The following is a 72,089-nucleotide window of genomic DNA, read 5'->3' as shown; positions in this document are numbered from 1 at the left end:
ATTCTCCTGCACAGTGGCAGCTATGTAAATACGGGGTTTCGGTACCATTTCTTGCGCATTACGGTTCGAACACTCGAACACCTATCCGGATTCTCCTGCACAGTGGCAGAGATGTAAATACGGGGTTTCGGTACCATTTCTTGCGCATTACGGTTCGAACACTCGAACACCTATACGGATTCTCCGGCACAGTGGCAGATATGTAAATACGGGGTTTCGGAACCATTTCTTGCGCATTACGGTTGGAACACTCGGACACCAATACGGATTCTCCTGCACAGTGGCAGATATGTAAATACGGGGTTTACATACCATTTCTTGCGCATTACGGTTCGAACACTCGAACACCTATGCGGATTCTCCTGCACAGTGGCAGATATTTAAATACGGGGTTTCCGTACCATTTCTTGCGCATTACGGTTCGAACACTCGAACACCTATAGGGATTCTCCTGCACAGTGGCAGATATGTAAATACGGGGTTTCGGTACCATTTCTTGCGCATTACGGTTCGAACACTCGAACACCTATGCGGATTCTCCTGCACAGTGGCAGATATTTAAATACGGGGTTTCCGTACCATTTCTTGCGCATTACGGTTCGAACACTCGAACACCAATACGGATTCTCCTGCACAGTGGCAGATATGTAAATACGGGGTTTACATACCATTTCTTGCGCAATACGGTTCGAACACTCGAACACCTATGCGGATTCTCCTGCACAGTGGCAGATATGTAAGTACGGGGTTTCGGTACCATTTCTTGCGCATTACGGTTCGAACACTCGAACACCTATCCGAATTCTCCTGCACAGTGGCAGATATGTAAATACGGGGTTTCGGTACCATTTCTTGCGCATTACGGTTCGAACACTCGAACACCTATACGGATTCTCCTGCACAGTGGCAGATATGTAAATAGGGGGTTTCGGTACCATTTCTTGCGCATTACGGTTGGAACACTCGAACTCCTATACGGATTCTCCTGCACAGTGGCAGATATGTAAATACGGGGTTTACATACCATTTCTTGCGCATTACGGTTCGAACACTCGAACACCTATGCGGATTCTCCTCCACAGTGGCAGATATTTAAATACGGGGTTTCCGTACCATCTCTTGCGCATTACGGTTCGAACACTCGAACACCTATACGGATTCTCCTGCACAGTGGCAGATATGTAAATACGGGGTTTCGGTACCATTTCTTGCGCATTACGGTTGGAACACTCGAACACCTATACGGATTCTCCTGCACAGTGGCAGATATGTAAATACGTGGTGTACATACCATTTCTTGCGCATGACGGTTCGAACACTCGAACACCTATGCGGATTCTCCTGCACAGTGGCAGATATGTAAATACGGGGTTTCCGTACCATTTCTTGCGCATTACGGTTCGAACACTCGAACACCTATGCGGATTCTCCTGCACAGTGGCAGCTATGTAAATACGGGTTTTCGGTACCATTTCTTGCGCATTACGGTTCGAACACTCGAACACCTATCCGGATTCTCCTGCACAGTGGCAGATATGTAAATACGGGGTTTCGGTACCATTTCTTGCGCATTACGGTTCCAATACTCGAACACCTATCCGGATTCTCCTGCACAGTGGCAGATATGTAAATGCGGGGTTTCGGTACCATTTCTTGCGCATTACGGTTCGAACACTCGAACACCTATACGGATTCTCCTGCACAGTGGCAGATATGTAAATACGGGGTTTCGGTACCATTTCTTGCGCATTACGGTTGGAACACTCGAACACCTATACGGATTCTCCTGCACAGTGGCAGATATGTAAATACGGGGTTTCCGTACCATTTCTTGCGCATTACGGTTAGAACACTCGAAAACCTATACGGATTCTCCTGCACAGTGTCAGATATGTAAATACGGGGTTTCCGTACCATTTCTTGCGCATTACGGTTCGAACACTCGAACACCTATACGGATTCTCCTGCACAGTGGCAGATATGTAAATATGGGGTTTCCCTAACATTTCTTGCGCATTACGGTTCGAACACTCGAACACCTATGCGGATTCTCCTGCACAGTGGCAGATATGTAAATACGGGGTTTACATACCATTTCTTGCGCATTACGGTTCGAACACTCGAACACCTATGCAGATTCTCCTACACAGTGGCAGATATGTAAATACGGGGTTTCCGTACCATTTCTTGCGCATTGCGGTTCGAACACTCGAACACCAATACGGATTCTCCTGCATAGTGGCAGATATGTAAATACGGGGTTTCCGTACCATTTCTTGCGCATTACGGTTCGAACACTCGAACACCTATACGGATTCTCCTGCACAGTGGCAGATATGTAAATACGGGGTTTCCGTACCATTTCTTGCGCATTACGGTTCGAACACTCGAACACCTATACGGATTCTCCTGCACAGTGGCAGATATGTAAATACGGGGTTTCCATATCATTTCTTGCGCAATACGGTTCGAACACTCGAACACGTATACGGATTCTCCTGCACAGTGGCAGATATGTAAATACGGGGTTTACATACCATTTCTTGCGCAATACGGTTCGAACACTCGAACACCTATGCGGATTCTCCTCCACAGTGGCAGATATGTAAGTACGGGGTTTCGGTACCATTTCTTGCGCATTACGGTTCGAACACTCGAACACCTATCCGGATTCTCCTGCACAGTGGCAGATATGCAAATACGGGGTTTCGGTACCATTTCTTGCGCATTACGGTTCGAACACTCGAACACCTATACGGATTCTCCTGCACAGTGGCAGATATGTAAATACGGGGTTTACATACCATTTCTTGCGCATTACGGTTGGAACACTCGACCCCTATACGGATTCTCCTGCACTGTGGCAGATATGTAAATACGGGGTTTCCGTACCATTTCTTGCGCATTACGGTTCGAACACTCGAACACCTATACGGATTCTCCTGCACAGTGGCAGATATGTAAATACGGGGTTTCCGTACCATTTCTTGCGCATTACGGTTCGAACACTCGAACACCTATACGGATTCTCCTGCACAGTGGCAGATATGTAAATACGGGGTTTCCATACCATTTCTTGCGCATTACGGTTCGAACACTCGAACACCTATGCGGATTCTCCTGCACAGTGGCAGATATGTAAATACGGGGTTTACATACCATTTCTTGCGCATTACGGTTCGAACACTCGAACACCTATGCGGATTCTCCTGCACAGTGGCAGATATGTAAATACGGGGTTTCCGTACCATTTCTTGCGCATTACGGTTCGAACACTCGAACACCTATACGGATTCTCCTGCACAGTGGCAGATATGTAAATACGGGGTTTCCGTACCATTTCTTGCGCATTACGGTTCGAACACTCGAACACCTATCCGGATTCTCCTGCACAGTGGCAGATATGTAAATACGGGGTTTACATACCATTTCTTGCGCATTACGGTTCGAACACTCGAACACCTATGTGGATTCTCCTGCACAGTGGCAGATATGTAAATACGGGGTTTCCGTACCATTTCTTGCGCATTACGGTTCGAACACTCGAACACCTATACGGATTCTCCTGCACAGTGGCAGATATGTAAATACGGGGTTTACATACCATTTCTTGCGCATTACGGTTCGAACACTCGAACACCTATGCGGATTCTCCTGCACAGTGGCAGATATTTAAATACGGGGTTTCCGTACCATTTCTTGCGCATTACGGTTCGAACACTCGAACACCTATAGGGATTCTCCTGCAGAGTGGCAGATATGTAAATACGGGGTTTCGGTACCATTTCTTGCGCATTACGGTTCGAACACTCGAACACCTATACAGATTCTCCAGCACAGTGGCAGATATGTAAATACGGGGTTTCGGTGCCATTTCTTGCACATTACAGTTCGAACACTCGAACACCTATACGGATTCTCCTGCACAGTGGCAGATATGTAAATACGGGGTTTACATACCATTTCTTGCGCAATACGGTTCGAACACTCGAACACCTATGCGGATTCTCCTGCACAGTGGCAGATATGTAAGTACGGGGTTTCGGTACCATTTCTTGCGCATTACGGTTCGAACACTCGAACACCTATCCGAATTCTCCTACACAGTGGCAGATATGTAAATACGGGGTTTCGGTACCATTTCTTGCGCATTACGGTTCGAACACTCGAACACCTATACGGATTCTCCTGCACAGTGGTAGATATGTAAATACGGGGTTTCGGTACCATTTCTTGCGCATTACAGTTGGAACACTCGAACTCCTATACGGATTCTCCTGCACAGTGGCAGATATGTAAATACGGGGTTTACATACCATTTCTTGCGCATTACGGTTCGAACACTCGAACACCTATGCGGATTCTCCTCCACAGTGGCAGATATTTAAATACGGGGTTTCCGTACCATCTCTTGCGCATTACGGTTCGAACACTCGAACACCTATACGGATTCTCCTGCACAGTGGCAGATATGTAAATACGGGGTTTCGGTACCATTTCTTGCGCATTACGGTTGGAACACTCGAACACCTATACGGATTCTCCTGCACAGTGGCAGATATGTAAATACGTGGTGTACATACCATTTCTTGCGCATTACGGTTCGAACACTCGAACACCTATGCGGATTCTCCTGCACAGTGGCAGATATGTAAATACGGGGTTTCCGTACCAATTCTTGCGCATTACGGTTCGAACACTCGAACACCTATGCGGATTCTCCTGCACAGTGGCAGCTATGTAAATACGGGGTTTCGGTACCATTTCTTGCGCATTACGGTTCGAACACTCGAACACCTATCCGGATTCTCCTGCACAGTGGCAGATATGTAAATACGGGGTTTCGGTACCATTTCTTGCGCATTACGGTTCGAACACTCGAACACCTATACGGATTCTCCTGTACAGTGGCAGATATGTAAATACGGGGTTTCGGAACCATTTCTTGCGCATTACGGTTGGAACACTCGGACACCTATACGGATTCTCCTGCACAGTGGCAGATATGTAAATACGGGGTTTACATACCATTTCTTGCGCATTACGGTTCGAACACTCGAACACCTATGCGGATTCTCCTGCACAGTGGCAGATATTTAAATACGGGGTTTCCGTACCATTTCTTGCGCATTACGGTTCGAACACTCGAACACCTATACGGATTCTCCTGCACAGTGGCAGATATGTAAATACGGGGTTTCCCTACCATTTCTTGCGCATTACGGTTCGAACACTCGAACACCTATACGGATTCTCCTGCACAGTGGCAGATATGTAAATACGGGGTTTACATACCATTTCTTGCGCAATACGGTTCGAACACTCGAACACCTATGCGGATTCTCCTGCACAGTGGCAGCTATGTAAATACGGGGTTTCGGTACCATTTCTTGCGCATTACGGTTCGAATACTCGAACACCTATCCGGATTCTCCTGCACAGTGGCAGATATGTAAATGCGGGGTTTCGGTACCATTTCTTGCGCATTACGGTTCGAACACTCGAACACCTATACGGATTCTCCTGCACAGTGGCAGATATGTAAATACGGGGTTTCGGTACCATTTCTTGCGCATTACGGTTGGAACACTCGAACACCTATACGGATTCTCCTGCACAGTGGCAGATATGTAAATACGGGGTTTCCGTACCATTTCTTGCGCATTACGGTTCGAACACTCGAAAACCTATACGGATTCTCCTGCACAGTGTCAGATATGTAAATACGGGGTTTCCGTACCATTTCTTGCGCATTACGGTTCGAACACTCGAACACCTATACGGATTCTCCTGCACAGTGGCAGATATGTAAATATTGGGTTTCCGTAACATTTCTTGCGCATTACGGTTCGAACACTCGAACACCTATGCGGATTCTCCTGCACAGTGGCAGATATGTAAATACGGGGTTTACATACCATTTCTTGCGCATTACGGTTCGAACACTCGAACACCTATGCGGATTCTCCTGCACAGTGGCAGATATGTAAATACGGGGTTTCCGTACCACTTCTTGCGCATTGCGGTTCGAACACTCGAACACCAATACGGATTCTCCTGCATAGTGGCAGATATGTAAATACGGGGTTTCCGTACCATTTCTTGCGCATTACAGTTCGAACACTCGAACACCTATACGGATTCTCCTGCACAGTGGCAGATATGTAAATACGGGGTTTCCGTACCATTTCATGCGCATTACGGTTCGAACACTCGAACACCTATACGGATTCTCCTGCACAGTGGCAGATATGTAAATACGGGGTTTCGGAACCATTTCTTGCGCATTACGGTTCGAACACTCGAACACCTATCCGGATTCTCCTGCACAGTGGCAGATATGCAAATACGGGGTTTCGGTACCATTTCTTGCGCATTACGGTTCGAACACTCGAACACCTATACGGATTCTCCTGCACAGTGGCAGATATGTAAATACGGGGTTTACATACCATTTCTTGCGCATTACGGTTGGAACACTCGACCCCTATACGGATTCTCCTGCACTGTGGCAGATATGTAAATACGGGGTTTCCGTACCATTTCTTGCGCATTACGGTTCGAACACTCGAACACCTATACGGATTCTCCTGCACAGTGGCAGATATGTAAATACGGGGTTTCCGTACCATTTCTTGCGCATTACGGTTCGAACACTCGAACACCTATACGGATTCTCCTGCACAGTGGCAGATATGTAAATACGGGGTTTCCATACCATTTCTTGCGCATTACGGTTCGAACACTCGAACACCTATGCGGATTCTCCTGCACAGTGGCAGATATGTAAATACGGGGTTTACATACCATTTCTTGCGCATTACGGTTCGAACACTCGAACACCTATGCGGATTCTCCTGCACAGTGGCAGATATGTAAATACGGGGTTTCCGTACCATTTCTTGCGCATTACGGTTCGAACACTCGAACACCTATACGGATTCTCCTGCACAGTGGCAGATATGTAAATACGGGGTTTCCGTACCATTTCTTGCGCATTACGGTTCGAACACTCGAACACCTATCCGGATTCTCCTGCACAGTGGCAGATATGTAAATACGGGGTTTACATACCATTTCTTGCGCATTACGGTTCGAACACTCGAACACCTATGTGGATTCTCCTGCACAGTGGCAGATATGTAAATACGGGGTTTCCGTACCATTTCTTGCGCATTACGGTTCGAACACTCGAACACCTATACGGATTCTCCTGCACAGTGGCAGATATGTAAATACGGGGTTTACATACCATTTCTTGCGCATTACGGTTCGAACACTCGAACACCTATGCGGATTCTCCTGCACAGTGGCAGATATTTAAATACGGGGTTTCCGTACCATTTCTTGCGCATTACGGTTCGAACACTCGAACACCTATAGGGATTCTCCTGCAGAGTGGCAGATATGTAAATACGGGGTTTCGGTACCATTTCTTGCGCATTACGGTTCGAACACTCGAACACCTATACAGATTCTCCAGCACAGTGGCAGATATGTAAATACGGGGTTTCGGTGCCATTTCTTGCACATTACAGTTCGAACACTCGAACACCTATACGGATTCTCCTGCACAGTGGCAGATATGTAAATACGGGGTTTACATACCATTTCTTGCGCAATACGGTTCGAACACTCGAACACCTATGCGGATTCTCCTGCACAGTGGCAGATATGTAAGTACGGGGTTTCGGTACCATTTCTTGCGCATTACGGTTCGAACACTCGAACACCTATCCGAATTCTCCTACACAGTGGCAGATATGTAAATACGGGGTTTCGGTACCATTTCTTGCGCATTACGGTTCGAACACTCGAACACCTATACGGATTCTCCTGCACAGTGGTAGATATGTAAATACGGGGTTTCGGTACCATTTCTTGCGCATTACAGTTGGAACACTCGAACTCCTATACGGATTCTCCTGCACAGTGGCAGATATGTAAATACGGGGTTTACATACCATTTCTTGCGCATTACGGTTCGAACACTCGAACACCTATGCGGATTCTCCTCCACAGTGGCAGATATTTAAATACGGGGTTTCCGTACCATCTCTTGCGCATTACGGTTCGAACACTCGAACACCTATACGGATTCTCCTGCACAGTGGCAGATATGTAAATACGGGGTTTCGGTACCATTTCTTGCGCATTACGGTTGGAACACTCGAACACCTATACGGATTCTCCTGCACAGTGGCAGATATGTAAATACGTGGTGTACATACCATTTCTTGCGCATTACGGTTCGAACACTCGAACACCTATGCGGATTCTCCTGCACAGTGGCAGATATGTAAATACGGGGTTTCCGTACCAATTCTTGCGCATTACGGTTCGAACACTCGAACACCTATGCGGATTCTCCTGCACAGTGGCAGCTATGTAAATACGGGGTTTCGGTACCATTTCTTGCGCATTACGGTTCGAACACTCGAACACCTATCCGGATTCTCCTGCACAGTGGCAGATATGTAAATACGGGGTTTCGGTACCATTTCTTGCGCATTACGGTTCGAACACTCGAACACCTATACGGATTCTCCTGTACAGTGGCAGATATGTAAATACGGGGTTTCGGAACCATTTCTTGCGCATTACGGTTGGAACACTCGGACACCTATACGGATTCTCCTGCACAGTGGCAGATATGTAAATACGGGGTTTACATACCATTTCTTGCGCATTACGGTTCGAACACTCGAACACCTATGCGGATTCTCCTGCACAGTGGCAGATATTTAAATACGGGGTTTCCGTACCATTTCTTGCGCATTACGGTTCGAACACTCGAACACCTATACGGATTCTCCTGCACAGTGGCAGATATGTAAATACGGGGTTTCCCTACCATTTCTTGCGCATTACGGTTCGAACACTCGAACACCTATACGGATTCTCCTGCACAGTGGCAGATATGTAAATACGGGGTTTACATACCATTTCTTGCGCAATACGGTTCGAACACTCGAACACCTATGCGGATTCTCCTGCACAGTGGCAGCTATGTAAATACGGGGTTTCGGTACCATTTCTTGCGCATTACGGTTCGAATACTCGAACACCTATCCGGATTCTCCTGCACAGTGGCAGATATGTAAATGCGGGGTTTCGGTACCATTTCTTGCGCATTACGGTTCGAACACTCGAACACCTATACGGATTCTCCTGCACAGTGGCAGATATGTAAATACGGGGTTTCGGTACCATTTCTTGCGCATTACGGTTGGAACACTCGAACACCTATACGGATTCTCCTGCACAGTGGCAGATATGTAAATACGGGGTTTCCGTACCATTTCTTGCGCATTACGGTTCGAACACTCGAAAACCTATACGGATTCTCCTGCACAGTGTCAGATATGTAAATACGGGGTTTCCGTACCATTTCTTGCGCATTACGGTTCGAACACTCGAACACCTATACGGATTCTCCTGCACAGTGGCAGATATGTAAATATTGGGTTTCCGTAACATTTCTTGCGCATTACGGTTCGAACACTCGAACACCTATGCGGATTCTCCTGCACAGTGGCAGATATGTAAATACGGGGTTTACATACCATTTCTTGCGCATTACGGTTCGAACACTCGAACACCTATGCGGATTCTCCTGCACAGTGGCAGATATGTAAATACGGGGTTTCCGTACCACTTCTTGCGCATTGCGGTTCGAACACTCGAACACCAATACGGATTCTCCTGCATAGTGGCAGATATGTAAATACGGGGTTTCCGTACCATTTCTTGCGCATTACGGTTCGAACACTCGAACACCTATACGGATTCTCCTGCACAGTGGCAGATATGTAAATACGGGGTTTCCGTACCATTTCATACGCATTACGGTTCGAACACTCGAACACCTATACGGATTCTCCTGCACAGTGGCAGATATGTAAATACGGGGTTTCGGAACCATTTCTTGCGCATTACGGTTTGAACACTCGGACACCTATACGGATTCTCCTGCACAGTGGCAGATATGTCAATACGGGGTTTACATACCATTTCTTGCGCATTACGGTTCGAACACTCGAACACCTATGCGGATTCTCCTGCACAGTGGCAGATATTTAAATACGGGGCTTCCGTACCATTTCTTGCGCATTACGGTTCGAACACTCGAACACCTATACGGATTCTCCTGCACAGTGGCAGATATGTAAATACGGGGTTTCGGTACCATTTCTTGCGCATTACGGTTCGAACACTCGAACACCTATACGGATTCTCCTGCACAGTGGCAGATATGTAAATACGGTGTTTCCATACCATTTCTTGCGCATTACGGTTCGAACACTCGAACACCTATGCGGATTCTCCTGCACAGTGGCAGATATGTAAATACGGGGTTTACATACCATTTCTTGCGCATTACGGTTCGAACACTCGAACACCTATGCGGATTCTCCTACACAGTGGCAGATATGTAAATACGGGGTTTCCGTACCATTTCTTGCGCATTACGGTTCGAACACTCGAACACCTATACGGATTCTCCTGCACAGTGGCAGATATGTAAATACGGGGTTTCCGTACCATTTCTTGCGCATTACGGTTCGAACACTCGAACACCTATCCGGATTCTCCTGCACAGTGGCAGATATGTAAATACGGGGTTTCCGTACCATTTCTTGCGCATTACGGTTCGAACACTCGAACACCTATACGGATTCTCCTGCACAGTGGCAGATATGTAAATACGGGGTTTACATACCATTTCTTGCGCAATACGGTTCGAACACTCGAACACCTATGCGGATTCTCCTGCACAGTGGCAGCTATGTAAATACGGGGTTTCGGTACCATTTCTTGCGCATTACGGTTCGAATACTCGAACACCTATCCGGATTCTCCTGCACAGTGGCAGATATGTAAATGCGGGGTTTCGGTACCATTTCTTGCGCATTACGGTTCGAACACTCGAACACCTATACGGATTCTCCTGCACAGTGGCAGATATGTAAATACGGGGTTTCGGTACCATTTCTTGCGCATTACGGTTGGAACACTCGAACACCTATACGGATTCTCCTGCACAGTGGCAGATATGTAAATACGGGGTTTCCGTACCATTTCTTGCGCATTACGGTTCGAACACTCGAAAACCTATACGGATTCTCCTGCACAGTGTCAGATATGTAAATACGGGGTTTCCGCACCATTTCTTGCGCATTACGGTTCGAACACTCGAACACCTATACGGATTCTCCTGCACAGTGGCAGATATGTAAATATTGGGTTTCCGTAACATTTCTTGCGCATTACGGTTCGAACACTCGAACACCTATGCGGATTCTCCTGCACAGTGGCAGATATGTAAATACGGGGTTTACATACCATTTCTTGCGCATTACGGTTCGAACACTCGAACACCTATGCGGATTCTCCTGCACAGTGGCAGATATGTAAATACGGGGTTTCCGTACCACTTCTTGCGCATTGCGGTTCGAACACTCGAACACCAATACGGATTCTCCTGCATAGTGGCAGATATGTAAATACGGGGTTTCCGTACCATTTCTTGCGCATTACGGTTCGAACACTCGAACACCTATACGGATTCTCCTGCACAGTGGCAGATATGTAAATACGGGGTTTCCGTACCATTTCATGCGCATTACGGTTCGAACACTCGAACACCTATACGGATTCTCCTGCACAGTGGCAGATATGTAAATACGGGGTTTCGGAACCATTTCTTGCGCATTACGGTTTGAACACTCGGACACCTATACGGATTCTCCTGCACAGTGGCAGATATGTCAATACGGGGTTTACATACCATTTCTTGCGCATTACGGTTCGAACACTCGAACACCTATGCGGATTCTCCTGCACAGTGGCAGATATTTAAATACGGGGTTTCCGTACCATTTCTTGCGCATTACGGTTCGAACACTCGAACACCTATACGGATTCTCCTGCACAGTGGCAGATATGTAAATACGGGGTTTCGGTACCATTTCTTGCGCATTACGGTTCGAACACTCGAACACCTATACGGATTCTCCTGCACAGTGGCAGATATGTAAATACGGTGTTTCCATACCATTTCTTGCGCATTACGGTTCGAACACTCGAACACCTATGCGGATTCTCCTGCACAGTGGCAGATATGTAAATACGGGGTTTACATACCATTTCTTGCGCATTACGGTTCGAACACTCGAACACCTATGCGGATTCTCCTACACAGTGGCAGATATGTAAATACGGGGTTTCCGTACCATTTCTTGCGCATTACGGTTCGAACACTCGAACACCTATACGGATTCTCCTGCACAGTGGCAGATATGTAAATACGGGGTTTCCGTACCATTTCTTGCGCATTACGGTTCGAACACTCGAACACCTATCCGGATTCTCCTGCACAGTGGCAGATATGTAAATACGGGGTTTCCGTACCATTTCTTGCGCATTACGGTTCGAACACTCGAACACCTATACGGATTCTCCTGCACAGTGGCAGATATGTAAATCCTGGGTTTCGGAACCATTTCTTGCGCATTACGGTTGGAACACTCGGACACCTATACGGATTCTCCTGCACAGTGGCAGATATGTAAATACGGGGTTTACATACCATTTCTTGCGCATTACGGTTCGAACACTCGAACACCTATGCGGATTCTCCTGCACAGTGGCAGATATTTAAATACGGGGTTTCCGTACCATTTCTTGCGCATTACGGTTCGAACACTCGAACACCTATACGGATTCTCCTGCACAGTGGCAGATATGTAAATACCGGGTTTCGGTACCATTTCTTGCGCATTACGGTTCGAACACTCGAACACCTATACAGATTATCCAGCACAGTGGCAGATATGTAAATACGGGGTTTCGGTACCATATCTTGCACATTACGGTTCGAACACTCGAACACCTATACGGATTCTCCTGCACAGTGGCAGATATGTAAATACGGGGTTTACATACCATTTCTTGCGCAATACGGTTCGAACACTCGAACACCTATGCGGATTCTCTTGCACAGTGGCAGATATGTAAGTACGGGGTTTCGGTACCATTTCTTGCGCATTACGGTTCGGACACTCGAACACCTATCCGGATTCTCCTGCACAGTGGCAGATATGCAAATACGGGGTTTCGGTACCATTTCTTGCGCATTACGGTTCGAACACTCGAACACCTATACGGATTCTCCTGCACAGTGGCAGATATGTAAATACGGGGTTTACATACCATTTCTTGCGCATTACGGTTGGAACACTCGAACCCCTATACGGATTCTCCTGCACTGTGGCAGATATGTAAATACGGGGTTTCCGTACCATTTCTTGCGCATTACGGTTCGAACACTCGAACACCTATACGGATTCTCCTGCACAGTGGCAGATATGTAAATACGGGGTTTCCGTACCATTTCTTGCGCATTACGGTTCGAACACTCGAACACCTATACGGATTCTCCTGCACAGTGGCAGATATGTAAATACGGGGTTTCCATACCATTTCTTGCGCATTACGGTTCGAACACTCGAACACCTATGCGGTTTCTCCTGCACAGTGGCAGATATGTAAATACGGGGTTTACATACCATTTCTTGCGCATTACGGTTCGAACACTCGAACACCTATGCGGATTCTCCTGCACAGTGGCAGATATGTAAATACGGGGTTTCCGTACCATTTCTTGCGCATTACGGTTCGAACACTCGAACACCTATACGGATTCTCCTGCACAGTGGCAGATATGTAAATACGGGGTTTCCGTACCATTTCTTGCGCATTACGGTTCGAACACTCGAACACCTATCCGGATTCTCCTGCACAGTGGCAGATATGTAAATACGGGGTTTACATACTATTTCTTGCGCATTACGGTTCGAACACTCGAACACCTATGCGGATTCTCCTGCACAGTGGCAGATATGTAAATACGGGGTTTCCGTACCATTTCTTGCGCATTACGGTTCGAACACTCGAACACCGATGCGGATTCTCCTGCACAGTGGCAGCTATGTAAATACGGGGTTTCGGTACCATTTCTTGCGCATTACGGTTCGAACACTCGAACACCTATCCGGATTCTCCTGCCCAGTGGCAGAGATGTAAATACGGGGTTTCGGTACCATTTCTTGCGCATTACGGTTCGAACACTCGAACACCTATACGGATTCTCCGGCACAGTGGCAGATATGTAAATACGGGGTTTCGGAACCATTTCTTGCGCATTACGGTTGGAACACTCGGACACCTATACGGATTCTCCTGCACAGTGGCAGATATGTAAATACGGGGTTTACATACCATTTCTTGCGCATTACGGTTCGAACACTCGAACACCTATGCGGATTCTCCTGCACAGTGGCAGATATTTAAATACGGGGTTTCCGTACCATTTCTTGCGCATTACGGTTCGAACACTCGAACACCTATAGGGATTCTCCTGCACAGTGGCAGATATGTAAATACGGGGTTTCGGTACCATTTCTTGCGCATTACGGTTCGAACACTCGAACACCTATGCGGATTCTCCTACACAGTGGCAGATATTTAAATACGGGGTTTCCGTACCATTTCTTGCGCATTACGGTTCGAACACTCGAACACCAATACGGATTCTCCTACACAGTGGCAGATATGTAAATACGGGGTTTACATACCATTTCTTGCGCAATACGGTTCGAACACTCGAACACCTATGCGGATTCTCCTGCACAGTGGCAGATATGTAAGTACGGGGTTTCGGTACCATTTCTTGCGCATTACGGTTCGAACACTCGAACACCTATCCGAATTCTCCTGCACAGTGGCAGATATGTAAATACGGGATTTCGGTACCATTTCTTGCGCATTACGGTTCGAACACTCGAACACCTATACGGATTCTCCTGCACAGTGGCAGATATGTAAATAGGGGGTTTCGGTACCATTTCTTGCGCATTACGGTTGGAACACTCGAACTCCTATACGGATTCTCCTGCACAGTGGCAGATATGTAAATACGGGGTTTACATACCATTTCTTGCGCATTACGGTTCGAACACTCGAACACCTATGCGGATTCTCCTCCACAGTGGCAGATATTTAAATACGGGGTTTCCGTACCATCTCTTGCGCATTACGGTTCGAACACTCGAACACCTATACGGATTCTCCTGCACAGTGGCAGATATGTAAATACGGGGTTTCGGTACCATTTCTTGCGCATTACGGTTGGAACACTCGAACACCTATACGGATTCTCCTGCACAGTGGCAGATATGTAAATACGTGGTGTACATACCATTTCTTGCGCATGACGGTTCGAACACTCGAACACCTATGCGGATTCTCCTGCACAGTGGCAGATATGTAAATACGGGGTTTCCGTACCATTTCTTGCGCATTACGGTTCGAACACTCGAACACCTATGCGGATTCTCCTGCACAGTGGCAGCTATGTAAATACGGGTTTTCGGTACCATTTCTTGCGCATTACGGTTCGAACACTCGAACACCTATCCGGATTCTCCTGCACAGTGGCAGATATGTAAATACGGGGTTTCGGTACCATTTCTTGCGCATTACGGTTCCAATACTCGAACACCTATCCGGATTCTCCTGCACAGTGGCAGATATGTAAATACGGGGTTTACATACTATTTCTTGCGCATTACGGTTCGAACACTCGAACACCTATGCGGATTCTCCTGCACAGTGGCAGATATGTAAATACGGGGTTTCCGTACCATTTCTTGCGCATTACGGTTCGAACACTCGAACACCGATGCGGATTCTCCTGCACAGTGGCAGCTATGTAAATACGGGGTTTCGGTACCATTTCTTGCGCATTACGGTTCGAACACTCGAACACCTATCCGGATTCTCCTGCCCAGTGGCAGAGATGTAAATACGGGGTTTCGGTACCATTTCTTGCGCATTACGGTTCGAACACTCGAACACCTATACGGATTCTCCGGCACAGTGGCAGATATGTAAATACGGGGTTTCGGAACCATTTCTTGCGCATTACGGTTGGAACACTCGGACACCTATACGGATTCTCCTGCACAGTGGCAGATATGTAAATACGGGGTTTACATACCATTTCTTGCGCATTACGGTTCGAACACTCGAACACCTATGCGGATTCTCCTGCACAGTGGCAGATATTTAAATACGGGGTTTCCGTACCATTTCTTGCGCATTACGGTTCGAACACTCGAACACCTATAGGGATTCTCCTGCACAGTGGCAGATATGTAAATACGGGGTTTCGGTACCATTTCTTGCGCATTACGGTTCGAACACTCGAACACCTATGCGGATTCTCCTACACAGTGGCAGATATTTAAATACGGGGTTTCCGTACCATTTCTTGCGCATTACGGTTCGAACACTCGAACACCAATACGGATTCTCCTACACAGTGGCAGATATGTAAATACGGGGTTTACATACCATTTCTTGCGCAATACGGTTCGAACACTCGAACACCTATGCGGATTCTCCTGCACAGTGGCAGATATGTAAGTACGGGGTTTCGGTACCATTTCTTGCGCATTACGGTTCGAACACTCGAACACCTATCCGAATTCTCCTGCACAGTGGCAGATATGTAAATACGGGATTTCGGTACCATTTCTTGCGCATTACGGTTCGAACACTCGAACACCTATACGGATTCTCCTGCACAGTGGCAGATATGTAAATAGGGGGTTTCGGTACCATTTCTTGCGCATTACGGTTGGAACACTCGAACTCCTATACGGATTCTCCTGCACAGTGGCAGATATGTAAATACGGGGTTTACATACCATTTCTTGCGCATTACGGTTCGAACACTCGAACACCTATGCGGATTCTCCTCCACAGTGGCAGATATTTAAATACGGGGTTTCCGTACCATCTCTTGCGCATTACGGTTCGAACACTCGAACACCTATACGGATTCTCCTGCACAGTGGCAGATATGTAAATACGGGGTTTCGGTACCATTTCTTGCGCATTACGGTTGGAACACTCGAACACCTATACGGATTCTCCTGCACAGTGGCAGATATGTAAATACGTGGTGTACATACCATTTCTTGCGCATGACGGTTCGAACACTCGAACACCTATGCGGGTTCTCCTGCACAGTGGCAGATATGTAAATACGGGGTTTCCGTACCATTTCTTGCGCATTACGGTTCGAACACTCGAACACCTATGCGGATTCTCCTGCACAGTGGCAGCTATGTAAATACGGGTTTTCGGTACCATTTCTTGCGCATTACGGTTCGAACACTCGAACACCTATCCGGATTCTCCTGCACAGTGGCAGATATGTAAATACGGGGTTTCGGTACCATTTCTTGCGCATTACGGTTCCAATACTCGAACACCTATCCGGATTCTCCTGCACAGTGGCAGATATGTAAATGCGGGGTTTCGGTACCATTTCTTGCGCATTACGGTTCGAACACTCGAACACCTATACGGATTCTCCTGCACAGTGGCAGATATGTAAATACGGGGTTTCGGTACCATTTCTTGCGCATTACGGTGGGAACACTCGAACACCTATACGGATTCTCCTGCACAGTGGCAGATATGTAAATACGGGGTTTCCGTACCATTTCTTGCGCATTACGGTTCGAACACTCGAAAACCTATACGGATTCTCCTGCACAGTGTCAGATATGTAAATACGGGGTTTCCGTACCATTTCTTGCGCATTACGGTTCGAACACTCGAACACCTATACGGATTCTCCTGCACAGTGGCAGATATGTAAATACGGGGTTTCCGTACCATTTCATGCGCATTACGGTTCGAACACTCGAACACCTATATGGATTCTCCTGCACAGTGGCAGATATGTAAATACGGGGTTTCGGAACCATTTCTTGCGCATTACGGTTTGAACACTCGGACACCTATACGGATTCTCCTGCACAGTGGCAGATATGTCAATACGGGGTTTACATACCATTTCTTGCGCATTACGGTTCGAACACTCGAACACCTATGCGGATTCTCCTGCACAGTGGCAGATATTTAAATACGGGGTTTCCGTACCATTTCTTGCGCATTACGGTTCGAACACTCGAACACCTATACGGATTCTCCTGCACAGTGGCAGATATGTAAATACGGGGTTTCGGTACCATTTCTTGCGCATTACGGTTCGAACACTCGAACACCTATACGGATTCTCCTGCACAGTGGCAGATATGTAAATACGGTGTTTCCATACCATTTCTTGCGCATTACGGTTCGAACACTCGAACACCTATGCGGATTCTCCTGCACAGTGGCAGATATGTAAATACGGGGTTTACATACCATTTCTTGCGCATTACGGTTCGAACACTCGAACACCTATGCGGATTCTCCTACACAGTGGCAGATATGTAAATACGGGGTTTCCGTACCATTTCTTGCGCATTACGGTTCGAACACTCGAACACCTATACGGATTCTCCTGCACAGTGGCAGATATGTAAATACGGGGTTTCCGTACCATTTCTTGCGCATTACGGTTCGAACACTCGAACACCTATCCGGATTCTCCTGCACAGTGGCAGATATGTAAATACGGGGTTTCCGTACCATTTCTTGCGCATTACGGTTCGAACACTCGAACACCTATGCGGATTCTCCTGCACAGTGGCAGCTATGTAAATACGGGGTTTCGGTACCATTTCTTGCGCATTACGGTTCGAACACTCGAACACCTATCCGGATTCTCCTGCACAGTGGCAGATATGTAAATACGGGGTTTCGGTACCATTTCTTGCGCATTACGGTTCGAACACTCGAACACCTATACGGATTCTCCTGCACAGTGGCAGATATGTAAATCCTGGGTTTCGGAACCATTTCTTGCGCATTACGGTTGGAACACTCGGACACCTATACGGATTCTCCTGCACAGTGGCAGATATGTAAATACGGGGTTTACATACCATTTCTTGCGCATTACGGTTCGAACACTCGAACACCTATGCGGATTCTCCTGCACAGTGGCAGATATTTAAATACGGGGTTTCCGTACCATTTCTTGCGCATTACGGTTCGAACACTCGAACACCTATACGGATTCTCCTGCACAGTGGCAGATATGTAAATACCGGGTTTCGGTACCATTTCTTGCGCATTACGGTTCGAACACTCGAACACCTATACAGATTATCCAGCACAGTGGCAGATATGTAAATACGGGGTTTCGGTACCATATCTTGCACATTACGGTTCGAACACTCGAACACCTATACGGATTCTCCTGCACAGTGGCAGATATGTAAATACGGGGTTTACATACCATTTCTTGCGCAATACGGTTCGAACACTCGAACACCTATGCGGATTCTCTTGCACAGTGGCAGATATGTAAGTACGGGGTTTCGGTACCATTTCTTGCGCATTACGGTTCGAACACTCGAACACCTATCCGGATTCTCCTGCACAGTGGCAGATATGCAAATACGGGGTTTCGGTACCATTTCTTGCGCATTACGGTTCGAACACTCGAACACCTATACGGATTCTCCTGCACAGTGGCAGATATGTAAATACGGGGTTTACATACCATTTCTTGCGCATTACGGTTGGAACACTCGAACCCCTATACGGATTCTCCTGCACTGTGGCAGATATGTAAATACGGGGTTTCCGTACCATTTCTTGCGCATTACGGTTCGAACACTCGAACACCTATACGGATTCTCCTGCACAGTGACAGATATGTAAATACGGGGTATCCGTACCATTTCTTGCGCATTACGGTTCGAACACTCGAACACCTATACGGATTCTCCTGCACAGTGGCAGATATGTAAATACGGGGTTTCCATACCATTTCTTGCGCATTACGGTTCGAACACTCGAACACCTATGCGGTTTCTCCTGCACAGTGGCAGATATGTAAATACGGGGTTTACATACCATTTCTTGCGCATTACGGTTCGAACACTCGAACACCTATGCGGATTCTCCTGCACAGTGGCAGATATGTAAATACGGGGTTTCCGTACCATTTCTTGCGCATTACGGTTCGAACACTCGAACACCTATACGGATTCTCCTGCACAGTGGCAGATATGTAAATACGGGGTTTCCGTACCATTTCTTGCGCATTACGGTTCGAACACTCGAACACCTATCCGGATTCTCCTGCACAGTGGCAGATATGTAAATACGGGGTTTACATACTATTTCTTGCGCATTACGGTTCGAACACTCGAACACCTATGCGGATTCTCCTGCACAGTGGCAGATATGTAAATACGGGGTTTCCGTACCATTTCTTGCGCATTACGGTTCGAACACTCGAACACCGATGCGGATTCTCCTGCACAGTGGCAGCTATGTAAATACGGGGTTTCGGTACCATTTCTTGCGCATTACGGTTCGAACACTCGAACACCTATCCGGATTCTCCTGCCCAGTGGCAGAGATGTAAATACGGGGTTTCGGTACCATTTCTTGCGCATTACGGTTCGAACACTCGAACACCTATACGGATTCTCCGGCACAGTGGCAGATATGTAAATACGGGGTTTCGGAACCATTTCTTGCGCATTACGGTTGGAACACTCGGACACCTATACGGATTCTCCTGCACAGTGGCAGATATGTAAATACGGGGTTTACATACCATTTCTTGCGCATTACGGTTCGAACACTCGAACACCTATGCGGATTCTCCTGCACAGTGGCAGATATTTAAATACGGGGTTTCCGTACCATTTCTTGCGCATTACGGTTCGAACACTCGAACACCTATAGGGATTCTCCTGCACAGTGGCAGATATGTAAATACGGGGTTTCGGTACCATTTCTTGCGCATTACGGTTCGAACACTCGAACACCTATGCGGATTCTCCTACACAGTGGCAGATATTTAAATACGGGGTTTCCGTACCATTTCTTGCGCATTACGGTTCGAACACTCGAACACCAATACGGATTCTCCTACACAGTGGCAGATATGTAAATACGGGGTTTACATACCATTTCTTGCGCAATACGGTTCGAACACTCGAACACCTATGCGGATTCTCCTGCACAGTGGCAGATATGTAAGTACGGGGTTTCGGTACCATTTCTTGCGCATTACGGTTCGAACACTCGAACACCTATCCGAATTCTCCTGCACAGTGGCAGATATGTAAATACGGGATTTCGGTACCATTTCTTGCGCATTACGGTTCGAACACTCGAACACCTATACGGATTCTCCTGCACAGTGGCAGATATGTAAATAGGGGGTTTCGGTACCATTTCTTGCGCATTACGGTTGGAACACTCGAACTCCTATACGGATTCTCCTGCACAGTGGCAGATATGTAAATACGGGGTTTACATACCATTTCTTGCGCATTACGGTTCGAACACTCGAACACCTATGCGGATTCTCCTCCACAGTGGCAGATATTTAAATACGGGGTTTCCGTACCATCTCTTGCGCATTACGGTTCGAACACTCGAACACCTATACGGATTCTCCTGCACAGTGGCAGATATGTAAATACGGGGTTTCGGTACCATTTCTTGCGCATTACGGTTGGAACACTCGAACACCTATACGGATTCTCCTGCACAGTGGCAGATATGTAAATACGTGGTGTACATACCATTTCTTGCGCATGACGGTTCGAACACTCGAACACCTATGCGGATTCTCCTGCACAGTGGCAGATATGTAAATACGGGGTTTCCGTACCATTTCTTGCGCATTACGGTTCGAACACTCGAACACCTATGCGGATTCTCCTGCACAGTGGCAGCTATGTAAATACGGGTTTTCGGTACCATTTCTTGCGCATTACGGTTCGAACACTCGAACACCTATCCGGATTCTCCTGCACAGTGGCAGATATGTAAATACGGGGTTTCGGTACCATTTCTTGCGCATTACGGTTCCAATACTCGAACACCTATCCGGATTCTCCTGCACAGTGGCAGATATGTAAATGCGGGGTTTCGGTACCATTTCTTGCGCATTACGGTTCGAACACTCGAACACCTATACGGATTCTCCTGCACAGTGGCAGATATGTAAATACGGGGTTTCGGTACCATTTCTTGCGCATTACGGTTGGAACACTCGAACACCTATACGGATTCTCCTGCACAGTGGCAGATATGTAAATACGGGGTTTCCGTACCATTTCTTGCGCATTACGGTTCGAACACTCGAAAACCTATACGGATTCTCCTGCACAGTGTCAGATATGTAAATACGGGGTTTCCGTACCATTTCTTGCGCATTACGGTTCGAACACTCGAACACCTATACGGATTCTCCTGCACAGTGGCAGATATGTAAATATGGGGTTTCCCTAACATTTCTTGCGCATTACGGTTCGAACACTCGAACACCTATGCGGATTCTCCTGCACAGTGGCAGATATGTAAATACGGGGTTTACATACCATTTCTTGCGCATTACGGTTCGAACACTCGAACACCTATGCGGATTCTCCTACACAGTGGCAGATATGTAAATACGGGGTTTCCGTACCATTTCTTGCGCATTGCGGTTCGAACACTCGAACACCAATACGGATTCTCCTGTATAGTGGCAGATATGTAAATACGGGGTTTCCGTACCATTTCTTGCGCATTACGGTTCGAACACTCGAACACCTATACGGATTCTCCTGCATGGTGGCAGATATGTAAATACGGGGTTTCCGTACCATTTCTTGCGCATTACGATTCGAACACTCGAACACCTATACGGATTCTCCTGCACAGTGGCAGATATGTAAATACGGGGTTTCCATACCATTTCTTGCGCAATACGGTTCGAACACTCGAACACGTATACGGATTCTCCTGCACAGTGGCAGATATGTAAATACGGGGTTTACATACCATTTCTTGCGCAATACGGTTCGAACACTCGAACACCTATGCGGATTCTCCTCCACAGTGGCAGATATGTAAGTACGGGGTTTCGGTACCATTTCTTGCGCATTACGGTTCGAACACTCGAACACCTATCCGGATTCTCCTGCACAGTGGCAGATATGCAAATACGGGGTTTCGGTACCATTTCTTGCGCATTACGGTTCGAACACTCGAACACCTATACGGATTCTCCTGCACAGTGGCAGATATGTAAATACGGGGTTTACATACCATTTCTTGCGCATTACGGTTGGAACACTCGAACCCCTATACGGATTCTCCTGCACTGTGGCAGATATGTAAATACGGGGTTTCCGTACCATTTCTTGCGCATTACGGTTCGAACACTCGAACACCTATACGGATTCTCCTGCACAGTGGCAGATATGTAAATACGGGGTTTCCGTACCATTTCTTGCGCATTACGGTTCGAACACTCGAACACCTATACGGATTCTCCTGCACAGTGGCAGATATGTAAATACGGGGTTTCCATACCATTTCTTGCGCATTACGGTTCGAACACTCGAACACCTATGCGGATTCTCCTGCACAGTGGCAGATATGTAAATACGGGGTTTACATACCATTTCTTGCGCATTACGGTTCGAACACTCGAACACCTATGCGGATTCTCCTGCACAGTGGCAGATATGTAAATACGAGGTTTCCGTACCATTTCTTGCGCATTACGGTTCGAACACTCGAACACCTATACGGATTCTCCTGCACAGTGGCAGATATGTAAATACGGGGTTTCCGTACCATTTCTTGCGCATTACGGTTCGAACACTCGAACACCTATCCGGATTCTCCTGCACAGTGGCAGATATGTAAATACGGGGTTTACATACCATTTCTTGCGCATTACGGTTCGAACACTCGAACACCTATGCGGATTCTCCTGCACAGTGGCAGATATGTAAATACGGGGTTTCCGTACCATTTCTTGCGCATTACGGTTCGAACACTCGAACACCTATGCGGATTCTCCTGCACAGTGGCAGCTATGTAAATACGGGGTTTCGGTACCATTTCTTGCGCATTACGGTTCGAACACTCGAACACCTATCCGGATTCTCCTGCACAGTGGCAGATATGTAAATACGGGGTTTACATACCATTTCTTGCGCATTACGGTTCGAACACTCGAACACCAATGCGGATTCTCCTGCACAGTGGCAGATATGTAAATACGGGGTTTTCGTACCATTTCTTGCGCATTACGGTTCGAACACTCGAACACCTATACGGATTCTCCGGCACAGTGGCAGATATGTAAATACGGGGTTTCGGAACCATTTCTTGCGCATTACGGTTGGAACACTCGGACACCTATACGGATTCTCCTACATAGTGGCAGAGATGTAAATACGGGGTTTACATACCATTTCTTGCGCATTACGGTTCGAACACTCGAACACCTATGCGGATTCTCCTGCACAGTGGCAGATATTTAAATACGGGGTTTCCGTACCATTTCTTGCGCATTACGGTTCGAACACTCGAACACCTATAGGGATTCTCCTGCAGAGTGGCAGATATGTAAATACGGGGTTTCGGTACCATTTCTTGCGCATTACGGTTCGAACACTCGAACACCTATACAGATTCTCCAGCACATTGGCAGATATGTAAATACGGGGTTTCGGTGCCATTTCTTGCACATTACAGTTCGAACACTCGAACACCTATACGGATTCTCCTGCACAGTGGCAGATATGTAAATACGGGGTTTACATACCATTTCTTGCGCAATACGGTTCGAACACTCGAACACCTTTGCGGATTCTCCTGCACAGTGGCAGATATGTAAGTACGGGGTTTCGGTACCATTTCTTGCGCATTACGGTTCGAACACTCGAACACCTATCCGAATTCTCCTGCACAGTGGCAGATATGTAAATACGGGGTTTCGGTACCATTTCTTGCGCATTACGGTTCGAACACTCGAACACCTATACGGATTCTCCTGCACAGTGGTAGATATGTAAATACGGGGTTTCGGTACCATTTCTTGCGCATTACGGTTGGAACACTCGAACTCCTATACGGATTCTCCTGCACAGTGGCAGATATGTAAATACGGGGTTTACATACCATTTCTTGCGCATTACGGTTCGAACACTCGAACACCTATGCGGATTCTCCTCCACAGTGGCAGATATTTAAATACGGGGTTTCCGTACCATCTCTTGCGCATTACGGTTCGAACACTCGAACACCTATACGGATTCTCCTGCACAGTGGCAGATATGTAAATACGGGGTTTCGGTACCATTTCTTGCGCATTACGGTTGGAACACTCGAACACCTATACGGATTCTCCTGCACAGTGGCAGATATGTAAATACGTGGTGTACATACCATTTCTTGCGCATTACGGTTCGAACACTCGAACACCTATGCGGATTCTCCTGCACAGTGGCAGATATGTAAATACGGGGTTTCCGTACCATTTCTTGCGCATTACGGTTCGAACACTCGAACACCTATGCGGATTCTCCTGCACAGTGGCAGCTATGTAAATACGGGGTTTCGGTACCATTTCTTGCGCATTACGGTTCGAACACTCGAACACCTATCCGGATTCTCCTGCACAGTGGCAGATATGTAAATACGGGGTTTCGGTACCATTTCTTGCGCATTACGGTTCGAACACTCGAACACCTATGCGGATTCTCCTACACAGTGGCAGATATGTAAATACGGGGTTTCCGTACCATTTCTTGCGCATTACGGTTCGAACACTCGAACACCTATACGGATTCTCCTGTACAGTGGCAGATATGTAAATACGGGGTTTCGGAACCATTTCTTGCGCATTACGGTTGGAACACTCGGACACCTATACGGATTCTCCTGCACAGTGGCAGATATGTAAATACGGGGTTTATATACCATTTCTTGCGCATTACGGTTCGAACACTCGAACACCTATGCGGATTCTCCTGCACAGTGGCAGATATTTAAATACGGGGTTTCCGTACCATTTCTTGCGCATTACGGTTCGAACACTCGAACACCTATACGGATTCTCCTGCACAGTGGCAGATATGTAAATACGGGGTTTCCATACCATTTCTTGCGCATTACGGTTCGAACACTCGAACACCTATGCGGATTCTCCTGCACAGTGGCAGCTATGTAAATACGGGGTTTCGGTACCATTTCTTGCGCATTACGGTTCGAACACTCGAACACCTATCCGGATTCTCCTGCACAGTGGCAGATATGTAAATACGGGGTTTCGGTACCATTTCTTGCGCATTACGGTTCGAACACTCGAACACCTATACGGATTCTCCTGTACAGTGGCAGATATGTAAATACGGGGTTTCGGAACCATTTCTTGCGCATTACGGTTGGAACACTCGGACACCTATACGGATTCTCCTGCACAGTGGCAGATATGTAAATACGGGGTTTACATACCATTTCTTGCGCATTACGGTTCGAACACTCGAACACCTATGCGGATTCTCCTGCACAGTGGCAGATATTTAAATACGGGGTTTCCGTACCATTTCTTGCGCATTACGGTTCGAACACTCGAACACCTATGCGGATTCTCCTGCACAGTGGCAGCTATGTAAATACGGGGTTTCGGTACCATTTCTTGCGCATTACGGTTCGAACACTCGAACACCTATCCGGATTCTCCTGCACAGTGGCAGATATGTAAATACGGGGTTTCGGTACCATTTCTTGCGCATTACGGTTCGAACACTCGAACACCTATACGGATTCTCCTGTACAGTGGCAGATATGTAACTACGGGGTTTCGGAACCATTTCTTGCGCATTACGGTTGGAACACTCGGACACCTATACGGATTCTCCTGCACAGTGGCAGATATGTAAATACGGGGTTTACATACCATTTCTTGCGCATTACGGTTCGAACACTCGAACACCTATGCGGATTCTCCTGCACAGTGGCAGATATTTAAATACGGGGTTTCCGTACCATTTCTTGCGCATTACGGTTCGAACACTCGAACACCTATACGGATTCTCCTGCACAGTGGCAGATATGTAAATACGGGGTTTCCATACCATTTCTTGCGCATTACGGTTCGAACACTCGAACACCTATACGGATTCTCCTGCACAGTTGCAGATATGTAAATACGGGGTTTACATACCATTTCTTGCGCAATACGGTTCGAACACTCGAACACCTATGTGGATTCTCCTGCACAGTGGCAGCTATGTAAATACGGGGTTTCGGTACCATTTCTTGCGCATTACGGTTCGAATACTCGAACACCTATCCGGATTCTCCTGCACAGTGGCAGATATGTAAATGCGGGGTTTCGGTACCATTTCTTGCGCATTACGGTTCGAACACTCGAACACCTATACGGATTCTCCTGCACAGTGGCAGATATGTAAATACGGGGTTTCGGTACCATTTCTTGCGCATTACGGTTGGAACACTCGAACACCTATACGGATTCTCCTGCACAGTGGCAGATATGTAAATACGGGGTTTCCGTACCATTTCTTGCGCATTACGGTTCGAACACTCGAAAACCTATACGGATTCTCCTGCACAGTGTCAGATATGTAAATACGGAGTTTCCGTACCATTTCTTGCGCATTACGGTTCGAACACTCGAACACCTATACGGATTCTCCTGCACAGTGGCAGATATGTAAATATGGGGTTTCCATAACATTTCTTGCGCATTACGGTTCGAACACTCGAACACCTATGCGGATTCTCCTGCACAGTGGCAGATATGTAAATACGGGGTTTACATACCATTTCTTGCGCATTACGGTTCGAACACTAGAACACCTATGCGGATTCTCCTGCACAGTGGCAGATATGTAAATACGGGGTTTCCGTACCATTTCTTGTGCATTGCGGTTCGAACACTCGAACACCAATGCGGATTCTCCTGCATAGTGGCAGATATGTAAATACGGGGTTTCCGTACCATTTCTTGCGCATTACGGTTCGAACACTCGAACACCTATACGGATTGTCCTGCACAGTGGCAGATATGTAAATACGGGGTTTCCGTACCATTTCTTGCGCATTACGGTTCGAACACTCGAACACCTATACGGATTCTCCTGCACAGTGGCAGATATGTAAATACGGGGTTTCCATACCATTTCTTGCGCAATACGGTTCGAACACTCGAACACGTATACGGATTCTCCTGCACAGTGGCAGATATGTAAATACGGGGTTTACATACCATTTCTTGCGCAATACGGTTCGAACACTCGAACACCTATGCGGATTCTCCTGCACAGTGGCAGCTTTGTAAATACGGGGTTTCGGTACCATTTCTTGCGCATTACGGTTGGAACACTCGAACACCTATACGGATTCTCCTGCACAGTGGCAGATATGTAAATACGTGGTGTACATACCATTTCTTGCGCATTACGGTTCGAACACTCGAACACCTATGCGGATTCTCCTGCACAGTGGCAGATATGTAAATACGGGGTTTCCGTACCATTTCTTGCGCATTACGGTTCGAACACTCGAACACCTATGCGGATTCTCCTGCACAGTGGCAGCTATGTAAATACGGGGTTTCGGTACCATTTCTTGCGCATTACGGTTCGAACACTCGAACACCTATCCGGATTCTCCTGCACAGTGGCAGATATGTAAATACGGGGTTTCGGTACCATTTCTTGCGCATTACGGTTCGAACACTCGAACACCTATGCGGATTCTCCTACACAGTGGCAGATATGTAAATACGGGGTTTCCGTACCATTTCTTGCGCATTACGGTTCGAACACTCGAACACCTATACGGATTCTCCTGTACAGTGGCAGATATGTAAATACGGGGTTTCGGAACCATTTCTTGCGCATTACGGTTGGAACACTCGGACACCTATACGGATTCTCCTGCACAGTGGCAGATATGTAAATACGGGGTTTATATACCATTTCTTGCGCATTACGGTTCGAACACTCGAACACCTATGCGGATTCTCCTGCACAGTGGCAGATATTTAAATACGGGGTTTCCGTACCATTTCTTGCGCATTACGGTTCGAACACTCGAACACCTATACGGATTCTCCTGCACAGTGGCAGATATGTAAATACGGGGTTTCCATACCATTTCTTGCGCATTACGGTTCGAACACTCGAACACCTATGCGGATTCTCCTGCACAGTGGCAGCTATGTAAATACGGGGTTTCGGTACCATTTCTTGCGCATTACGGTTCGAACACTCGAACACCTATCCGGATTCTCCTGCACAGTGGCAGATATGTAAATACGGGGTTTCGGTACCATTTCTTGCGCATTACGGTTCGAACACTCGAACACCTATACGGATTCTCCTGTACAGTGGCAGATATGTAAATACGGGGTTTCGGAACCATTTCTTGCGCATTACGGTTGGAACACTCGGACACCTATACGGATTCTCCTGCACAGTGGCAGATATGTAAATACGGGGTTTACATACCATTTCTTGCGCATTACGGTTCGAACACTCGAACACCTATGCGGATTCTCCTGCACAGTGGCAGATATTTAAATACGGGGTTTCCGTACCATTTCTTGCGCATTACGGTTCGAACACTCGAACACCTATGCGGATTCTCCTGCACAGTGGCAGCTATGTAAATACGGGGTTTCGGTACCATTTCTTGCGCATTACGGTTCGAACACTCGAACACCTATCCGGATTCTCCTGCACAGTGGCAGATATGTAAATACGGGGTTTCGGTACCATTTCTTGCGCATTACGGTTCGAACACTCGAACACCTATACGGATTCTCCTGTACAGTGGCAGATATGTAACTACGGGGTTTCGGAACCATTTCTTGCGCATTACGGTTGGAACACTCGGACACCTATACGGATTCTCCTGCACAGTGGCAGATATGTAAATACGGGGTTTACATACCATTTCTTGCGCATTACGGTTCGAACACTCGAACACCTATGCGGATTCTCCTGCACAGTGGCAGATATTTAAATACGGGGTTTCCGTACCATTTCTTGCGCATTACGGTTCGAACACTCGAACACCTATACGGATTCTCCTGCACAGTGGCAGATATGTAAATACGGGGTTTCCATACCATTTCTTGCGCATTACGGTTCGAACACTCGAACACCTATACGGATTCTCCTGCACAGTTGCAGATATGTAAATACGGGGTTTACATACCATTTCTTGCGCAATACGGTTCGAACACTCGAACACCTATGTGGATTCTCCTGCACAGTGGCAGCTATGTAAATACGGGGTTTCGGTACCATTTCTTGCGCATTACGGTTCGAATACTCGAACACCTATCCGGATTCTCCTGCACAGTGGCAGATATGTAAATGCGGGGTTTCGGTACCATTTCTTGCGCATTACGGTTCGAACACTCGAACACCTATACGGATTCTCCTGCACAGTGGCAGATATGTAAATACGGGGTTTCGGTACCATTTCTTGCGCATTACGGTTGGAACACTCGAACACCTATACGGATTCTCCTGCACAGTGGCAGATATGTAAATACGGGGTTTCCGTACCATTTCTTGCGCATTACGGTTCGAACACTCGAAAACCTATACGGATTCTCCTGCACAGTGTCAGATATGTAAATACGGAGTTTCCGTACCATTTCTTGCGCATTACGGTTCGAACACTCGAACACCTATACGGATTCTCCTGCACAGTGGCAGATATGTAAATATGGGGTTTCCATAACATTTCTTGCGCATTACGGTTCGAACACTCGAACACCTATGCGGATTCTCCTGCACAGTGGCAGATATGTAAATACGGGGTTTACATACCATTTCTTGCGCATTACGGTTCGAACACTAGAACACCTATGCGGATTCTCCTGCACAGTGGCAGATATGTAAATACGGGGTTTCCGTACCATTTCTTGTGCATTGCGGTTCGAACACTCGAACACCAATGCGGATTCTCCTGCATAGTGGCAGATATGTAAATACGGGGTTTCCGTACCATTTCTTGCGCATTACGGTTCGAACACTCGAACACCTATACGGATTGTCCTGCACAGTGGCAGATATGTAAATACGGGGTTTCCGTACCATTTCTTGCGCATTACGGTTCGAACACTCGAACACCTATACGGATTCTCCTGCACAGTGGCAGATATGTAAATACGGGGTTTCCATACCATTTCTTGCGCAATACGGTTCGAACACTCGAACACGTATACGGATTCTCCTGCACAGTGGCAGATATGTAAATACGGGGTTTACATACCATTTCTTGCGCAATACGGTTCGAACACTCGAACACCTATGCGGATTCTCCTGCACAGTGGAAGCTTTGTAAATACGGGGTTTCGGTACCATTTCTTGCGCATTACGGTTCGAATACTCGAACACCTATCCGGATTCTCCTGCACAGTGGCAGATATGTAAATACGGGGTTTCGGTACCATTTCTTGCGCATTACGGTTCGAACACTCGAACACCTATACGGATTCTCCTGCACAGTGGCAGATATGTAAATACGGGGTTTCGGTACCATTTCTTGCGCATTACGGTTCGAACACTCGAACACCTATACGGATTCTCCAGCACAGTGGCAAATATGTAAATACGGGGTTTCGGTACCATTTCTTGCGCATTACGGTTCGAACACTCGAACACCTATACGGATTCTCCTGCACAGTGGCAGATATGTAAATACGGGGTTTCGGTACCATTTCTTGCGCATTACGGTTCGAACACTCGAACACCTATACGGATTCTCCTGCACAATGGCAGATATGTAAATACGGGGTTTACATACCATTTCCTGCGCATTACGGTTCGAACACTCGAACACCTATCCGGATTCTCCTGCACAGTGGCAGATATTTAAATACGGGGTTTCCGTACCGTTTCTTGCGCATTACGGTTCGAACACTAGAACACCTATACGGATTCTCCTGCACAGTGGCAGATATGTAAATACGGGGTTTCGGTACCATTTCTTGCGCATTACGGTTGGAACACTCGAACACCTATACGGATTTTCCTGCACAGTGGCAGATATGTAAATACGGGGTTTACATACCATTTCTTGCGCATTACGGTTCGAACACTCGAACACCTATGCGGATTCTCCTGCACAGTGGCAGATATGTAAATACGGGGTTTATATTCCATTTCTTGCGCATTACGGTTCGAACACTCGAACACCTATGCGGATTCTCCTGTACAGTGGCAGATATGTAAATACGGGGTTTCCGTACCATTTCTTGCGCATTACGGTTCGAACACTCGAACACCTATACGGAATCTCCTGCACAGTGGCAGATATGTAAATACGGGGTTTACATACCATTTCTTGCGCATTACGGTTCGAACACTCGAACACCTATGCGGATTCTCCTGCACAGTGGCAGATATGTAAATACGGGGTTTCGGTACCATTTCTTGCGCATTACGGTTCGAACACTCGAACACCAATACGGATTCTCCTGCATAGTGGCAGATATGTAAATACGGGGTTTCCGTACAATTTCTTGCGCATTACGGTTCGAACACTCGAACACCTATACGGATTCTCCTGCACAGTGGCAGATATGTAAATACGGGGTTTCCGTACCACTTCTTGCGCATTACGGTTCGAACACTCGAACACCTATACGGATTGTCCTGCACAGTGGCAGATATGTAAATACGGGGTTTCCCTACCATTTCTTGCGCAATACGGTTCGAACACTCGAACACGTATACGGATTCTCCTGCACAGTGGCAGATATGTAAATACGGGGTTTACATACCATTTCTTGCGCAATACGGTTCGAACACTCGAACACCTATGCGGATTCTCCTGCACAGTGGCAGCTATGTAAATACGGGGTTTCGGTACCATTTCTTGCGCATTACGGTTCGAACACTCGAACACCTATCCGGATTCTCCTGCACAGTGGCAGATATGTAAATACGGGGTTTCGGTACCATTTCTTGCGCATTACGGTTCGAACACTCGAACACCTATACGGATTCTCCTGCACAGTGGCAGATATGTAAATACGGGGTTTCGGTACCATTTCTTGCGCATTACGGTTGGAACACTCGGACACCAATACGGATTCTCCTGCACAGTGGCAGATATGTAAATACGGGGTTTACATACCATTTCTTGCGCATTACGGTTCGAACACTCGAACACCTATGCGGATTCTCCTGCACAGTGGCAGATATTTAAATACGGGGTTTCCGTACCATTTCTTGCGCATTACGGTACGAACACTCGAACACCAATACGGATTGTCCTGCATAGTGGCAGATATGTAAATACGGGGTTTACATACCATTTCTTGCGCATTACGGTTCGAACACTCGAACACCTATGCGGATTCTCCTGCACAGTGGCAGATATGTAAATACGGGGTTTCGGTACCATTTCTTGCGCATTACGGTTCGAACACTGGAACACCTATACGGATTCTCCTGCACAGTGGCAGATATGTAAATACGGGGTTTCCGTACCATTTCTTGCGCATTACGGTTCGAACACTCGAACACCTATACGGATTCTCCTGCACAGTGGCAGATATGTAAATACGGGGTTTCCGTACCATTTCTTGCGCATTACGGTTCGAACACTCGAACACCTATACGGATTCTCCTGCACAGTGGCAGATATGTAAATACGGGGTTTACATACCATTTCTTGCGCAATACGGTTCGAACACTCGAACACCTATGCGGATTCTCCTGCACAGTGGCAGCTATGTAAATACGGGGTTTCGGTACCATTTCTTGCGCATTACGGCTCGAACTCTCGAACACCTATCCGGATTCTCCTGCACAGTGGCAGATATGTAAATGCGGGGTTTCGGTACCATTTCTTGCGCATTACGGTTCGAACACTCGAACACCTATACGGATTCTCCTGCACAGTGGCAGATATCTAAATACGGGGTTTCGGTACCATTTCTTGCGCATTACGGTTGGAACACTCGAACACCTATACGGATTCTCCTGCACAGTGGCAGATATGTAAATATGGGGTTTCCGTACCATTTCTTGCGCATTACGGTTCGAACACTCGAACACCTATACGGATTCTCCTGCACAGTGGCAGATATGTAAATACGGGGTTTCCATACCATTTCTTGCGCAATACGGTTCGAACACTCGAACACGTATACGGATTCTCCTGCACAGTGGCAGATATGTAAATACGGGGTTTACATACCATTTCTTGCGCAATACGGTTCGAACACTCGAACACCTATGCGGATTCTCCTGCACAGTGGCAGCTATGTAAATACGGGGTTTCGGTACCATTTCTTGCGCATTACGGTTCGAACACTCGAACACCTATCCAGATTCTCCTGCACAGTGGCAGATATGTAAATACGGGGTTTCGGTACCATTTCTTGCGCATTACGGTTCGAACACTCGAACACCTATACGGATTCTCCAGCACAGTGGCACATATGTAAATACGGGGTTTCGGTACCATTTCTTGCGCATTACGGTTCGAACACTCGAACACCTATACGGATTCTCCTGCACAGTGGCAGATATGTAAATACGGGGTTTCGGTACCATTTCTTGCGCATTACGGTTCGAACACTCGAACACCTATACGGATTCTCCTGCACAATGGCAGATATGTAAATACGGGGTTTACATACCATTTCCTGCGCATTACGGTTCGAACACTCGAACACCTATCCGGATTCTCCTGCACAGTGGCAGATATTTAAATACGGGGTTTCCGTACCGTTTCTTGCGCATTACGGTTCGAACACTGGAACACCTATACGGATTCTCTTGCACAGTGGCAGATATGTAAATACGGGGTTTCCGTACCATTTCTTGCGCATTACGGTTCGAACACTCGAACACCTATACGGATTCTCCTGCACAGTGGCAGATATGTAAATACGGGGTTTACATACCATTTCTTGCGCATTACGGTTCGAACACTCGAACACCTATAAGGATTCTCCTGCACAGTGGCAGATATGTAAATACGGGGTTTACATACCATTTCTTGCGCATTACGGTTGGAACACTCGAACACCTATGCGGATTCTCCTGCACAGTGGCAGCTATGTAAATACGGGGTTTCGGTACCATTTCTTGCGCATTACGGCTCGAACTCTCGAACACCTATCCGGATTCTCCTGCACAGTGGCAGATATGTAAATGCGGGGTTTCGGTACCATTTCTTGCGCATTACGGTTCGAACACTCGAACACCTATACGGATTCTCCTGCACAGTGGCAGATATGTAAATACGGGGTTTCGGTACCATTTCTTGCGCATTACGGTTGGAACACTCGAACACCTATACGGATTCTCCTGCACAGTGGCAGATATGTAAATACGGGGTTTCCGTACCATTTCTTGCGCATTACGGTTCGAACACTCGAACACCTATACGGATTCTCCTGCACAGTGGCAGATATGTAAATACGGGGTTTCCGTACCATTTCTTGCGCATTACGGTTCGAACACTCGAACACCTATACGGATTCTCCTGCACAGTGGCAGATATGTAAATACGGGGTTTACATACCATTTCTTGCGCAATACGGTTCGAACACTCGAACACCTATGCGGATTCTCCTACACAGTGGCAGCTATGTAAAAACGGGGTTTCGGTACCATTTCTTGCGCATTACGGTTCGAACTCTCGAACACCTATCCGGATTCTCCTGCACAGTGGCAGATATGTAAATGCGGGGTTTCGGTACCATTTCTTGCGCATTACGGTTCGAACACTCGAACACCTATACGGATTCTCCTGCACAGTGGCAGATATGTAAATACGGGGTTTCGGTACCATTTCTTGCGCATTACGGTTCGAACACTGGAACACCTATACGGATTCTCCTGCACAGTGGCAGATATGTAAATACGGGGTTTCCGTACCATTTCTTGTGCGTTACGGTTCGAACACTCGAACACCTATATGGATTCTCCTGCACAGTGGCAGATATGTAAATACGGGGTTTCCATACCATTTCTTCCGCATTACGGTTCGAACACTCGAACACCTATACGGATTCTCCTGCACAGTGGCAGATATGTAAATACGGGGTTTACATACCATTTCTTGCGCAATACGGTTCGAACACTCGAACACCTATGCGGATTCTCCTGCACAGTGGCAGCTATGTAAATACGGGGTTTCGGTACCATTTCTTGCGCATTACGGTTCGAACTCTTGAACACCTATCCGGATTCTCCTGCACAGTGGCAGATATGTAAATGCGGGGTTTCGGTACCATTTCTTGCGCATTACGGTTCGAACACTCGAACACCTATACGGATTCTCCTGCACAGTGGCAGATATGTAAATACGGGGTTTCGGTACCATTTCTTGCGCATTACGGTTGGAACACTCGGACACCTATACGGATTCTCCTGCACAGTGGCAGATATGTAAATACGGGGTTTACATACCATTTCTTGCGCATTACGGTTCGAACACTCGAACACCTATGCGGATTCTCCTGCACAGTGGCAGATATTTAAATACGGGGTTTCCGTACCATTTCTTGCGCATTACGGTTCGAACACTCGAACACCAATACGGATTCTCCTGCATAGTGGCAGATATGTAAATACGGGGTTTACATACCATTTCTTGCGCATTACGGTTCGAACACTCGAATACCTATGCGGATTCTCCTGCACAGTGGCAGATATGTAAATACGGGGTTTCGGTACCATTTCTTGCGCATTACGGTTCGAACACTGGAACACCTATACGGATTCTCCTGCACAGTGGCAGATATGTAAATACGGGGTTTACATACCATTTCTTGCGCAATACGGTTCGAACACTCGAACACCTATGCGGATTCTCCTGCACAGTGGCAGCTATGTAAATACGGGGTTTCGGTACCATTTCTTGCGCATTACGGTTCGAACACTCGAACACCTATCCGGATTCTCCTGCACAGTGGCAGATATGTAAATACGGGGTTTCGGTACCATTTCTTGCGCATTACGGTTCGAACACTCGAACACCTATACGGATTCTCCTGCACAGTGGCAGATATGTAAATACGGGGTTTCGGTACCATTTCTTGCGCATTACGGTTCGAACACTCGAACACCTATACGGATTCTCCAGCACAGTGGCAAATATGTAAATACGGGGTTTCGGTACCATTTCTTGCGCATTACGGTTCGAACACTCGAACACCTATACGGATTCTCCTGCACAGTGGCAGATATGTAAATACGGGGTTTCGGTACCATTTCTTGCGCATTACGGTTCGAACACTCGAACACCTATACGGATTCTCCTGCACAATGGCAGATATGTAAATACGGGGTTTACATACCATTTCCTGCGCATTACGGTTCGAACACTCGAACACCTATCCGAATTCTCCTGCACAGTGGCAGATATTTAAATACGGGGTTTCCGTACCGTTTCTTGCGCATTACGGTTCGAACACTGGAACACCTATACGGATTCTCTTGCACAGTGGCAGATATGTAAATACGGGGTTTCCGTACCATTTCTTGCGCATTACGGTTCGAACACTCGAACACCTATACGGATTCTCCTGCACAGTGGCAGATATGTAAATACGGGGTTTACATACCATTTCTTGCGCATTACGGTTCGAACACTCGAACACCTATACGGATTCTCCTGCACAGTGGCAGATATGTAAATACGGGGTTTACATACCATTTCTTGCGCATTACGGTTGGAACACTCGAACACCTATGCGGATTCTCCTGCACAGTGGCAGCTATGTAAATACGGGGTTTCGGTACCATTTCTTGCGCATTACGGCTCGAACTCTCGAACACCTATCCGGATTCTCCTGCACAGTGGCAGATATGTAAATGCGGGGTTTCGGTACCATTTCTTGCGCATTACGGTTCGAACACTCGAACACCTATACGGATTCTCCTGCACAGTGGCAGATATGTAAATACGGGGTTTCGGTACCATTTCTTGCGCATTACGGTTGGAACACTCGAACACCTATACGGATTCTCCTGCACAGTGGCAGATATGTAAATACGGGGTTTCCGTACCATTTCTTGCGCATTACGGTTCGAACACTCGAACACCTATACGGATTCTCCTGCACAGTGGCAGATATGTAAATACGGGGTTTCCGTACCATTTCTTGCGCATTACGGTTCGAACACTCGAACACCTATGCGGATTCTCCTACACAGTGGCAGCTATGTAAAAACGGGGTTTCGGTACCATTTCTTGCGCATTACGGTTCGAACTCTCGAACACCTATCCGGATTCTCCTGCACAGTGGCAGATATGTAAATGCGGGGTTTCGGTACCATTTCTTGCGCATTACGGTTCGAACACTCGAACACCTATACGGATTCTCCTGCACAGTGGCAGATATGTAAATACGGGGTTTCGGTACCATTTCTTGCGCATTACGGTTCGAACACTGGAACACCTATACGGATTCTCCTGCACAGTGGCAGATATGTAAATACGGGGTTTCCGTACCATTTCTTGCGCATTACGGTTCGAACACTCGAACACCTATATGGATTCTCCTGCACAGTGGCAGATATGTAAATACGGGGTTTCCATACCATTTCTTCCGCATTACGGTTCGAACACTCGAACACCTATACGGATTCTCCTGCACAGTGGCAGATATGTAAATATGGGGTTTACATACCATTTCTTGCGCAATACGGTTCGAACACTCGAACACCTATGCGGATTCTCCTGCACAGTGGCAGCTATGTAAATACGGGGTTTCGGTACCATTTCTTACGCATTACGGTTCGAACTCTTGAACACCTATCCGGATTCTCCTGCACAGTGGCAGATATGTAAATGCGGGGTTTTGGTACCATTTCTTGCGCATTACGGTTCGAACACTCGAACACCTATACGGATTCTCCTGCACAGTGGCAGATATGTAAATACGGGGTTTCGGTACCATTTCTTGCGCATTACGGTTCGAACACTCGAACACCTATACGGATTCTCCTGCACAATGGCAGATATGTAAATACGGGGTTTACATACCATTTCCTGCGCATTACGGTTCGAACACTCGAACACCTATCCGAATTCTCCTGCACAGTGGCAGATATTTAAATACGGGGTTTCCGTACCGTTTCTTGCGCATTACGGTTCGAACACTGGAACACCTATACGGATTCTCTTGCACAGTGGCAGATATGTAAATACGGGGTTTCCGTACCATTTCTTGCGCATTACGGTTCGAACACTCGAACACCTATACGGATTCTCCTGCACAGTGGCAGATATGTAAATACGGGGTTTACATACCATTTCTTGCGCATTACGGTTCGAACACTCGAACACCTATACGGATTCTCCTGCACAGTGGCAGATATGTAAATACGGGGTTTACATACCATTTCTTGCGCATTACGGTTGGAACACTCGAACACCTATGCGGATTCTCCTGCACAGTGGCAGCTATGTAAATACGGGGTTTCGGTACCATTTCTTGCGCATTACGGCTCGAACTCTCGAACACCTATCCGGATTCTCCTGCACAGTGGCAGATATGTAAATGCGGGGTTTCGGTACCATTTCTTGCGCATTACGGTTCGAACACTCGAACACCTATACGGATTCTCCTGCACAGTGGCAGATATGTAAATACGGGGTTTCGGTACCATTTCTTGCGCATTACGGTTGGAACACTCGAACACCTATACGGATTCTCCTGCACAGTGGCAGATATGTAAATACGGGGTTTCCGTACCATTTCTTGCGCATTACGGTTCGAACACTCGAACACCTATACGGATTCTCCTGCACAGTGGCAGATATGTAAATACGGGGTTTCCGTACCATTTCTTGCGCATTACGGTTCGAACACTCGAACACCTATACGGATTCTCCTGCACAGTGGCAGATATGTAAATACGGGGTTTACATACCATTTCTTGCGCAATACGGTTCGAACACTCGAACACCTATGCGGATTCTCCTACACAGTGGCAGCTATGTAAAAACGGGGTTTCGGTACCATTTCTTGCGCATTACGGTTCGAACTCTCGAACACCTATCCGGATTCTCCTGCACAGTGGCAGATATGTAAATGCGGGGTTTCGGTACCATTTCTTGCGCATTACGGTTCGAACACTCGAACACCTATACGGATTCTCCTGCACAGTGGCAGATATGTAAATACGGGGTTTCGGTACCATTTCTTGCGCATTACGGTTCGAACACTGGAACACCTATACGGATTCTCCTGCACAGTGGCAGATTTGTAAATACGGGGTTTCCGTACCATTTCTTGCGCATTACGGTTCGAACACTCGAACACCTATATGGATTCTCCTGCACAGTGGCAGATATGTAAATACGGGGTTTCCATACCATTTCTTCCGCATTACGGTTCGAACACTCGAACACCTATACGGATTCTCCTGCACAGTGGCAGATATGTAAATACGGGGTTTACATACCATTTCTTGCGCAATACGGTTCGAACACTCGAACACCTATGCGGATTCTCCTGCACAGTGGCAGCTATGTAAATACGGGGTTTCGGTACCATTTCTTGCGCATTACGGTTCGAACTCTTGAACACCTATCCGGATTCTCCTGCACAGTGGCAGATATGTAAATGCGGGGTTTCGGTACCATTTCTTGCGCATTACGGTTCGAACACTCGAACACCTATACGGATTCTCCTGCACAGTGGCAGATATGTAAATACGGGGTTTCGGTACCATTTCTTGCGCATTACGGTTGGAACACTCGGACACCTATACGGATTCTCCTGCACAGTGGCAGATATGTAAATACGGGGTTTCCGTACCATTTCTTGCGCATTACGGTTCGAACACTCGAACACCTATACGGATTCTCCTGCACAGTGGCAGATATGTAAATACGGGGTTTCCATACCATTTCTTCCGCATTACGGTTCGAACACTCGAACACCTATACGGATTCTCCTGCACAGTGGCAGATATGTAAATACGGGGTTTACATACCATTTCTTGCGCAATACGGTTCGAACACTCGAACACCTATGCGGATTCTCCTGCACAGTGGCAGCTATGTAAATACGGGGTTTCGGTACCATTTCTTGCGCATTACGGTTCGAACTCTCGAACACCTATTAGGATTCTCCTGCACAGTGGCAGATATGTAAATGCGGGGTTTCGGTACCATTTCTTGCGCATTACGGTTCGAACACTCGAACACCTATACGGATTCTCCTGCACAGTGGCAGATATGTAAATACGGGGTTTCGGTACCATTTCTTGCGCATTACGGTTGGAACACTCGAACACCTATACGGATTCTCCTGCACAGTGGCAGATATGTAAATACGGGGTTTCCGTACCATTTCTTGCGCATTACGGTTCGAACACTCGAACACCTATACGGATTCTCCTGCACAGTGGCAGATATGTAAATACGGGGTTTCCGTACCATTTCTTGCGCATTACGGTTCGAACACTCGAACACCTATACGGATTCTCCTGCACAGTGGCAGATATGTAAATACGGGGTTTCCGTACCATTTCTTGCGCATTACGGTTCGAACACTCGAACACCTATACGGATTCTCCTGCACAGTGGCAGATATGTAAATACGGGGTTTACATACCATTTATTGCGCAATACGGTTCGAACACTCGAACACCTATGCGGATTCTCCTACACAGTGGCAGCTATGTAAATACGGGGTTTCGGTACCATTTCTTGCGCATTACGGTTCGAACTCTCGAACACCTATCCGGATTCTCCTGCACAGTGGCAGATATGTAAATGTGGGGTTTCGGTACCATTTCTTGCGCATTACGGTTCGAACACTCGAACACCTATACGGATTCTCCTACACAGTGGCAGATATGTAAATACGGGGTTTCGGTACCATTTCTTGCGCATTACGGTTCGAACACTGGAACACCTATACGGATTCTCCTGCACAGTGGCAGATATGTAAATACGGGGTTTCCGTACCATTTCTTGCGCATTACGGTTCGAACACTCGAACACCTCTACGGATTCTCCTGCACAGTGGCAGATATGTAAATACGGGGTTTCCATACCATTTCTTCCGCATTACGGTTCGAACACTCGAACACCTATACGGATTCTCCTGCACAGTGGCAGATATGTAAATACGGGGTTTACATACCATTTCTTGCGCAATACGGTTCGAACACTCGAACACCTATGCGGATTCTCCTGCACAGTGGCAGCTATGTAAATACGGGGTTTCGGTACCATTTCTTGCGCATTACGGTTCGAACTCTCGAACACCTATCCGGATTCTCATGCACAGTGGCAGATATGTAAATGCGGGGTTTCGGTACCATTTCTTGCGCATTACGGTTCGAACACTCGAACACCTATACGGATTCTCCTGCACAGTGGCAGATATGTAAATACGGGGTTTCGGTACCATTTCTTGCGCATTACGGTTGGAACACTCGGACACCTATACGGATTCTCCTGCACAGTGGCAGATATGTAAATACGGGGTTTACATACCATTTCTTGCGCATTACGGTTCGAACACTCGAACACCTATGCGGATTCTCCTGCACAGTGGCAGATATTTAAATACGGGGTTTCCGTACCATTTCTTGCGCATTACGGTTCGAACACTCGAACACCAATACGGATTCTCCTGCATAGTGGCAGATATGTAAATACGGGGTTTACATACCATTTCTTGCGCATTACGGTTCGAACACTCGAACACCTATGCGGATTCTCCTGCACAGTGGCAGATATGTAAATACGGGGTTTCGGTACCATTTCTTGCGCATTACGGTTCGAACACTGGAACACCTATACGGATTCTCCTGCACAGTGGCAGATATGTAAATACGGGGTTTCCGTACCATTTCTTGCGCATTACGGTTCGAACACTCGAACACCTATACGGATTCTCCTGCACAGTGGCAGATATGTAAATACGGGGTTTCCATACCATTTCTTCCGCATTACGGTTCGAACACTCGAACACCTATACGGATTCTCCTGCACAGTGGCAGATATGTAAATACGGGGTTTACATACCATTTCTTGCGCAATACGGTTCGAACACTCGAACACCTATGCGGATTCTCCTGCACAGTGGCAGCTATGTAAATACGGGGTTTCGGTACCATTTCTTGCGCATTACGGTTCGAACTCTCGAACACCTATCCGGATTCTCCTGCACAGTGGCAGATATGTAAATGCGGGTTTCGGTACCATTTCTTGCGCATTACGGTTCGAACACTCGAACACCTATACGGATTCTCCTGCACAGTGGCAGATATGTAAATACGGGGTTTCGGTACCATTTCTTGCGCATTACGGTTGGAACACTCGAACACCTATACGGATTCTCCTGCATAGTGGCAGATATGTAAATACGGGGTTTCCGTACCATTTCTTGCGCATTACGGTTCGAACACTCGAACACCTATACGGATTCTCCTGCACAGTGGCAGATATGTAAATACGGGGTTTCCGTACCATTTCTTGCGCATTACGGTTCGAACACTCGAACACCTATACGGATTCTCCTGCACAGTGGCAGATATGTAAATACGGGGTTTACATACCATTTCTTGCGCAATACGGTTCGAACACTCGAACACCTATGCGGATTCTCCTACACAGTGGCAGCTATGTAAATACGGGGTTTCGGTACCATTTCTTGCGCATTACGGTTCGAACTCTCGAACACCTATCCGGATTCTCCTGCACAGTGGCAGATATGTAAATGCGGGGTTTCGGTACCATTTCTTGCGCATTACGGTTCGAACACTCGAACACCTATACGGATTCTCCTGCACAGTGGCAGATATGTAAATACGGGGTTTCGGTACCATTTCTTGCGCATTACGGTTCGAACACTGGAACACCTATACGGATTCTCCTGCACAGTGGCAGATATGTAAATACGGGGTTTCCGTACCATTTCTTGCGCATTACGGTTCGAACACTCGAACACCTATACGGATTCTCCTGCACAGTGGCAGATATGTAAATACGGGGTTTCCGTACCATTTCTTGCGCATTACGGTTCGAACACTCGAACACCTATACGGATTCTCCTGCACAGTGGCAGATATGTAAATACGGGGTTTACATACCATTTCTTGCGCAATACGGTTCGAACACTCGAACACCTATGCGGATTCTCCTACACAGTGGCAGCTATGTAAATACGGGGTTTCGGTACCATTTCTTGCGCATTACGGTTCGAACTCTCGAACACCTATTCGGATTCTCCTGCACAGTGGCAGATATGTAAATGCGGGGTTTCGGTACCATTTCTTGCGCATTACGGTTCGAACACTCGAACACCTATACGGATTCTCCTGCACAGTGGCAGATATGTAAATACGGGGTTTCGGTACCATTTCTTGCGCATTACGGTTGGAACACTCGAACACCTATACGGATGCTCCTGCACAGTGGCAGATATGTAAATACGGGGTTTCCGTACCATTTCTTGCGCATTACGGTTCGAACACTCGAACACCTATACGGATTCTCCTGCACAGTGGCAGATATGTAAATACGGGGTTTCCGTACCATTTCTTGCGCATTACGGTTCGAACACTCGAACACCTATACGGATTCTCCTGCACAGTGGCAGATATGTAAATACGGGGTTTACATACCATTTCTTGCGCAATACGGTTCGAACACTCGAACACCTATGCGGATTCTCCTACATAGTGGCAGCTATGTAAATACGGGGTTTCGGTACCATTTCTTGCGCATTACGGTTCGAACTCTCGAACACCTATCCGGATTCTCCTGCACAGTGGCAGATATGTAAATGCGGGGTTTCGGTACCATTTCTTGCGCATTACGGTTCGAACACTCGAACACCTATACGGATTCTCCTGCACAGTGGCAGATATGTAAATACGGGGTTTCGGTACCATTTCTTGCGCATTACGGTTCGAACACTGGAACACCTATACGGATTCCCCTGCACAGTGGCAGATATGTAAATACGGGGTTTCCGTACCATTTCTTGCGCATTACGGTTCGAACACTTGAACACCTATACGGATTCTCCTGCACAGTGGCAGATATGTAAATACGGGGTTTCCATACCATTTCTTCCGCATTACGGTTCGAACACTCGAACACCTATACGGATTCTCCTGCACAGTGGCAGATATGTAAATACGGGGTTTACATACCATTTCTTGCGCAATACGGTTCGAACACTCGAACACCTATGCGGATTCTCCTGCACAGTGGCAGCTATGTAAATACGGGGTTTCGGTACCATTTCTTGCGCATTACGGTTCGAACTCTCGAACACCTATCCGGATTCTCCTGCACAGTGGCAGATATGTAAATGCGGGTTTCGGTACCATTTCTTGCGCATTACGGTTCGAACACTCGAACACCTATACGGATTCTCCTGCACAGTGGCAGATATGTAAATACGGGGTTTCGGTACCATTTCTTGCGCATTACGGTTGGAACACTCGAACACCTATACGGATTCTCCTGCATAGTGGCAGATATGTAAATACGGGGTTTCCGTACCATTTCTTGCGCATTACGGTTCGAACACTCGAACACCTATACGGATTCTCCTGCACAGTGGCAGATATGTAAATACGGGGTTTCCGTACCATTTCTTGCGCATTACGGTTCGAACACTCGAACACCTATACGGATTCTCCTGCACAGTGGCAGATATGTAAATACGGGGTTTACATACCATTTCTTGCGCAATACGGTTCGAACACTCGAACACCTATGCGGATTCTCCTACACAGTGGCAGCTATGTAAATACGGGGTTTCGGTACCATTTCTTGCGCATTACGGTTCGAACTCTCGAACACCTATCCGGATTCTCCTGCACAGTGGCAGATATGTAAATGCGGGGTTTCGGTACCATTTCTTGCGCATTACGGTTCGAACACTCGAACACCTATACGGATTCTCCTGCACAGTGGCAGATATGTAAATACGGGGTTTCGGTACCATTTCTTGCGCATTACGGTTCGAACACTGGAACACCTATACGGATTCTCCTACACAGTGGCAGATATGTAAATACGGGGTTTCCGTACCATTTCTTGCGCATTACGGTTCGAACACTTGAACACCTATACGGATTCTCCTGCACAGTGGCAGATATGTAAATACGGGGTTTCCATACCATTTCTTCCGCATTACGGTTCGAACACTCGAACACCTATACGGATTCTCCTGCACAGTGGCAGATATGTAAATACGGGGTTTACATACCATTTCTTGCGCAATACGGTTCGAACACTCGAACACCTATGCGGATTCTCCTGCACAGTGGCAGCTATGTAAATACGGGGTTTCGGTACCATTTCTTACGCATTACGGTTGGAACACTCGAACACCTATACGGATTCTCCTGCACAGTGGCAGATATGTAAATACGGGGTTTCCGTACCATTTCTTGCGCATTACGGTTCGAACACTCGAACACCTATACGGATTCTCCTGCACAGTGGCAGATATGTAAATACGGGGTTTCCGTACCATTTCTTGCGCATTACGGTTCGAACACTCGAACACCTATACGGATTCTCCTGCACAGTGGCAGATATGTAAATACGGGGTTTACATACCATTTCTTGCGCAATACGGTTCGAACACTCGAACACCTATGCGGATTCTCCTACACAGTGGCAGCTATGTAAATACGGGGTTTCGGTACCATTTCTTGCGCATTACGGTTCGAACTCTCGAACACCTATCCGGATTCTCCTGCACAGTGACAGATATGTAAATGCGGGGTTTCGGTACCATTTCTTGCGCATTACGGTTCGAACACTCGAACACCTATACGGATTCTCCTGCACAGTGGCAGATATGTAAATACGGGGTTTCGGTACCATTTCTTGCGCATTACGGTTCGAACACTGGAACACCTATACGGATTCTCCTGCACAGTGGCAGATATGTAAATACGGGGTTTCCGTACCATTTCTTGCGCATTACGGTTCGAACACTTCAACACCTATACGGATTCTCCTGCACAGTGGCAGATATGTAAATACGGGGTTTCCATACCATTTCTTCCGCATTACGGTTCGAACACTCGAACACCTATACGGATTCTCCTGCACAGTGGCAGATATGTAAATACGGGGTTTACATACCATTTCTTGCGCAATACGGTTCGAACACTCGAACACCTATGCGGATTCTCCTGCACAGTGGCAGCTATGTAAATACGGGGTTTCGGTACCATTTCTTGCGCATTACGGTTCGAACTCTCGAACACCTATCCGGATTCTCCTGCACAGTGGCAGATATGTAAATGCGGGTTTCGGTACCATTTCTTGCGCATTACGGTTCGAACACTCGAACACCTATACGGATTCTCCTGCACAGTGGCAGATATGTAAATACGGGGTTTCGGTACCATTTCTTGCGCATTACGGTTGGAACACTCGAACACCTATACGGATTCTCCTGCATAGTGGCAGATATGTAAATACGGGGTTTCCGTACCATTTCTTGCGCATTACGGTTCGAACACTCGAACACCTATACGGATTCTCCTGCACAGTGGCAGATATGTAAATACGGGGTTTCCGTACCATTTCTTGCGCATTACGGTTCGAACACTCGAACACCTATACGGATTCTCCTGCACAGTGGCAGATATGTAAATACGGGGTTTACATACCATTTCTTGCGCAATACGGTTCGAACACTCGAACACCTATGCGGATTCTCCTACACAGTGGCAGCTATGTAAATACGGGGTTTCGGTACCATTTCTTGCGCATTACGGTTCGAACTCTCGAACACCTATCCGGATTCTCCTGCACAGTGGCAGATATGTAAATGCGGGGTTTCGGTACCATTTCTTGCGCATTACGGTTCGAACACTCGAACACCTATACGGATTCTCCTGCACAGTGGCAGATATGTAAATACGGGGTTTCGGTACCATTTCTTGCGCATTACGGTTCGAACACTGGAACACCTATACGGATTCTCCTGCACAGTGGCAGATATGTAAATACGGGGTTTCCGTACCATTTCTTGCGCATTACGGTTCGAACACTCGAACACCTATACGGATTCTCCTGCACAGTGGCAGATATGTAAATACGGGGTTTCCGTACCATTTCTTGCGCATTACGGTTCGAACACTCGAACACCTATACGGATTCTCCTGCACAGTGGCAGATATGTAAATACGGGGTTTACATACCATTTCTTGCGCAATACGGTTCGAACACTCGAACACCTATGCGGATTCTCCTACACAGTGGCAGCTATGTAAATACGGGGTTTCGGTACCATTTCTTGCGCATTACGGCTCGAACTCTCGAACACCTATCCGGATTCTCCTGCACAGTGGCAGATATGTAAATGCGGGGTTTCGGTACCATTTCTTGCGCATTACGGTTCGAACACTCGAACACCTATACGGATTCTCCTGCACAGTGGCAGATATGTAAATACGGGGTTTCGGTACCATTTCTTGCGCATTACGGTTGGAACACTCGAACACCTATACGGATTCTCCTGCACAGTGGCAGATATGTAAATACGGGGTTTCCGTACCATTTCTTGCGCATTACGGTTCGAACACTCGAACACCTATACGGATTCTCCTGCACAGTGGCAGATATGTAAATACGGGGTTTCCGTACCATTTCTTGCGCATTACGGTTCGAACACTCGAACACCTATACGGATTCTCCTGCACAGTGGCAGATATGTAAATACGGGGTTTACATACCATTTCTTGCGCAATACGGTTCGAACACTCGAACACCTATGCGGATTCTCCTACACAGTGGCAGCTATGTAAAAACGGGGTTTCGGTACCATTTCTTGCGCATTACGGTTCGAACTCTCGAACACCTATCCGGATTCTCCTGCACAGTGGCAGATATGTAAATGCGGGGTTTCGGTACCATTTCTTGCGCATTACGGTTCGAACACTCGAACACCTATACGGATTCTCCTGCACAGTGGCAGATATGTAAATACGGGGTTTCGGTACCATTTCTTGCGCATTACGGTTCGAACACTGGAACACCTATACGGATTCTCCTGCACAGTGGCAGATATGTAAATACGGGGTTTCCGTACCATTTCTTGCGCATTACGGTTCGAACACTCGAACACCTATATGGATTCTCCTGCACAGTGGCAGATATGTAAATACGGGGTTTCCATACCATTTCTTCCGCATTACGGTTCGAACACTCGAACACCTATACGGATTCTCCTGCACAGTGGCAGATATGTAAATACGGGGTTTACATACCATTTCTTGCGCAATACGGTTCGAACACTCGAACACCTATGCGGATTCTCCTGCACAGTGGCAGCTATGTAAATACGGGGTTTCGGTACCATTTCTTGCGCATTACGGTTCGAACTCTTGAACACCTATCCGGATTCTCCTGCACAGTGGCAGATATGTAAATGCGGGGTTTCGGTACCATTTCTTGCGCATTACGGTTCGAACACTCGAACACCTATACGGATTCTCCTGCACAGTGGCAGATATGTAAATACGGGGTTTCGGTACCATTTCTTGCGCATTACGGTTGGAACACTCGGACACCTATACGGATTCTCCTGCACAGTGGCAGATATGTAAATACGGGGTTTCCGTACCATTTCTTGCGCATTACGGTTCGAACACTCGAACACCTATACGGATTCTCCTGCACAGTGGCAGATATGTAAATACGGGGTTTCCATACCATTTCTTCCGCATTACGGTTCGAACACTCGAACACCTATACGGATTCTCCTGCACAGTGGCAGATATGTAAATACGGGGTTTACATACCATTTCTTGCGCAATACGGTTCGAACACTCGAACACCTATGCGGATTCTCCTGCACAGTGGCAGCTATGTAAATACGGGGTTTCGGTACCATTTCTTGCGCATTACGGTTCGAACTCTCGAACACCTATTAGGATTCTCCTGCACAGTGGCAGATATGTAAATGCGGGGTTTCGGTACCATTTCTTGCGCATTACGGTTCGAACACTCGAACACCTATACGGATTCTCCTGCACAGTGGCAGATATGTAAATACGGGGTTTCGGTACCATTTCTTGCGCATTACGGTTGGAACACTCGAACACCTATACGGATTCTCCTGCACAGTGGCAGATATGTAAATACGGGGTTTCCGTACCATTTCTTGCGCATTACGGTTCGAACACTCGAACACCTATACGGATTCTCCTGCACAGTGGCAGATATGTAAATACGGGGTTTCCGTACCATTTCTTGCGCATTACGGTTCGAACACTCGAACACCTATACGGATTCTCCTGCACAGTGGCAGATATGTAAATACGGGGTTTCCGTACCATTTCTTGCGCATTACGGTTCGAACACTCGAACACCTATACGGATTCTCCTGCACAGTGGCAGATATGTAAATACGGGGTTTACATACCATTTATTGCGCAATACGGTTCGAACACTCGAACACCTATGCGGATTCTCCTACACAGTGGCAGCTATGTAAATACGGGGTTTCGGTACCATTTCTTGCGCATTACGGTTCGAACTCTCGAACACCTATCCGGATTCTCCTGCACAGTGGCAGATATGTAAATGTGGGGTTTCGGTACCATTTCTTGCGCATTACGGTTCGAACACTCGAACACCTATACGGATTCTCCTACACAGTGGCAGATATGTAAATACGGGGTTTCGGTACCATTTCTTGCGCATTACGGTTCGAACACTGGAACACCTATACGGATTCTCCTGCACAGTGGCAGATATGTAAATACGGGGTTTCCGTACCATTTCTTGCGCATTACGGTTCGAACACTCGAACACCTATACGGATTCTCCTGCACAGTGGCAGATATGTAAATACGGGGTTTCCATACCATTTCTTCCGCATTACGGTTCGAACACTCGAACACCTATACGGATTCTCCTGCACAGTGGCAGATATGTAAATACGGGGTTTACATACCATTTCTTGCGCAATACGGTTCGAACACTCGAACACCTATGCGGATTCTCCTGCACAGTGGCAGCTATGTAAATACGGGGTTTCGGTACCATTTCTTGCGCATTACGGTTCGAACTCTCGAACACCTATCCGGATTCTCATGCACAGTGGCAGATATGTAAATGCGGGGTTTCGGTACCATTTCTTGCGCATTACGGTTCGAACACTCGAACACCTATACGGATTCTCCTGCACAGTGGCAGATATGTAAATACGGGGTTTCGGTACCATTTCTTGCGCATTACGGTTGGAACACTCGGACACCTATACGGATTCTCCTGCACAGTGGCAGATATGTAAATACGGGGTTTACATACCATTTCTTGCGCATTACGGTTCGAACACTCGAACACCTATGCGGATTCTCCTGCACAGTGGCAGATATTTAAATACGGGGTTTCCGTACCATTTCTTGCGCATTACGGTTCGAACACTCGAACACCAATACGGATTCTCCTGCATAGTGGCAGATATGTAAATACGGGGTTTACATACCATTTCTTGCGCATTACGGTTCGAACACTCGAACACCTATGCGGATTCTCCTGCACAGTGGCAGATATGTAAATACGGGGTTTCGGTACCATTTCTTGCGCATTACGGTTCGAACACTGGAACACCTATACGGATTCTCCTGCACAGTGGCAGATATGTAAATACGGGGTTTCCGTACCATTTCTTGCGCATTACGGTTCGAACACTCGAACACCTATACGGATTCTCCTGCACAGTGGCAGATATGTAAATACGGGGTTTCCATACCATTTCTTCCGCATTACGGTTCGAACACTCGAACACCTATACGGATTCTCCTGCACAGTGGCAGATATGTAAATACGGGGTTTACATACCATTTCTTGCGCAATACGGTTCGAACACTCGAACACCTATGCGGATTCTCCTGCACAGTGGCAGCTATGTAAATACGGGGTTTCGGTACCATTTCTTGCGCATTACGGTTCGAACTCTCGAACACCTATCCGGATTCTCCTGCACAGTGGCAGATATGTAAATGCGGGTTTCGGTACCATTTCTTGCGCATTACGGTTCGAACACTCGAACACCTATACGGATTCTCCTGCACAGTGGCAGATATGTAAATACGGGGTTTCGGTACCATTTCTTGCGCATTACGGTTGGAACACTCGAACACCTATACGGATTCTCCTGCATAGTGGCAGATATGTAAATACGGGGTTTCCGTACCATTTCTTGCGCATTACGGTTCGAACACTCGAACACCTATACGGATTCTCCTGCACAGTGGCAGATATGTAAATACGGGGTTTCCGTACCATTTCTTGCGCATTACGGTTCGAACACTCGAACACCTATACGGATTCTCCTGCACAGTGGCAGATATGTAAATACGGGGTTTACATACCATTTCTTGCGCAATACGGTTCGAACACTCGAACACCTATGCGGATTCTCCTACACAGTGGCAGCTATGTAAATACGGGGTTTCGGTACCATTTCTTGCGCATTACGGTTCGAACTCTCGAACACCTATCCGGATTCTCCTGCACAGTGGCAGATATGTAAATGCGGGGTTTCGGTACCATTTCTTGCGCATTACGGTTCGAACACTCGAACACCTATACGGATTCTCCTGCACAGTGGCAGATATGTAAATACGGGGTTTCGGTACCATTTCTTGCGCATTACGGTTCGAACACTGGAACACCTATACGGATTCTCCTGCACAGTGGCAGATATGTAAATACGGGGTTTCCGTACCATTTCTTGCGCATTACGGTTCGAACACTCGAACACCTATACGGATTCTCCTGCACAGTGGCAGATATGTAAATACGGGGTTTCCGTACCATTTCTTGCGCATTACGGTTCGAACACTCGAACACCTATACGGATTCTCCTGCACAGTGGCAGATATGTAAATACGGGGTTTACATACCATTTCTTGCGCAATACGGTTCGAACACTCGAACACCTATGCGGATTCTCCTACACAGTGGCAGCTATGTAAATACGGGGTTTCGGTACCATTTCTTGCGCATTACGGTTCGAACTCTCGAACACCTATTCGGATTCTCCTGCACAGTGGCAGATATGTAAATGCGGGGTTTCGGTACCATTTCTTGCGCATTACGGTTCGAACACTCGAACACCTATACGGATTCTCCTGCACAGTGGCAGATATGTAAATACGGGGTTTCGGTACCATTTCTTGCGCATTACGGTTGGAACACTCGAACACCTATACGGATGCTCCTGCACAGTGGCAGATATGTAAATACGGGGTTTCCGTACCATTTCTTGCGCATTACGGTTCGAACACTCGAACACCTATACGGATTCTCCTGCACAGTGGCAGATATGTAAATACGGGGTTTCCGTACCATTTCTTGCGCATTACGGTTCGAACACTCGAACACCTATACGGATTCTCCTGCACAGTGGCAGATATGTAAATACGGGGTTTACATACCATTTCTTGCGCAATACGGTTCGAACACTCGAACACCTATGCGGATTCTCCTACATAGTGGCAGCTATGTAAATACGGGGTTTCGGTACCATTTCTTGCGCATTACGGTTCGAACTCTCGAACACCTATCCGGATTCTCCTGCACAGTGGCAGATATGTAAATGCGGGGTTTCGGTACCATTTCTTGCGCATTACGGTTCGAACACTCGAACACCTATACGGATTCTCCTGCACAGTGGCAGATATGTAAATACGGGGTTTCGGTACCATTTCTTGCGCATTACGGTTCGAACACTGGAACACCTATACGGATTCTCCTGCACAGTGGCAGATATGTAAATACGGGGTTTCCGTACCATTTCTTGCGCATTACGGTTCGAACACTTGAACACCTATACGGATTCTCCTGCACAGTGGCAGATATGTAAATACGGGGTTTCCATACCATTTCTTCCGCATTACGGTTCGAACACTCGAACACCTATACGGATTCTCCTGCACAGTGGCAGATATGTAAATACGGGGTTTACATACCATTTCTTGCGCAATACGGTTCGAACACTCGAACACCTATGCGGATTCTCCTACACAGTGGCAGCTATGTAAATACGGGGTTTCGGTACCATTTCTTGCGCATTACGGTTCGAACTCTCGAACACCTATTCGGATTCTCCTGCACAGTGGCAGATATGTAAATGCGGGGTTTCGGTACCATTTCTTGCGCATTACGGTTCGAACACTCGAACACCTATACGGATTCTCCTGCACAGTGGCAGATATGTAAATACGGGGTTTCGGTACCATTTCTTGCGCATTACGGTTGGAACACTCAAACACCTATACGGATTCTCCTGCACAGTGGCAGATATGTAAATACGGGGTTTCCGTACCATTTCTTGCGCATTACGGTTCGAACACTCGAACACCTATACGGATTCTCCTGCACAGTGGCAGATATGTAAATACGGGGTTTCCGTACCATTTCTTGCGCATTACGGTTCGAACACTCGAACACCTATACGGATTCTCCTGCACAGTGGCAGATATGTAAATACGGGGTTTACATACCATTTCTTGCGCAATACGGTTCGAACACTCGAACACCTATGCGGATTCTCATACATAGTGGCAGCTATGTAAATACGGGGTTTCGGTACCATTTCTTGCGCATTACGGTTCGAACTCTCGAACACCTATCCGGATTCTCCTGCACAGTGGCAGATATGTAAATGCGGGGTTTCGGTACCATTTCTTGCGCATTACGGTTCGAACACTCGAACACCTATACGGATTCTCCTGCACAGTGGCAGATATGTAAATACGGGGTTTCGGTACCATTTCTTGCGCATTACGGTTCGAACACTGGAACACCTATACGGATTCTCCTACACAGTGGCAGATATGTAAATACGGGGTTTCCGTACCATTTCTTGCGCATTACGGTTCGAACACTTGAACACCTATACGGATTCTCCTGCACAGTGGCAGATATGTAAATACGGGGTTTCCATACCATTTCTTCCGCATTACGGTTCGAACACTCGAACACCTATACGGATTCTCCTGCACAGTGGCAGATATGTAAATACGGGGTTTACATACCATTTCTTGCGCAATACGGTTCGAACACTCGAACACCTATGCGGATTCTCCTGCACAGTGGCAGCTATGTAAATACGGGGTTTCGGTACCATTTCTTACGCATTACGGTTGGAACACTCGAACACCTATACGGATTCTCCTGCACAGTGGCAGATATGTAAATACGGGGTTTCCGTACCATTTCTTGCGCATTACGGTTCGAACACTCGAACACCTATACGGATTCTCCTGCACAGTGGCAGATATGTAAATACGGGGTTTCCGTACCATTTCTTGCGCATTACGGTTCGAACACTCGAACACCTATACGGATTCTCCTGCACAGTGGCAGATATGTAAATACGGGGTTTACATACCATTTCTTGCGCAATACGGTTCGAACACTCGAACACCTATGCGGATTCTCCTACACAGTGGCAGCTATGTAAATACGGGGTTTCGGTACCATTTCTTGCGCATTACGGTTCGAACTCTCGAACACCTATCCGGATTCTCCTGCACAGTGGCAGATATGTAAATGCGGGGTTTCGGTACCATTTCTTGCGCATTACGGTTCGAACACTCGAACACCTATACGGATTCTCCTGCACAGTGGCAGATATGTAAATACGGGGTTTCGGTACCATTTCTTGCGCATTACGGTTCGAACACTGGAACACCTATACGGATTCTCCTGCACAGTGGCAGATATGTAAATACGGGGTTTCCGTACCATTTCTTGCGCATTACGGTTCGAACACTTCAACACCTATACGGATTCTCCTGCACAGTGGCAGATATGTAAATACGGGGTTTCCATACCATTTCTTCCGCATTACGGTTCGAACACTCGAACACCTATACGGATTCTCCTGCACAGTGGCAGATATGTAAATACGGGGTTTACATACCATTTCTTGCGCAATACGGTTCGAACACTCGAACACCTATGCGGATTCTCCTGCACAGTGGCAGCTATGTAAATACGGGGTTTCGGTACCATTTCTTGCGCATTACGGTTCGAACTCTCGAACACCTATCCGGATTCTCCTGCACAGTGGCAGATATGTAAATGCGGGTTTCGGTACCATTTCTTGCGCATTACGGTTCGAACACTCGAACACCTATACGGATTCTCCTGCACAGTGGCAGATATGTAAATACGGGGTTTCGGTACCATTTCTTGCGCATTACGGTTGGAACACTCGAACACCTATACGGATTCTCCTGCATAGTGGCAGATATGTAAATACGGGGTTTCCGTACCATTTCTTGCGCATTACGGTTCGAACACTCGAACACCTATACGGATTCTCCTGCACAGTGGCAGATATGTAAATACGGGGTTTCCGTACCATTTCTTGCGCATTACGGTTCGAACACTCGAACACCTATACGGATTCTCCTGCACAGTGGCAGATATGTAAATACGGGGTTTACATACCATTTCTTGCACAATACGGTTCGAACACTCGAACACCTATGCGGATTCTCCTACACAGTGGCAGCTATGTAAATACGGGGTTTCGGTACCATTTCTTGCGCATTACGGTTCGAACTCTCGAACACCTATCCGGATTCTCCTGCACAGTGGCAGATATGTAAATGCGGGGTTTCGGTACCATTTCTTGCGCATTACGGTTCGAACACTCGAACACCTATACGGATTCTCCTGCACAGTGGCAGATATGTAAATACGGGGTTTCGGTACCATTTCTTGCGCATTACGGTTCGAACACTGGAACACCTATACGGATTCTCCTGCACAGTGGCAGATATGTAAATACGGGGTTTCCGTACCATTTCTTGCGCATTACGGTTCGAACACTCGAACACCTATACGGATTCTCCTGCACAGTGGCAGATATGTAAATACGGGGTTTCCGTACCATTTCTTGCGCATTACGGTTCGAACACTCGAACACCTATACGGATTCTCCTGCACAGTGGCAGATATGTAAATACGGGGTTTACATACCATTTCTTGCGCAATACGGTTCGAACACTCGAACACCTATGCGGATTCTCCTACACAGTGGCAGCTATGTAAATACGGGGTTTCGGTACCATTTCTTGCGCATTACGGTTCGAACTCTCGAACACCTATTCGGATTCTCCTGCACAGTGGCAGATATGTAAATGCGGGGTTTCGGTACCATTTCTTGCGCATTACGGTTCGAACACTCGAACACCTATACGGATTCTCCTGCACAGTGGCAGATATGTAAATACGGGGTTTCGGTACCATTTCTTGCGCATTACGGTTGGAACACTCGAACACCTATACGGATGCTCCTGCACAGTGGCAGATATGTAAATACGGGGTTTCCGTACCATTTCTTGCGCATTACGGTTCGAACACTCGAACACCTATACGGATTCTCCTGCACAGTGGCAGATATGTAAATACGGGGTTTCCGTACCATTTCTTGCGCATTACGGTTCGAACACTCGAACACCTATACGGATTCTCCTGCACAGTGGCAGATATGTAAATACGGGGTTTACATACCATTTCTTGCGCAATACGGTTCGAACACTCGAACACCTATGCGGATTCTCCTACATAGTGGCAGCTATGTAAATACGGGGTTTCGGTACCATTTCTTGCGCATTACGGTTCGAACTCTCGAACACCTATCCGGATTCTCCTGCACAGTGGCAGATATGTAAATGCGGGGTTTCGGTACCATTTCTTGCGCATTACGGTTCGAACACTCGAACACCTATACGGATTCTCCTGCACAGTGGCAGATATGTAAATACGGGGTTTCGGTACCATTTCTTGCGCATTACGGTTCGAACACTGGAACACCTATACGGATTCTCCTGCACAGTGGCAGATATGTAAATACGGGGTTTCCGTACCATTTCTTGCGCATTACGGTTCGAACACTTGAACACCTATACGGATTCTCCTGCACAGTGGCAGATATGTAAATACGGGGTTTCCATACCATTTCTTCCGCATTACGGTTCGAACACTCGAACACCTATACGGATTCTCCTGCACAGTGGCAGATATGTAAATACGGGGTTTACATACCATTTCTTGCGCAATACGGTTCGAACACTCGAACACCTATGCGGATTCTCCTACACAGTGGCAGCTATGTAAATACGGGGTTTCGGTACCATTTCTTGCGCATTACGGTTCGAACTCTCGAACACCTATTCGGATTCTCCTGCACAGTGGCAGATATGTAAATGCGGGGTTTCGGTACCATTTCTTGCGCATTACGGTTCGAACACTCGAACACCTATACGGATTCTCCTGCACAGTGGCAGATATGTAAATACGGGGTTTCGGTACCATTTCTTGCGCATTACGGTTGGAACACTCAAACACCTATACGGATTCTCCTGCACAGTGGCAGATATGTAAATACGGGGTTTCCGTACCATTTCTTGCGCATTACGGTTCGAACACTCGAACACCTATACGGATTCTCCTGCACAGTGGCAGATATGTAAATACGGGGTTTCCGTACCATTTCTTGCGCATTACGGTTCGAACACTCGAACACCTATACGGATTCTCCTGCACAGTGGCAGATATGTAAATACGGGGTTTACATACCATTTCTTGCGCAATACGGTTCGAACACTCGAACACCTATGCGGATTCTCATACATAGTGGCAGCTATGTAAATACGGGGTTTCGGTACCATTTCTTGCGCATTACGGTTCGAACTCTCGAACACCTATCCGGATTCTCCTGCACAGTGGCAGATATGTAAATGCGGGGTTTCGGTACCATTTCTTGCGCATTACGGTTCGAACACTCGAACACCTATACGGATTCTCCTGCACAGTGGCAGATATGTAAATACGGGGTTTCGGTACCATTTCTTGCGCATTACGGTTCGAACACTGGAACACCTATACGGATTCTCCTACACAGTGGCAGATATGTAAATACGGGGTTTTCGTACCATTTCTTGCGCATTACGGTTCGAACACTTGAACACCTATACGGATTCTCCTGCACAGTGGCAGATATGTAAATACGGGGTTTCCATACCATTTCTTCCGCATTACGGTTCGAACACTCGAACACCTATACGGATTCTCCTGCACAGTGGCAGATATGTAAATACGGGGTTTACATACCATTTCTTGCGCAATACGGTTCGAACACTCGAACACCTATGCGGATTCTCCTGCACAGTGGCAGCTATGTAAATACGGGGTTTCGGTACCATTTCTTACGCATTACGGTTGGAACACTCGAACACCTATACGGATTCTCCTGCACAGTGGCAGATATGTGAATACGGGGTTTCCGTACCATTTCTTGCGCATTACGGTTCGAACACTCGAACACCTATACGGATTCTCCTGCACAGTGGCAGATATGTAAATACGGGGTTTCCGTACCATTTCTTGCGCATTACGGTTCGAACACTCGAACACCTATACGGATTCTCCTGCACAGTGGCAGATATGTAAATACGGGGTTTACATACCATTTCTTGCGCAATACGGTTCGAACACTCGAACACCTATGCGGATTCTCCTACACAGTGGCAGCTATGTAAATACGGGGTTTCGGTACCATTTCTTGCGCATTACGGTTCGAACTCTCGAACACCTATCCGGATTCTCCTGCACAGTGGCAGATATGTAAATGCGGGGTTTCGGTACCATTTCTTGCGCATTACGGTTCGAACACTCGAACACCTATACGGATTCTCCTGCACAGTGGCAGATATGTAAATACGGGGTTTCGGTACCATTTCTTGCGCATTACGGTTCGAACACTGGAACACCTATACGGATTCTCCTGCACAGTGGCAGATATGTAAATACGGGGTTTCCGTACCATTTCTTGCGCATTACGGTTCGAACACTTCAACACCTATACGGATTCTCCTGCACAGTGGCAGATATGTAAATACGGGGTTTCCATACCATTTCTTCCGCATTACGGTTCGAACACTCGAACACCTATACGGATTCTCCTGCACAGTGGCAGATATGTAAATACGGGGTTTACATACCATTTCTTGCGCAATACGGTTCGAACACTCGAACACCTATGCGGATTCTCCTGCACAGTGGCAGCTATGTAAATACGGGGTTTCGGTACCATTTCTTGCGCATTACGGTTCGAACTCTCGAACACCTATCCGGATTCTCCTGCACAGTGGCAGATATGTAAATGCGGGGTTTCGGTACCATTTCTTGCGCATTACGGTTCGAACACTCGAACACCTATACGGATTCTCCTGCACAGTGGCAGATATGTAAATACGGGGTTTCGGTACCATTTCTTGCGCATTACGGTTGGAACACTCGAACACCTATACGGATTCTCCTGCACAGTGGCAGATATGTAAATACGGGGTTTCCGTACCATTTCTTGCGCATTACGGTTCGAACACTCGAACACCTATACGGATTCTCCTGCACAGTGGCAGATATGTAAATACGGGGTTTCCGTACCATTTCTTGCGCATTACGGTTCGAACACTCGAACACCTATACGGATTCTCCTGCACAGTGGCAGATATGTAAATACGGGGTTTACATACCATTTCTTGCGCAATACGGTTCGAACACTCGAACACCTATGCGGATTCTCCTACACAGTGGCAGCTATGTAAATACGGGGTTTCGGTACCATTTCTTGCGCATTACGGTTCGAACTCTCGAACACCTATCCGGATTCTCCTGCACAGTGGCAGATATGTAAATGCGGGGTTTCGGTACCATTTCTTGCGCATTACGGTTCGAACACTCGAACACCTATACGGATTCTCCTGCACAGTGGCAGATATGTAAATACGGGGTTTCGGTACCATTTCTTGCGCATTACGGTTCGAACACTGGAACACCTATACGGATTCTCCTGCATAGTGGCAGATATGTAAATACGGGGTTTCCGTACCATTTCTTGCGCATTACGGTTCGAACACTCGAACACCTATACGGATTCTCCTGCACAGTGGCAGATATGTAAATACGGGGTTTCAATACCATTTCTTCCGCATTACGGTTCGAACACTCGAACACCTATACGGATTCTCCTGCACAGTGGCAGATATGTAAATACGGGGTTTACATACCATTTCTTGCACAATACGGTTCGAACACTCGAACACCTATGCGGATTCTCCTGCACAGTGGCAGCTATGTAAATACGGGGTTTCGGTACCATTTCTTGCGCATTACGGTTCGAACTCTCGAACACCTATCCGGATTCTCCTGCACAGTGGCAGATATGTAAATGCGGGGTTTCGGTACCATTTCTTGCACATTACGGTTCGAACACTCGAACACCTATACGGATTCTCCTGCACAGTGGCAGATATGTAAATACGGGGTTTCGGTACCATTTCTTGCGCATTACGGTTGGAACACTCGAACACCTATACGGATTCTCCTGCACAGTGGCAGATATGTAAATACGGGGTTTCCGTACCATTTCCTGCGCATTACGGTTCGAACACTCGAACACCTATACGGATTCTCCTGCACAGTGGCAGATATGTAAATACGGGGTTTCCGTACCATTTCTTGCGCATTACGGTTCGAACACTCGAACACCTATACGGATTCTCCTACACAGTGGCAGGTATGTAAATACGGGGTTTACATACCATTTCTTGCGCAATACGGTTCGAACACTCGAACACCTATGCGGATTCTCCTACACAGTGGCAGCTATGTAAATACGGGGTTTCGGTACCATTTCTTGCGCATTACGGTTCGAACTCTCGAACACCTATCCGGATTCTCCTACACAGTGGCAGATATGTAAATGCGGGGTTTCGGTACCATTTCTTGCGCATTACGGTTCGAACACTCGAACACCTATACAGATTCTCCTGCACAGTGGCAGATATGTAAATACGGGGTTTCGGTACCATTTTTTGCGCATTACGGTTGGAACACTCGAACACCTATACGGATTCTCCTGCATAGTGGCAGATATGTAAATACGGGGATTCCGTACCATTTCTTGCGCATTACGGTTCGAACACTCGAACACCTATACGGATTCTCCTGCACGGTGGCAGATATGTAAATACGGGGTTTACATACCATTTCTTGCGCATTACGGTTCGAACACTCGAACACCTATGCGGATTCTCCTGCACAGTGGCAGATATGTAAATACGGGGTTTCGGTACCATTTCTTGCGCATTACGGTTCGAACACTCGAACACCAATACGGATTCTCCTGCATAGTGGCAGATATGGAAATACGGGGTTTCCGTACCATTTCTTGCGCATTACGGTTCGAACACTCGAACACCTATACGGATTCTCCTGCACAGTGGCAGATATGTAAATACGGGGTTTCCGTACCATTTCTTGCGCATTACGGTTCGAACACTCGAACACCTATACGGATTCTCCTGCACAGTGGCAGATATGTAAATACGGGGTTTCCATACCATTTCTTGCGCAATACGGTTCGAACACTCGAACACCTATACGGATTCTCCTACACAGTGGCAGATATGTAAATACGGGGTTTACATACCATTTCTTGCGCAATACGGTTCGAACACTCGAACACCTATGCGGATTCTCCTGCACAGTGGCAGCTATGTAAATACGGGGTTTCGGTACCATTTCTTGCGCATTACGGTTCGAACACTCGAACACCTGTACGGATTCTCCTGCACAGTGGCAGATATGTAAATACGGGGTTTCGGTACCATTTCTTGCGCATTACGGTTCGAACACTCGAACACCTATACGGATTCTCCTGCACAGTGGCAGATATGTAAATACGGGGTTTCGGTACCATTTCTTGCGCATTACGGTTGGAACACTCGAACACCTATACGGATTCTCCTGCACAGTGGCAGATATGTAAATACGGGGTTTCCGTACCATTTCTTGCGCATTACGGTTCGAACACTCGAACACCTATACGGATTCTCCTGCACAGTGACAGATATGTAAATACGGGGTTTCCGTACCATTTCTTGCGCATTACGGTTCGAACACTCGAACACCTATACGGATTCTCCTGCACAGTGGCAGATATGTAAATACGGGGTTTCGGTACCATTTCTTGCGCATTACGGTTGGAACACTCGAACACCTATACGGATTCTCCTGCACAGTGGCAGATATGTAAATACGGGGTTTCGGTACCATTTCTTGCGCATTACGGTTGGAACACTCGAACACCTATACGGATTCTCCTGCACAGTGGCAGATATGTAAATACGGGGTTTCCGTACCATTTCCTGCGCATTACGGTTCGAACACTCGAACACCTATACGGATTCTCCTGCACAGTGGCAGATATGTAAATACGGGGTTTCCGTACCATTTCTTGCGCATTACGGTTCGAACACTCGAACACCTATACGGATTCTCCTGCACAGTGGCAGGTATGTAAATACGGGGTTTACATACCATTTCTTGCGCAATACGGTTCGAACACTCGAACACCTATGCGGATTCTCCTACACAGTGGCAGCTATGTAAATACGGGGTTTCGGTACCATTTCTTGCGCATTACGGTTCGAACTCTCGAACACCTATCCGGATTCTCCTACACAGTGGCAGATATGTAAATGCGGGGTTTCGGTACCATTTCTTGCGCATTACGGTTCGAACACTCGAACACCTATACAGATTCTCCTGCACAGTGGCAGATATGTAAATACGGGGTTTCGGTACCATTTTTTGCGCATTACGGTTGGAACACTCGAACACCTATACGGATTCTCCTGCATAGTGGCAGATATGTAAATACGGGGATTCCGTACCATTTCTTGCGCATTACGGTTCGAACACTCGAACACCTATACGGATTCTCCTGCACGGTGGCAGATATGTAAATACGGGGTTTACATACCATTTCTTGCGCATTACGGTTCGAACACTCGAACACCTATGCGGATTCTCCTGCACAGTGGCAGATATGTAAATACGGGGTTTCGGTACCATTTCTTGCGCATTACGGTTCGAACACTCGAACACCAATACGGATTCTCCTGCATAGTGGCAGATATGGAAATACGGGGTTTCCGTACCATTTCTTGCGCATTACGGTTCGAACACTCGAACACCTATACGGATTCTCCTGCACAGTGGCAGATATGTAAATACGGGGTTTCCGTACCATTTCTTGCGCATTACGGTTCGAACACTCGAACACCTATACGGATTCTCCTGCACAGTGGCAGATATGTAAATACGGGGTTTACATACCATTTCTTGCGCAATACGGTTCGAACACTCGAACACCTATGCAGATTCTCATACATAGTGGCAGCTATGTAAATACGGGGTTTCGGTACCATTTCTTGCGCATTACGGTTCGAACTCTCGAACACCTATCCGGATTCTCCTGCACAGTGGCAGATATGTAAATGCGGGGTTTCGGTACCATTTCTTGCGCATTACGGTTCGAACACTCGAACACCTATACGGATTCTCCTGCACAGTGGCAGATATGTAAATACGGGGTTTCGGTACCATTTCTTGCGCATTACGGTTCGAACACTGGAACACCTATACGGATTCTCCTACACAGTGGCAGATATGTAAATACGGGGTTTCCGTACCATTTCTTGCGCATTACGGTTCGAACACTTGAACACCTATACGGATTCTCCTGCACAGTGGCAGATATGTAAATACGGGGTTTCCATACCATTTCTTCCGCATTACGGTTCGAACACTCGAACACCTATACGGATTCTCCTGCACAGTGGCAGATATGTAAATAAGGGGTTTACATACCATTTCTTGCGCAATACGGTTCGAACACTCGAACACCTATGCGGATTCTCCTGCACAGTGGCAGCTATGTAAATACGGGGTTTCGGTACCATTTCTTACGCATTACGGTTGGAACACTCGAACACCTATACGGATTCTCCTGCACAGTGGCAGATATGTAAATACGGGGTTTCCGTACCATTTCTTGCGCATTACGGTTCGAACACTCGAACACCTATACGGATTCTCCTGCACAGTGGCAGATATGTAAATACGGGGTTTCCATACCATTTCTTCCGCATTACGGTTCGAACACTCGAACACCTATACGGATTCTCCTGCACAGTGGCAGATATGTAAATACGGGGTTTACATACCATTTCTTGCGCAATACGGTTCGAACACTCGAACACCTATGCGGATTCTCCTGCACAGTGGCAGCTATGTAAATACGGGGTTTCGGTACCATTTCTTACGCATTACGGTTGGAACACTCGAACACCTATACGGATTCTCCTGCACAGTGGCAGATATGTAAATACGGGGTTTCCGTACCATTTCTTGCGCATTACGGTTCGAACACTCGAACACCTATACGGATTCTCCTGCACAGTGACAGATATGTAAATACGGGGTTTCCGTACCATTTCTTGCGCATTACGGTTCGAACACTCGAACACCTATACGGATTCTCCTGCACAGTGGCAGATATGTAAATACGGGGTTTCGGTACCATTTCTTGCGCATTACGGTTGGAACACTCGAACACCTATACGGATTCTCCTGCACAGTGGCAGATATGTAAATACGGGGTTTCGGTACCATTTCTTGCGCATTACGGTTGGAACACTCGAACACCTATACGGATTCTCCTGCACAGTGGCAGATATGTAAATACGGGGTTTCCGTACCATTTCCTGCGCATTACGGTTCGAACACTCGAACACCTATACGGATTCTCCTGCACAGTGGCAGATATGTAAATACGGGGTTTCCGTACCATTTCTTGCGCATTACGGTTCGAACACTCGAACACCTATACGGATTCTCCTGCACAGTGGCAGGTATGTAAATACGGGGTTTACATACCATTTCTTGCGCAATACGGTTCGAACACTCGAACACCTATGCGGATTCTCCTGCACAGTGGCAGCTATGTAAATACGGGGTTTCGGTACCATTTCTTGCGCATTACGGTTCGAACTCTCGAACACCTATCCGGATTCTCCTGCACAGTGGCAGATATGTAAATGCGGGGTTTCGGTACCATTTCTTGCGCATTACGGTTCGAACACTCGAACACCTATACGGATTCTCCTGCACAGTGGCAGATATGTAAATACGGGGTTTCGGTACCATTTCTTGCGCATTACGGTTGGAACACTCGAACACCTATACGGATTCTCCTGCACAGTGGCAGATATGTAAATACGGGGTTTCCGTACCATTTCTTGCGCATTACGGATCGAACACTCGAACACCTATACGGATTCTCCTGCACAGTGGCAGATATGTAAATACGGGGTTTCCGTACCATTTCCTGCGCATTACGGTTCGAACACTCGAACACCTATACGGATTCTCCTGCACAGTGGCAGATATGTAAATACGGGGTTTACATACCATTTCTTGCGCAATACGGTTCGAACACTCGAACACCTATGCGGATTCTCCTACACAGTGGCAGCTATGTAAATACGGGGTTTCGGTACCATTTCTTGCGCATTACGGTTCGAACTCTCGAACACCTATCCGGATTCTCCTGCACAGTGGCAGATATGTAAATGCGGGGTTTCGGTACCATTTCTTGCGCATTACGGTTCGAACACTCGAACACCTATACGGATTCTCCTGCACAGTGGCAGATATGTAAATACGGGGTTTCGGTACCATTTCTTGCGCATTACGGTTCGAACACTGGAACACCTATACGGATTCTCCTGCATAGTGGCAGATATGTAAATACGGGGTTTCCGTACCATTTCTTGCGCATTACGGTTCGAACACTCGAACACCTATACGGATTCTCCTGCACAGTGGCAGATATGTAAATACGGGGTTTCAATACCATTTCTTCCGCATTACGGTTCGAACACTCGAACACCTATACGGATTCTCCTGCACAGTGGCAGATATGTAAATACGGGGTTTACATACCATTTCTTGCACAATACGGTTCGAACACTCGAACACCTATGCGGATTCTCCTGCACAGTGGCAGCTATGTAAATACGGGGTTTCGGTACCATTTCTTGCGCATTACGGTTCGAACTCTCGAACACCTATCCGGATTCTCCTGCACAGTGGCAGATATGTAAATGCGGGGTTTCGGTACCATTTCTTGCGCATTACGGTTCGAACACTCGAACACCTATACGGATTCTCCTGCACAGTGGCAGATATGTAAATACGGGGTTTCGGTACCATTTCTTGCGCATTACGGTTGGAACACTCGAACACCTATACGGATTCTCCTGCACAGTGGCAGATATGTAAATACGGGGTTTCCGTACCATTTCCTGCGCATTACGGTTCGAACACTCGAACACCTATACGGATTCTCCTGCACAGTGGCAGATATGTAAATACGGGGTTTCCGTACCATTTCTTGCGCATTACGGTTCGAACACTCGAACACCTATACGGATTCTCCTGCACAGTGGCAGGTATGTAAATACGGGGTTTACATACCATTTCTTGCGCAATACGGTTCGAACACTCGAACACCTATGCGGATTCTCCTACACAGTGGCAGCTATGTAAATACGGGGTTTCGGTACCATTTCTTGCGCATTACGGTTCGAACTCTCGAACACCTATCCGGATTCTCCTACACAGTGGCAGATATGTAAATGCGGGGTTTCGGTACCATTTCTTGCGCATTACGGTTCGAACACTCGAACACCTATACGGATTCTCCTGCACAGTGGCAGATATGTAAATACGGGGTTTCGGTACCATTTTTTGCGCATTACGGTTGGAACACTCGAACACCTATACGGATTCTCCTGCATAGTGGCAGATATGTAAATACGGGGATTCCGTACCATTTCTTGCGCATTACGGTTCGAACACTCGAACACCTATACGGATTCTCCTGCACAGTGGCAGATATGTAAATACGGGGTTTACATACCATTTCTTGCGCATTACGGTTCGAACACTCGAACACCTATGCGGATTCTCCTGCACAGTGGCAGATATGTAAATACGGGGTTTCGGTACCATTTCTTGCGCATTACGGTTCGAACACTCGAACACCAATACGAATTCTCCTGCATAGTGGCAGATATGGAAATACGGGGTTTCCGTACCATTTCTTGCGCATTACGGTTCGAACACTCGAACACCTATACGGATTCTCCTGCACAGTGGCAGATATGTAAATACGGGGTTTCCGTACCATTTCTTGCGCATTACGGTTCGAACACTCGAACACCTATACGGATTCTCCTGCACAGTGGCAGATATGTAAATACGGGGTTTCCATACCATTTCTTGCGCAATACGGTTCGAACACTCGAACACCTATACGGATTCTCCTACACAGTGGCAGATATGTAAATACGGGGTTTACATACCATTTCTTGCGCAATACGGTTCGAACACTCGAACACCTATGCGGATTCTCCTGCACAGTGGCAGCTATGTAAATACGGGGTTTCGGTACCATTTCTTGCGCATTACGGTTCGAACACTCGAACACCTATACGGATTCTCCTGCACAGTGGCAGATATGTAAATACGGGGTTTCGGTACCATTTCTTGCGCATTACGGTTCGAACACTCGAACACCTATACGGATTCTCCTGCACAGTGGCAGATATGTAAATACGGGGTTTCGGTACCATTTCTTGCGCATTACGGTTCGAACACTCGAACACCTATACGGATTCTCCTGCACAGTGGCAGATATGTAAATACGGGGTTTCCGTACCATTTCTTGCGCATTACGGTTCGAACACTCGAACACCTATACGGATTCTCCTGCACAGTGACAGATATGTAAATACGGGGTTTCCGTACCATTTCTTGCGCATTACGGTTCGAACACTCGAACACCTATACGGATTCTCCTGCACAGTGGCAGATATGTAAATACGGGGTTTACATACCATTTCTTGCGCAATACGGTTCGAACACTCGAACACCTATGCGGATTCTCCTACACAGTGGCAGCTATGTAAATACGGGGTTTCGGTACCATTTCTTGCGCATTACGGTTCGAACTCTCGAACACCTATCCGGATTCTCCTGCACAGTGGCAGATATGTAAATGCGTGGTTTCGGTACCATTTCTTGCGCATTACGGTTCGAACACTCGAACACCTATACGGATTCTCCTGCACAGTGGCAGATATGTAAATACGGGGTTTCGGTACCATTTCTTGCGCATTACGGTTGGAACACTCGAACACCTATACGGATTCTCCTGCACAGTGGCAGATATGTAAATACGGGGTTTCGGTACCATTTCTTGCGCATTACGGTTGGAACACTCGGACACCTATACGGATTCTCCTGCACAGTGGCAGATATGTAAATACGGGGTTTCTGTACCATTTCTTGCGCATTACGGTTCGAACACTCGAACACCTATACGGATTCTCCTGCACAGTGGCAGATATGTAAATACGGGGTTTCCGTACCATTTCTTGCGCATTACGGTTCGAACACTCGAACACCTATACGGATTCTCCTGCACAGTGGCAGATATGTAAATACGGGGTTTACATACCATTTCTTGCGCAATACGGTTCGAACACTCGAACACCTATGCGGATTCCCCTACACAGTGGCAGCTATGTAAATACGGGGTTTCGGTACCATTTCTTGCGCATTACGGTTCGAACTCTCGAACACCTATCCGGATTCTCCTGCACAGTGGCAGATATGTAAATGCGGGGTTTCGGTACCATTTCTTGCGCATTACGGTTCGAACACTCGAACACCTATACGGATTCTCCTGCACAGTGGCAGATATGTAAATACGGGGTTTCGGTACCATTTCTTGCGCATTACGGTTGGAACACTCGAACACCTATACGGATTCTCCTGCACAGTGGCAGATATGTAAATACGGGGATTCCGTACCATTTCTTGCGCATTACGGTTCGAACACTCGAACACCTATACGGATTCTCCTGCACGGTGGCAGATATGTAAATACGGGGTTTACATACCATTTCTTGCGCATTACGGTTCGAACACTCGAACAGCTATGCGGATTCTCCTGCACAGTGGCAGATATGTAAATACGGGGTTTCGGTACCATTTCTTGCGCATTACGGTTCGAACACTCGAACACCAATACGGATTCTCCTGCATAGTGGCAGATATGTAAATACGGGGTTTCCGTACCATTTCTTGCGCATTACGGTTCGAACACTCGAACACCTATACGGATTCTCCTGCACAGTGGCAGATATGTAAATACGGGGTTTCCGTACCATTTCTTGCGCATTACGGTTCGAACACTCGAACACCTATACGGATTCTCCTGCACAGTGGCAGATATGTAAATACGGGGTTTACATACCATTTCTTGCGCAATACGGTTCGAACACTCGAACACCTATGCGGATTCTCCTACACAGTGGCAGCTATGTAAATACGGGGTTTCGGTACCATTTCTTGCGCATTACGGTTCGAACTCTCGAACACCTATCCGGATTCTCCTGCACAGTGGCAGATATGTAAATGCGGGGTTTCGGTACCATTTCTTGCGCATTACGGTTCGAACACTCGAACACCTATACGGATTCTCCTGCACAGTGGCAGATATGTAAATCCGGGGTTTCGGTACCATTTCTTGCGCATTACGGTTCGAACACTGGAACACCTATACGGATTCTCCTGCATAGTGGCAGATATGTAAATACGGGGTTTCCGTACCATTTCTTGCGCATTACGGTTCGAGCACTCGAACACCTATACGGATTCTCCTGCACAGTGGCAGATATGTAAATACGGGGTTTCAATACCATTTCTTCCGCATTACGGTTCGAACACTCGAACACCTATACGGATTCTCCTGCACAGTGGCAGATATGTAAATACGGGGTTTACATACCATTTCTTGCACAATACGGTTCGAACACTCGAACACCTATGCGGATTCTCCTGCACAGTGGCAGCTATGTAAATACGGGGTTTCGGTACCATTTCTTGCGCATTACGGTTCGAACTCTCGAACACCTATCCGGATTCTCCTGCACAGTGGCAGATATGTAAATGCGGGGTTTCGGTACCATTTCTTGCGCATTACGGTTCGAACACTCGAACACCTATACGGATTCTCCTGCACAGTGGCAGATATGTAAATCCAGGGTTTCGGTACCATTTCTTGCGCATTACGGTTGGAACACTCGAACACCTATACGGATTCTCCTGCACAGTGGCAGATATGTAAATACGGGGTTTCCGTACCATTTCTTGCGCATTACGGTTCGAACACTCGAACACCTATACGGATTCTCCTGCACAGTGGCAGATATGTAAATACGGGGTTTCCGTACCATTTCTTGCGCATTACGGTTGGAACACTCGGACACCTATACGGATTCTCCTGCACAGTGGCAGATATGTAAATACGGGGTTTCCGTACCATTTCTTGCGCATTACGGTTCGAACACTCGCACACCTATACGGATTCTCCTGCACAGTGGCAGATATGTAAATACGGGGTTTCCGTACCATTTCTTGCGCATTACGGTTCGAACACTCGAACACCTATACGGATTCTCCTGCACAGTGGCAGATATGTAAATACGGGGTTTACATACCATTTCTTGCGCAATACGGTTCGAACACTCGAACACCTATGCGGATTCTCCTACACAGTGGCAGCTATGTAAATACGGGGTTTCGGTACCATTTCTTGCGCATTACGGTTCGAACTCTCGAACACCTATCCGGATTCTCCTGCACAGTGGCAGATATGTAAATGCGGGGTTTCGGTACCATTTCTTGCGCATTACGGTTCGAACACTCGAACACCTATACGGATTCTCCTGCACAGTGGCAGATATGTAAATACGGGGTTTCGGTACCATTTCTTGCGCATTACGGTTGGAACACTCGAACACCTATACGGATTCTCCTGCACAGTGGCAGATATGTAAATACGGGGATTCCGTACCATTTCTTGCGCATTACGGTTCGAACACTCGAACACCTATACGGATTCTCCTGCACGGTGGCAGATATGTAAATACGGGGTTTACATACCATTTCTTGCGCATTACGGTTCGAACACTCGAACACCTATGCGGATTCTCCTGCACAGTGGCAGATATGTAAATACGGGGTTTCGGTACCATTTCTTGCGCATTACGGTTCGAACACTCGAACACCAATACGGATTCTCCTGCATAGTGGCAGATATGTAAATACGGGGTTTCCGTACCATTTCTTGCGCATTACGGTTCGAACACTCGAACACCTATAGGGATTCTCCTGCACAGTGGCAGATATGTAAATACGGGGTTTCCGTACCATTTCTTGCGCATTACGGTTCGAACACTCGAACACCTATACGGATTCTC

The sequence above is a fragment of the Camellia sinensis genome, chromosome 11 (genome assembly GCF_055761805.1).
Source record: "Camellia sinensis isolate YWXY chromosome 11, ASM5576180v1, whole genome shotgun sequence".
NCBI classification, from domain to species: Eukaryota; Viridiplantae; Streptophyta; class Magnoliopsida; order Ericales; family Theaceae; genus Camellia; species Camellia sinensis.
The sequence above is the reverse complement of the archived record's forward strand: the minus strand, read 5'-3'. Positions refer to the sequence as shown.